Source organism: Hyperolius riggenbachi, chromosome 2, assembly GCF_040937935.1.
Source record: "Hyperolius riggenbachi isolate aHypRig1 chromosome 2, aHypRig1.pri, whole genome shotgun sequence".
Classification (NCBI taxonomy): domain Eukaryota; kingdom Metazoa; phylum Chordata; class Amphibia; order Anura; family Hyperoliidae; genus Hyperolius; species Hyperolius riggenbachi.
Window position 1 is genome coordinate 20,923,782 of NC_090647.1, and position 59,069 is coordinate 20,982,850.

Consider the following 59,069-nt stretch of genomic DNA (forward strand, 5'->3'; position numbering starts at 1 on the left):
GCAAAGATTTTATCTGATGGGCAGTGCAGCTCCATAGAATAGACTGTGTAGGTATGGCTCTCATACTACACGGAAGGGGGTAAAATTGGTCTGTGATCTTGCCTTTTCCAAAGACTTTTATCTCAAGTGTGTATGAAGCATAAGATGCATTGCGTTGAGTTGTGCCGCGTTGCATCCCATTGAAAAAAGCATGCTGCAATGCAACGCAACACATCTAAGTGTGAATCCAGCCTCAAAGTACATTTGCTATGATGGAAACTGGTTCTTCTGTGTCTTCTTCTGAAGGTTGAATAATGGTGTCTCCAGCGATTGCCTTGGCCTTCATCCCATTTATCATCACCTTCATCATCCGTTACCGCCATTATTTCCTGCTCTTCTATCGGGCGGTGATTGTACGGAAGTTCCAGGACTACCTGACCGGCATCCCCCGCGAGGAGAGGGCCTTCCAGTACGTCATCACTCACGCCATCCCTGGAGACCCACAACACGTGCTCAACACCTTTGACCAGTACTGCTATCACTGCGAGCACCTCAGCAACATCGGACCTCACAAAGGTGGGTGGTGAAGGTCTAGTCTGCAGGACCAATTGCTGTCAACGCAAGTAATCCGATTTTATCTTATGCCATAAGATGTAACAAGTAATAAACATCTCCAGTATGCCACACATGCCTCCCAACTTTTGTAGATCAGAAAAACACGCAACCTTTAGTGTGAAGAATTTGGGCAAAAGACTACCAACCCCCCTACATCATCAGTCATGCACCACTGCTATGCATAGTTACATAGTGTTGGGTTGAAAAAAGACATATGTCCATCAAATTCAACCAGAAAGTATGGTACTAGCCTAATGCTGGGTACACACAATACGTTTTTCCGGTCGATAGATGGACCCGATAGATAATTCCCTTCATGGCTGATATTCCTTCCGATCGATTCTGCGCTCGATTTCTCATAGAAGTGAATGGAAAAAGATAAGAGAATTAAGCGCAGAATCAAGTGGAAAAAATGATCGGGTCGAAAATTCGAGCAGAAAAACGTATTGTGTATATTAGGCATAACGCTAACCCTAGCCTACACACCCTTACATATCCCAGTTGATCCAGAGGAAAGTGAAAACCCCCTACAAGGCCTGGACCAATTAGCCCTAAAAGGGGAAAAAAAAGAAAATAATTTACTACTGCAGATATTGATCAGATAAATCCCTGGATCAACACTGCCAGGAACTAAGTAGTAATATAGCCATGGATATCCTTGCTAAAACATGGAGAGCTTATAACTATGATGTTGAAACTAACAATGACAAACTTTCGAAGATCGTTCTTCATGTTACATAGTTATTTTGGTTGAAAAAAGACATTTGTCCATCAAATAAATTAATAAATACAAGTAATAATAATAATAGTTATCACCAATTATGTAAAATATTATAAAATGACCAGAATACAAACACAGGTGGAACTGCACATTTCCTTAGGGCCATAAATATGGTCCCAACTGCCAAAAGAGGTAGGTTACAAATATTATTTACCTGAGGAAAATTTATGCGTGCTCTAACACCAAGTTTTAACCCTAGCAAGTCTGGCTCTGCAAATCTGGCTCAATTGGCTATTCATGAGGCAAATAATATTATGATGGGAACTAGCTAGTTCAAAAGTTTAGGGGATCCCCTGTTGGTAAAAATGTTTATATCGCAGTAATGGCACTTTGTCCACAGTTGAAGAGCCACTTCAGATATGCTGATATCGTTATATTGGAGTTAAATCATTCCAGAGTATGCAAGGTCATCCATCAAACATATTGTTTATGTGGTCTTATTGTGTAGAGACATCAAGTTGTATGGAAGGTCAGGCCATGGACATAGAAAAAGGTTGAGAAGTCCGCCAGGATACAATCCTTATGCAGGTTCTGTCCAGGTGGACTTATATCCAGTAAGGGCTGGGGCACACCGAGCGGGTTTTCAGGCGTTTTTGCGGCTGCAGATACGCTTGGTTAATGTATCTCAATGGGATGGTTCACACCAGAGCGGGAGGCGTTTTGCTGAAACGCATACTCCCGGGGTGAGGCATTTTTTGGGTTGCGGAGGCGTTTCTGCCTCCAATGTAAAGCATAGGAAAAACGCAAACCGCTCTGAAAAACGGCAGTTCAGAGCGGTTTTGCAGGCGTTTTTGTTACAGAAGCTGTTCAGTAACAGCTTTACAGTAACAATATATGAAATCTACTACACCAAAAACGCTTGACAAAACCGCAAAATAAAAAAATAAGAAAAAGCATTTCAAAATCTGCTAGCATTTTGCGGATCTGCTAGCGGTTTTTGGTGTGCACCAGGCCTCAGTTATAAGCTAGCAGAGATCTGTGTTTGTATTCTGTTCATTTTACAATATATTACATAATTAGTGATTAATAAAGTAATTTTGTACTTTTATGATAACTTTTCTCCCCCCATTTTTTGTTTACTAAATTGTTATACTTAGAGTCTCAGATCCAGGGAGGAGCACAGTGTCAGAGATACTGTTGGACCTGGTAATAATAAATAAATAAATAAATAAATTAAATAAATTAGCATTCTATACTTTTCTTTCCTGCACATATCCTAGTTGATCCAGAGGAAGGCAAAAAAGCAAAAACAAACACACAAAAACACCTTACATGGCTTGGGCTTCTTAAAGTGGACCTGAACTCAGAACTTCCTTTCTGCTCTAAAAGATAAGCAGCAGCATAATAACCTTTTAAAGAAAAACATTTCTTTGTTACAGCGGATACAAATCCTGCAATACATCTTCAGTGTCTACTTCCTGCTTTCATGGAAGCAGACATATTGTTACCATCCTGTGTTCATCAATTAGCTTCTCTGCCGTGGCAGTCAGCTGACACAGGTGTGGGATAAAATTACACTTGGGATACAACACAAATGAGGGGAATTAGACAGGCGAAACTCTCTAAATACACACAGGCTGCATTTCTCTGTGTTTTCCTTGAACCCCTTGTGTGTACCGTTTATCCAAGGGAGTTTTGAAGCTTAGATTTGATTGGGGGCCTGAAGTGGAGCCTTGATGCATGCTGATGGCAGTTTATGTGTAACTTGAAGGCATGATATAAATAAGAAGGGTGAGGGAGGTTGGAGAGGATGTTAGCTTCTGTCCTGTATTATAAGGAGTAGCTGAAGAGTCTTGTGCTGACATCAGCAGGTTATATATCTGCGGACTCTGCTGACCTCAGCTCCGTCCACTGACCCTGAACTGGAATCCACTGATCTGCACATACTGTATGCCGTGACCTTTATGAGGGGCTTCCCTCCCCCAGCTGGATTTTCCATGATTAGAAATGCCAGGTAAAAGTTTATAAAACAGGAGGTACTTGCTGGGTCACAGCTTCATGTGAGCAGAAAATTACTGTCACACTTTGTCACACATGGGCCTTGATTCACTAAACCGTGATATGACAAATATCACATCTTATCAAAGATATCACACCTTATCAAAGTTAGCACGCCTTATCAGAGTAGCAGAGCGAGTGCTACGAACCTGCAGGGGCTCAAGGCAGGACGAGTACCAATGCCAATTAGCAGGCATAAGTTTGTAGCGCTCGCTATGCTACTCTGATAAGGTGTACTATATTTGATAAGGTGTGCTATCTTTGATAAGGTGTGCTATCTTATAAGGTGTGCTATCTTTGATAAGGTGTGATATCTTTGATAAGGTGTGATATTTTTGATAAGGTGTGCTATCTTATAAGGTGTGCTATCTTTGATAAGGTGTGATATCTTTGATAAGGTGTGATATTTTTGATAAGGTGTGCTATCTTATAAGGTGTGCTATCTTTGATAAGGTGTACTATCTTTGATAAGGTGTGCTATCTTTGATAAGGTTTACTATCTTTGATAAGGTGTACTATCTTTGATAAGGTGTACTATATTTGATAAGGTGTACTATCTTTGATAAGGTGTGATATTTTTGATAAGGTGCGATATTTTTGATAAGGTGTGCTATCTTTGATAAGGTGTACTATCTTTGATAAGGTGTGATATATTTGATAAGGTGTGATATATTTGATAAGGTGTGATATCTTTGATAAGGTGTGATATTTTTGATAAGGTGTGACATCTTTGATAAGATGTGATATATTTGATAAGGTGTGCTATCTTTGATAAGATGTGATATCTTTGATAAGGTGTGCTATCTTTGATAAGGTGTGATACCTTTGATAAGGTGTGCTATCTTTGATAAGGTGTGATATCTTTGATAAGATGTGATATCTTTGATAAGATGTGCTATCTTTGATAAGGTGTGATATCTTTGATAAGGTGTGCTATCTTTGATAAGGTGTGATATCTTTGATAAGATGTGATATCTTTGATAAGGTGTACTATTTTTGATAAGGTGTGCTATCTTTGATAAGGTGTGATATCTTTGATAAGGTGTGATATTTTTGATAAGGTGCGATATTTTTGATAAGGTGTGCTATCTTTGATAAGATGTGCTATCTTTGATAAGGTGTGCTATCTTTGATAAGGTGTGATATATTTGATAAGGTGTGATATCTTTGATAAGGTATGATATTTTTTGATAAGGTGTGCTATCTTTGATAAGATGTGATATATTTGATAAGGTGTGCTATCTTTGATAAGATGTGATATCTTTGATAAGGTGTGCTATCTTTGATAAGGTGTGCTATCTTTGATAAGGTGTGCTATCTTTGATAAGGTGTGATACCTTTGATAAGGTGTGATACCTTTGATAAGGTGTGCTATCTTTGATAAGGTGTGATATCTTTGATAAGATGTGATATCTTTGATAAGGTGTGATATATTTGATAAGGAGTGATATTTTTGATAAGGTGTGCTATCTTTGATAAGATGTGATCACTTTGATAAGGTGTGCTATCTTTGATAAGGTGTGCTATCTTTGATAAGATGTGATATCTTTGATAAGGAGTGCTATCTTTGATAAGGTGTGATATATTTGATAAGGTGTGCTATTTGTCACGGTTTAGTGAATCAAGCCCACTAGGTGACTATTCATCCCTTTACACCCTTGTAAGCCAGCTGTGGATTCAGAAGAGCTGCTGGTTTACAGCCCACCTAAAGGCTATTTATTTCACAGAGTCATACATTTCAACTCACAAACAGCTGTTTCAGGCTATTTTGACTTCATCGTTGAAATGCATGGATGGATCTATCTCTTCTGGAGGACATGTGATGATGATGATGATGATGAAGAGGTGTTACAGATTACCCAGGTATCTTACAGAGAACTAAATACAGGACTTTTGTGGAGAGCCAAAAGAATCTGAATGCCCTGCAACTGAAAGATGTGCCTTCTTATGCCTAGAATTTTCAGTAAGGGGAGGCCATGAAGGGAGGCAAGGGAAGGGGTGTAAACATTGGGGGGAGGGGAGGGGGGGCTCCATCACCATGTTGCTGGGGGGGGGGCACATGAATTGTAGTTAAAGAGAATCTGTATTGTTAAAATCACACAAAAGTAAACATACCAGTGCGTTAGGGGACATCTCCTATTCCCCTCTGTCACAATTTCGCTGCTCCCCGCCGCATTAAAAGTAGTCAAAAACAGTTTTAAAAAGTTTGTTTATAAACAAACAAAATGGCCACCAAAACAGGAAGTAGATTGATGTACAGTATGTCCACACATAGAAAATACATCCATACACAAGCAGGCTGTATACAGCCTTCCTTTTGAATCTCAAGAGATCATTTGTGTGTTTACCTTCTGTCCCCCTGCAGCTCTCATCCACTGAATAGTGACAGGCTGATCGTTTCTTCCTGCAGACAGCTCTGCCCCTGTCTGTAATTCCTCAGTATGTGTCAGCCCAGCTCATTTCACAGCCTAACAGAGGGGGATTTTTATCCAGCTCTCTTTCACTGATAAGAGAGCAGAGACACTGCTGGCTTATGTAAATAACACACACACTGGAGTGTGCGTAGAGGTGCCTGGAGAGGGGTGTGCATAACAGATCAGCATGGAAGAGTTGGCAGACAGTCTTCCAGACACAAGGTGACAAGTCCGACAGGGGAAAGATGCATTGATTTATTACAGAGACGGTGATAGTAGAAAGTGCTGCAGTAAGCTAGAGCACATTACAATAGGTTTGGGAACTTGTAGGATGGTAGAAAAAAGGATGACATTTTTGTTACAGAGTCTCTTTAAGCCACTGGGACTGGGCACATTATATGGGGGGCGGTGAGCAGTAGTAGTAGTAGTAGTGTGTAAGCAGGCAATAGATCCCTCTCTAATAAGATCGATCTATGTATGATGGTCGAGGTGGTGGCAGATCGAGAGATGTATGGGTGTACCTTAAGAAAGCCTAGATAATAAAACATATGGGGCTTTATTCACTAATGGTAGCACAGTGAAACAGCGCAGGTTAAATGGTGTTACACACTAGTAGTACCAGCGTGACTTACAGAGCATGCACGCTACCTGCCCTACATGCTCTCCTTAGCAACGGCCGCTCCTTTGAAAGTCCTGCTCAATAGTGACAGCCGCTACTCTGTTTATAGTAGCGGCCATCACTTAGCGGCCATTGATAAGATGTGCATGCTGCCTGTAGGGTGCGTAGCATGCACACTCTGTAGTTAAGTCGCGCTGATACTATTAGAGTGCGTAAGATCATTTCACTTGCGCTGTTTTAGGGCGCTACCATTAGTGAATCAACCCCTTGGTGCTCTTCCACCCCTGAATGATCCTCTCGGCCATGTGTTGTGTGCGGCCGGGTGTGGTAACCCCCTTCCCTTCTCCTCACAGGGAAGGTCCTGGACCGGCTGGTGTATGAGAACGCTCCCCTCAATGTGCTGGAGCTGGGCACCTACTGTGGTTACGCCACCATAATCATCGCCCAGGCCCTGCCGCTGGGCGCTCGCCTCTACACTGTGGACTACAACGCCAGGAGGGCTGCCGTGGCTGAAAAAGTCATCCGATTGGCTGGCTTTGATGATGACACGGTGAGTACCATCGCTATTCCTCTATAGGCAAATGACAATAGAAGGAGAGAGCTCCAGATATGAGCTGCGTGGGGGTCTGCACTGCCTGGAGATGACTCGAGTATTAATAGTTTTAAGAGGAGAATATTGGTTGAAATTATAGTAGAAGCATTCCTATTTCCTTTTTCAGGCCCACACACAGGGCAATTTCCTTCAGTCAATCTCAGCCATTTTCCCTAATGCCACGTACCAATCAGACTACCGACCAATAAAACCACAACCTGGTCTGGTAAAGCTACCAAAAGCGTTTGAAAAACTCATCTGATTCTCTTTAAAGAGACACTGAAGCGAAAAAAAAATATGATATAATGAATTGGTTGTGTACTATGAATAATTACTAGAAGATTAGCAGCAAAGAAAATATTCTCATATTTTTATTTTCAGGTATATAGTGTGTTTTCTAACATTGCATCATTCTCTAATATGTGCAGATTACACAACACTCAGCATTCAAAATGATTCTTTCAGAGCAGTCTGTGAACTAATGACCTCTCCTCTGGCAGAGAAAAAGAAAACTGTTCACTTATAGTTGAGATAATAAAAGTCAGAAGACAGCCCTCTCCACGACTTTGAAAGTCGTAGAGATTAATGGCTTTTTTGCATAGAGATAACAACTGTAGTTTCTTAACTCTTCCTGTACTGGAAACAATTAGACTGATGTATCTGATCTTAATGTTTTATTTCTTAGCTGTGCTACACATACAAATCATAATATCATAATTTTTTTTTCGCTTCAGTGTCTCTTTAAAATAAAATATAGGATTACAGGTAAAACTCAAAAAAATAGAATATTGTGCAAAAGTTCCTTAATTTTAGTAATTCAACTTAAAAGGTGAAACTAATACATGAAATAGGAGCCCTCTGCAGGTGTTTTGGATGAATTAGCTGATTAGAGTCTGACACGTTGAGCCGAGAATATTGAACCTTCTCACAATAGTCTAATGGGCTGAGATTTTGATTTTGGGGTTCTCATAAGCTGTAAGCCAAAATCACCAAAACTATAACAAATAAAGGCTTAAAATATCTCGCTTTGCATGTATGAGTCTATTTCATATATTAGTTTTATCTTTTAAGTTCAATTACTGAGATAAATGGGCTTTTGCACAATAGTCTAATTTTGCGAGTTTTGCCTGTAAAGCGGAACTGTAGATATAAAATAAACACAATGTTTCACTTACCTGGGGCTTCCCCCGAGCCCCCAGCAGCTGTCCTGCCCCGCGCCGCTCCTCAACAAGTCTCCGTTCCCCCGCCGCCGCTCGGTCCCGCACCTCGACTTGTAAGTCGATGCCAGTGCGGCTCTGGCCAAGCGTATCCTTTCTTCGCGTTCCCCTCTGCAATAGCGGGGAACGCAAAGAAAGGATACGCGTGGCCAGAGCCGCGCAGGCACAGTGGCCCGGCGGCGAAACCAAAACTAGCTGGCTGCGGGGGAACAGAGACTCATTGAGGAGCGGCGCGGGACAGGACAGCTGCTGGGGGTTTGGGGAAAACCCAGGTAAGTGGAAAGTGTTTATTAGCAATCTACAGTTCCGCCTTAAGTCTCTGATTTGCTGGTTATGATCACGTGCTACAGCAGGATGTTATCCCAGCAAATCAGAGCTTTGCAAATCTATCAGCTGATCAAACATATCACGTTTCTGTCTTCTTTGTCTACCTCCTCCATTTGGGTCCTCCAGCACTACTGCACCACCGCTAGACAAGTGCCGATCTATCTTCCAGGCAGGAAATATCTAGAGTCCCGGCAGAAGACGGCTTCCACTGGACTGCAAAAGACCAATGGGAACCCTCCCTAGCACCAGATAGGGTTTTCATTGGTTCACTGAGTGGTGGACGAATGAGAATCCTCTACATTGCTAGGGAGGACTCCTATTGGTCTTTTGCAAACCAATGGGAGCCTGCTTCTGCTGGAGCTCTGATATACTGGTGCTTGCCTGTCCCTCGAGCCCAGCGGCAGAGGACCCGAATGGGGGCAACGATAGATGAGTAGTGTGAAAATCTCATCGGACAATGTGGTGGGGCTCAGCGTATTCACTCAGAATACGCTGTGAACGCATCACTGAGCATCCGGCGTACTGTGGACCTAGCCTAACTACAGGTGTTCAGTGAGATGCTGGCAATCCCAGCGTACATGCAATCTAGAACGGGACCAATTATGCACACTTCCTCTTGATATTGATTGGCTGAAGTTCAAGCGGCATGGAGCGTGCAATCAATTCACGTGCAAGGCAGAATTATTTGCATCTCATCAATCACTTAGGACTAGTCCTGGCAGCGCTGCCCAAATAGCCAATTGGGAAACTCCAAAACACAAAAATAAAAACTGCTAGTTGCCAAAGTAGGACTGCAGTGATGGCTGGAGACAGAACGGTCAGATTTCTGGAATTGCCACAAAGGCACGGGCCTAGGGCGGCTACAGCCCCAGGGGCCCTGACAATCGCAAAATGCTAGCGCTAGCATTGGCAATCTCAAACCGCTAGGTAAAATCACTGTACACTCTCGTAATTCCCGAGTGATTGCGATTAGCGCTTTTTAAAGCACTATATCGCCATCGCTCCAGAATCGCGGCAAAATGCTGCAAGCAACACATTTAGCGATTGTCGGTAATTGCGAATCACACGCGATCGGCGGCAATCGCGACAGTGAGATCACTGCCATAAGGTTTATATTGCGCTAGCACTTTAAAAAGCACCAGCACTTCAGCGATTAGCAGGAATCACCCGCTAATCGCCGAGTGAGAAGGGGCCCTAAATACGGCCTTGCACACAGAAATTCTTTTCAAAGCTTTTTCCGTTTGTTTTAGAATTATTAGAATTTCTTGCTGAACATCTCTAAGGGCCCGTTCAGACTGCAAAACGCGGACGGCCACGCATGCAGAACGCAACGCGTACGAACGCACGCCATCCGCGTTCGTATGCGTTGCGTGGCTGATCCCATCACTGAAAAGTGAATGGGACAGCCGCGCGTTTTTGTAAAATCTGCGTGCAGCATGCGTTCCCGGACCGCACAGGTCCGGAACGCATGCAGTGTGAACATCAGACAGTGCACTCTATGCACTGTCTGATGTCCTGCGTGTCGGCCCCCCGCACGCGTTTCCAAAACGCGGCTGGAAACGCGTGCAGTCTGAACGGGCCCTAATTATGGCACAGGAAGGAAGCTTCCAGATTCAGGCTACAGGTACTAATTGGCTCATGGTACTGCTCATGTTCTGCCCCTTCCTGCAGGTGGAGCTCTTGGTGGGACCCTCGGATGAGATGATCTCACAGCTGAAGGACAAGCACGGGGTACAGAAGCTGGACTTCATCTTCATGGACCATGGAATGCGCTGCTACCTCCGGGACCTCCAGCTGCTGGAAGAGCTAGGCCTTCTGCAGGAGGGGACCATTATCCTGGCGGACAATGTGCTGTTCCCGGGGGCCCCGCACTTCCTGCAGTATGTGAAGACCTCCGGGAAGTACCAATGTAAGATGCACCGTGGCAGCCTGGAGTATTTCCGCTACATTCGGGACGGCATGGCCGAACTGACCTACACCAAGCTGCAATGACCCCCAGGACTGACCAATAAAGACTACTTCCTGCTGGCTCCATTTCTGCCTGAGGTTTTCTTTTATTCATGCCACCAATAATGTCAGAACACTGATGATCCTGGTGCTGAGACACCCCCCCCCCCTCCCCGCCCAGCACTGTGCTTATTATGTAGCCTACATGCATTGTAAGCATTCCAATATAATCATAATTGTGTCTGGTGTAATGAATCTTATCTCAGTCATCCTGGCTCTATTGGTGTACATTACCAGGGAGAGGGAAGCTTGTTATCTCTCCTCCTTCATTCCTATTCCTCACTGATTGGCTAAGGGCAGTTCAGTGTGACACGAGTCTGAGAAGGGAAATACACCGCTCTGCAGAAGCTGCTGAAATATGATCTATGCTGTATTCGGGCTGGTGCACACCAGAGCGGTTCTGGAGCGGTTTTTTAAACACTTGCAGGGGGAAAACCGCTTGGCTAATGAAAGTGAATGGGATGGTGCACACCAGAGCGGGTCGTTTTTTCCACAAACGCAAACTCGGGGGCTGCAGCATTTTTTTTTATTTCTGAGGCGTTTCTGCTTCAATGTTAAAGTATAGGAAAGTGGAAAGCAGTTCAGAAAAACGCTAGATCAGAGCAGTTTTCCAGGCGTTTTTGTTACAGAAGCTGTTCAGTAACAGCTTTACTGTAACAATATATGTAATCTGATACACAAAAACGCTCCAAAAACACTAGGCATGTTTAGAAAATCTCTCTACATGCCTAGAATCGCTCTGAAATCTGCTTCAAAAACCTCTAGAGTTTTGCGGATCTGCTAGAGGTTTTTGGTGTGCGCTGGGCCTTCATGTTCTTATAAAGCAAGCTAGATATGGCAGTGCAGTTTTTAAGAGAAAATGACATCAGTATTAGCTTCAGTCAGAGGCAGTAAAGATGGAAAATGCCGGGAATAGTTACAATTAAACAAGGCAATTGACCATTTTAGTGAGAATAATAAGTATTATAACTAAACTTTTCAAATACCATATGTAGCTCTTCTTGCTGCAGCTGTGCATGTCTCCATACAGGCTCCGTACCCAGGACCAAAACTTCCATAGTGGCAAGCTGGGCAATTGCCCAGGGCACCAAAGTGAGTAGTGGTCCCCCTACAGAGAACTTGCAGTGGAACGAGCTCACCTGTTGAGGAGCGTGTCTGCTGGACAGATGAGTTCCCATTCTGCTGTGAGTACTCAGGGGCCCCGGTACACACTTTCAATTTTGATTGGCCAAACACTGTCCAATTTGACCACTTCCATGTAATATGAGGGTCAACAGATAGTGGATACTATAGCCAGATTGTGTGGATAAACCCTCATACTACATGAAGGTGGTAAAATTGGTCAGTATTTGGTCAATCAAAATTGAAAGTGTGTACCAGGCTTTAAGTCTACGCGACATTCAGAGTGCATCTGGTGCAACGCACACACACATCCAATTTTGATTAGCTAATTTTACTACCTCCATGTAATATGAGGAGCAGCAAGTTTTTAATATTATTACTAGATTGTACAAGTAAGCTCTTATACTACACTAGCTGATGACCCGGCGCTGCCAGGGTATGTATTTGGCTGGTGTTGGCTCCACCCACTTTTTCTAACCCTTACACACAAACACTCAATGACCAAGACCAAGCTTTGGGGTCCTTAGCATCAATCATTTGCATTGAAATGAAACAAATCTGATTGGTTGTTTGTGGCTCCACCCCCTTTTCTGAACTTGAACCCCAGTCACCCAATGACCAACTGTTCCAGGTTTAAGGCCTGTGCCATTAACAGTGCAAGAATAGCAGCAATTAAATATTCCCCTTGAAAATCAAAAGGTGAATTTTTATTGGCTTTTGTAGGCTCCACCCACTTTTCCAAATATTAATCCCAGTCACCCAGTGACCAATTGTGCAAAGTTTGTGTAAGAATGGCTGCAGTTTACATTTTCCCAGTGAAATTTTTACTTCTCTCCGCCCACATTTTGGTTATGGGGATAAAAAGTATCCTATATGTTATTCCAGGTAATGTACTATGTGTGTGCCAAATTTCATTCAAATCTGTTCAGCCATCGTTGTGTGATTGAGTAACAAACATCCAAACTTTCCCATTTAATATTAGTGAGATGGAACTGCTAAAGTTGCAAATCAAAATTGGATGTGTGTACACGCCTTCACCCACTGGATGGCAGCGATCTCTGCATCTCTTACCGCCCTGTTTCTGTGCATTAATTGTTTTAATGCAAAAAACAAACAAACAAACAACCAAAAACAACAATGGGCTGGATTCACTAAGCATCACTGTATTCACATGCAGAAAACAGGAGATTTTATGGAACAGCTTCTCAGACAAAAATTCACTATAGCTATTAATGCATTGAAAATTAAAGTTACCGACTTGCACCATAAGTACCTCACGCAACACATTTATGATGCCAATTTACAAATATCAGAGCAATAGGTAAAGCAAGTAATATGTTTTGTAGCTGCCATATTTATTTCCTACCAGTTGCCTGGTAGTGCTGCTGATCGTTCTGGTCAGTATAGTGTAAATCACACACCTGAAACAAGCATGCAGCTAATCTTCTCAGATTTCTCATAGAGGCCCGATGCACACCAAAACCCGCTAGCAGATCCGCAAAATGCTAGCAGATTTTGAAACGCTTTTTCTTATTTTTCTGTAGCATTTCACCTAGCATTTTGCGGTTTTGTGAAGCGTTTTTGGTGTAGTAGATTTCATATATTGTTACAGTAAAGCTGTTACTGAACAGCTTCTGTAACAAAAACGCCTGGAAAACCGTTCTGAACTGCCGTTTTTCAGAGCGGTTTGCGGTTTTCCTATACTTTACATTGGAGGCAGAAACGCCTCCGCAATCCAAAATCTGCAGCAGCCCGGGAGTATGCGTTTCAGCAAAACACCTCCCGCTCTGGTGTGCACCAGCCCATTGAAATACATTACCCAAGCGTTTCCACATCCGCAAGCGGATCTGAAAACGTTGCCGAACCGCTCTGGTGTGCACTAGGCCAGACACCTGATCTGCTGCATGCTTGTTCAGGGACTATGGCTTAACGTATTAGAGGCAGAGTGTCAGCAGCAGGGACGTAACTAGACTTAACAGGGCCCCCCTGCAAAATGATAGCATGGGGCCCCCTTGGTCCCCAAACCCCATGCGGGTCACGTGATCGGGAGCTGGCGAATGGCAGCAGAGAGTGTACTGCTGTGAAGCAGCTCCTGGAAGCAGGACAAAATTACACACGCTCCTGCACACGGATTTTGTGAGAGAACTGGAAGGTTTTTTTTGCTAATTGACTGTACTTGAAGTTGTGGAGCCTCTGGACCCCCCTGCAATGGCGTGGGTCGCAGGGGTGATTGCTACACCCATGGTCAGCAGGACAGCCAGGCAATCTGCATTATTTAAAAGGAAATAAACATGTCAGCCTCCAAACCCCTCTCACCTCTGGTTCCCTTATAGGGCTGGTGCACACCAGAGCGGTTCTGGAGCTTTTTTTAAAACGCTTGCAGGGGGGAAACCGCTTGGCTAATGAAAGTGAATGGGATGGTGCACACCAGAGCGGTTCGTTTTTTCCACAAACGCAAACTCGGGGGCTGCAGCATTTTTTAGATTTCTGAGGTGTTTCTGCCTCAATGTTAAAGTATAGGAAAGTGGAAGACCGCTCTGAAAAACACTCGATCAGGGCGGTTTTCTAGGCGTTTTTGTTACAGAAGCTGCTCAGTAACAGCTTTAGGGCCCGTTTCCACTAGCGCGGAAACCGGACCAAATTCAGAGAGTTTCCCCGCAGGCAAACCGCGCAGGGAAACTCTGCCATAGGAAACAATGGCGCCGCCGGCCGAATCGCTTGCCCTAGCGATTCGGCTGACATTGCCCTCAGTTTCCGTGCGGGAGGCTGCTAATCCCATAGCCGTGCATGGCACGTCTTCTGGGATTCGTCAGCGTTCCCGCTGACCAGGAAGTGCCGCCGCGCGTCTCGCAGCTGTGCACGGTGGCTAGTGGAAACAGGCCCTAACTGTAACAATATCAGACATCTGCTACACAAAAACGCTCCAAAAAACGCTAGGCATGTTTAGAAAACATCTCTAAACATGCCTAGAATCGCTCTAAGGGACCATTCACACTTAAGCCTTTTGCCACGATTTCAGCAAAACGCTCAAACGCTAGCGCTTTTCAAAAGCGCTAGTGTAATGAAGCCCTATGGGCCCGTTCTTACGTGGGCGATTTGCGCTAATCGCTGCAAATCACCCAAAAACGCTAAACACAAACGTGTAGCCTGCACCGTTTTCAGGCGATTTTTCAGCCCTGCGTTTCAGTGCTATAGAAGCGGTAAACGCAATCGCGGAAAAATCGCCAAGTGTGAATGGCAATTTTTTTGCATTAATCACACAAAATCACCATAGCAAAACGCTAGCAAAAGTGCTAGCGTTTTGCGATCAGCAAGTGTGAATGGGCCCTCAAATCTGCTTCAAAAACCTCTAGCGTTTTGCAGATCTGCTAGAGGTTTTTGGTGTGCACTGGCTCTAAGGCCTAGTGCACACCAGAGCGGTTCGGCTGCGGTTTGCAATCCACTTGCGGGTGCGGATCCGCTTGGGTAATGTAGTTCAATGGGCTGGTGCACACCAGAGCGGGAGGCGTTTTGCAGAAACGCAAACTCCCGGGCTGCTGCAGATTTTGGATTGCGGAGGCGTTTCTGCCTCAATGTTAAGTATAGGAAAAACGCAAACCGCTCTGAAAAACGGCACTTCAGAGCGGTTTGCCAGGCGTTTTTTGTTACAGTAGCTGTTCAGTAACAGCAACTGTAACAATACATAAAATCTACTACATCAAAACCGCTACACAAAACCGCAAAACGCTAGCTGAAACGCTGCAGAAAAAGATGAAAAAGCGTTTCAAAATCTGCTAGCATTTTGCGGATCTGCTAGCGGTTTTTGGTGTGCACCAGGCCTAAGACCTATCTGGACTTGCCGCTAACCATCACCAAGCAATAACGCTGATAGACAAGGCAGAAAGCCAATAGGAAGAGCCTCCTGGTCTCTGCTTCTCACCCATTTGATCTGATGCAATGGAGGCGGGACATCACAAAAAAAAACTACAGTGCAGAAGAAGGAGACATGGAAAAAGGCTTTTCTGCATCCCTTTAGATGTTAGCTGTGCAGATCTCTATATTGATACACAGAGGTGAGACCTCTAGTGGCTGCATACTCATCAAAAGGAATACAGAAGTCATTTTACTTTCACAAACCAGCACATGCAGAGAGAAGCTGGCTGCCTGACCTACTCTACAGCTGGTGAGACATATCCACCTTAGGCTGGGTTCACATATGATATAGCGTGAAAGGCTGCGTTTTAGGTCAAGTTTTATGTTGTGTGCATTTTTCTTGCGTTTTGCTAATACAAAAAGCATATGTGTTTTTCTATTGCGTCTTATGCAAATCACTAGGAAGACAACAGGAAGCGAAAATGCATCACTAAACACTTGTTTTAAGCAAAAATGACAAGACAAATAACATTTATATTGCGCTTTTCTCCTGGCAGAGCAGCAGCCACTAGGGCGCCCTCTATAGGCAGTAGCAGTGTTAGGGAGACTTGCCCAAGGTCTCCTACTGAATAGGTGCTGGCTTACTGAACAGGCAGAGCCAAGATTCAAACCCTGGTCTCCTGTGTTAGAGGCAGAGCCCTTAACCATTACACCATCCAGCCACCAACAATCCAAATATGCATGGAAAACGCATGAAAAACACATACCATTGCGTTCCCATTGACTTTCATTATATGCGTTTAGGCAGCCATCCTACATAATATGCAACTGAACCAGCGGTTTTTGAAAACGCATACTGTAAAATGCATAGAAACCACATGCGTTTTTAATATGTGTTTTTTCCTGTGGCCAATAGACTTCCATTAGCAGCAAAAATGCAGCAGCTTATGCAACGCTACCATTTCTGCTATGCGTGCGCCCAGCCTTGTATTGAAGCAACACTTTTCTGTAAGTTACTGAAGCTGCTACCACATGTGAGGAAATCTTAGTGAATTTGGAGGTACTTATCCGTTAGCCGGGCGCATCCGGCAGGTGGCGCTAATTACTATTCCCCCTCCAGGCCGACATGGATAGTAGGGAAAGATGTAACTCTGGTGGAGATTTGTCGCCACCTACAGGATGCGCCCGGCTAACGGATAAGTACCAATTTGGAAAAGGATAAAATATCGGATGCGGTACTTTACCGACCTAATTCCCCCCTCCCCAGACAGTCCTTAGTGAAATGTTTGCGGTACTTATTCGTTAGCCGGGCGCATCCTCTAGGTGGCGACAAAACTCCACCAGAGTTACATCTTTCCCTACTATCCATGGCGGCCTGGAGGGGGAATAGTAATTAGCGCCACCTGCCGGATGCGCCCGGCTAACGGATAAGTACCATGTTTGCCATTCATACTTTTGTACTGAAGATGAAAACGAGATGCTTATTTTCTGAGTTTATTGCATTATTTGCAGCTAATTGCCTTCAGGTTGGAAACAAGCCGATTCAATTCATCAGCTCCTGTATTTGTTGAGCTTGTTGCCGGCAGTTTGAGGCAGGCAGGGAACACTAGGCAGAAATGCTAGCGTTGCGGAGAACGCACATAATGCAAGTCAATGGGCCTCAAGAAAAAAATGCATATACTTGCGTTCTGCAATGTGCGTTATTAAAAACGCTGGTTTTGTTGCATATTTTTCAAAAAAAAGCATCAAAAACGCACATCATGAAAGGTAATGGTGACACAGAGGTATTGCGTTTTAGTGCATTGTGTATGCGTTTTTTCATGCTTTTTTATTTTTTTTTAAACAAGTTTGATGTTTTTCCGCTTCTTATTGACTTCCTAGTGATTTCCATAAAACGACACATGGAAAGCGCATATGCGATTTATAAATGCAAAGTGCGGGGAAAAAACACAAAACGAAAACGCACAAATGCATATGCAGCAAAACGCTACGTTTTCCAAAATAGCTAGGGCTTGATTCACTATGTGGTGCTAACCTACTTAGCACGTCTAAAGTCTTTAGGCGTGCTAACCACAGTGCTAAGTAGGTTAGCACCGGTTTTCTCAATCAGATCGCGCGCTAAGTACCGCACGCAAAGTCCCATAGGCTTTAATGGGCACTTCGCGCGGAGCGCTCTGTGCAGTGCGCGCATAACTTTGTGTGCGGTTCGCGCGCGAAAAGCTCTTTTAGGCGTGCTAAGGGGGTTTTCACAGGCATGCTAACAGTTAGCACCACTTTGTGAATCAAGCCCCTAGTGTGTTCTCAGCCTGAAACAAAAATGGCAACATTGGGCTCTATTCTCAAAGACTTCCCGCATGCGGTAAAGCACATGCGGGAAGTTTGCGACCAAAATACCGTCAAGTTGAAATTCTCAAAATGTTCCCCATGTTTTTTCCGCATGCGGAAAAAGAGCGGTAAAAGTGCGGGATTTATGCGGAAAAATTTCCGCAAAAGTCGGTATTTTCCGCAACAAAAATTCAATTCTCAATGTTCAGGCGCATCATTTCGTCGTTATTTACCGAATATTTTTTTTTTTTTTTTTTTTTTATCACCTACAAATAGTAGGTGATATATTCCGCATCCCATTGACTTTAATGAAGTGTGGAGGCTAATGCTTCATACACACTTGAGATAACAGTCTTTGGAAAATGAAAGATCACAGACCAATTTTACCCCATTCCATGTAGTATGAGAGCCATACCTACACAGTCTTCTCTATGGAGCTGAACTCCCCATCAGACAGAAATCTTACCCCCTTCCATGTAGTATGAGAGCCACACCTACACAGTCTATTCTATGGAGCTGCACTCCCCATCAGACAGAAATCTTTGCAGGATGCTGCACACACAGATGCTGTACACACTCAAAAGATCATTATCTGCAAAAGATCTGTTCCTGCCAATGATCCATTCCATGCAAAATGCATTATAGTCTATGAGATCTGCAGATCATCATACACACTTGGTTTAACAGACTTCATCTGCATATCTGGCAATCGTCTGCAGACCTGAAAATCCACCCTGTTGAATCTGATCTGCAGATGATCTGCAGATGATTGTCTGTTAAACCAAGTGTGTATGATGATCTGCAGATCTCATAGACTATAATGCATTTTGCATGGAATGGATATTTTGCAGGAACAGATCTTTTGCAGATAATGATCTTTTGAGTGTGTACGGGCATCTGTGTGTGCAGCATCTTGCAAAGATTTCTGTCTGATGGGGAGTTCAGCTCCATAGAATAGACTGTGTAGGTATGGCTCTCATACTACATGAAGGGTGGTAAGATTGGTCTGTGATCTTGCCTTTTCCAAAGACTTTTATCTGAAGTGTGTATGAAGCATTAGGGGCTGTGCTTGCTGGACTTTATTTTTTTTTTTTTAAACACTTTTTTATGCGACCTTTTTACCGCATGATTCCCGCATGAATAATGCCTGTTTCCGCATCTTTTTTCCCGCATGCGGAAAATATTAGTGAATGTGGAAAAAATGCGGAGTTTACCGCTGGCGGGAATATAGCGGTAATTTTTTGCGGAAAATTTGGCTCTTTGGGAATAGAGCCCATTGTAGAACATTTGTATCTCAATCATCCTCTCTAGGGCTGGTCAATGAAATAACTCCAAGTTGATGCAGGTTTATGAAAATTCTGTATGGACCAATCAAATTCCACCTTGGTGGAATGTGATGTGTCAATCTTCGAGCAGCATAAATTTGCATATACAATTTGCAAAATCTTGCTTCAACTCTGAATGGTCATTATGTACCCCTTGTTTGTTTTCCTACTTTGTACAGCGCCACGGAATATGTTGGCGCTTTATAAATCACCTCCATGTCACTATCCATAATCTTCTCTACAATATATAGAGCAGACATAAAAGCACACAAAAATAGTTTGCCTTTTATTTAAGTGGAATTAAATATACTGTCTGTATTCATATGAATTTTAAGCTGATGCAGATTTTATACAAATGAAAGCCGTTTCAAAATAATGGACCAAGGAATTCCAGCTGTGGCTTGCTTTGTATTGGTCTGTTTTCAGCTGTATACATTTGTGAAAAAAAGAAAAAAAATTTGAATAAAATTTGCATCTACTCTTAGTTATTTGCATCTTATTGACCATCCCTATACATAGGTAGTGGGGATAGTCAATGTAGATGCAAAACGGGCTGGGATCCACTAGGTCGATTTTGGCAGTGTGTTTGGATTGTGATTCCCAAAAAACACTTTGGGCTCTATTCATAAAACATTTGTGGTAAAAAAAAAAAAAAGGTACTTATCCGTTAGCCGGGCGCATCCTCTAGGTGGCGACAAAACTCCACCAGAGTTACATCTTTCCCTACTATCCATGTCGGCCTGGAGGGGGAATAGTAATTAGCGCCACCTGCCGGATGCGCCCGGCTAACGGATAAGTACCAAAAAAAAAAACTTGGAGGAAAAACACTGCATCGGTATTTTAGACTTTTGTGTGCTAATTCATAAAAATGTTTACATTTGCGATAAAAGGTCGGGGAATTCCCGCACTAAACTGGCGGTGCTGCTGAGTTGTTACATTTTCCGTGTGCAGAGACAGCGTTACTATACAAGAGGCAGCCCCAACTTCCCTTTAGATGTGCATTTTATTTTATTTTTAAACTGCCTCTGTTTGCCCTGAATCTGCACTGAATCTGTATATTAGTCTTTCTAAACAATCTATTTAATTGCTGCAGCTTAGAAAAACTTGGAATTGGGCCAATCAAGCAGGAAGGGTATCTGATTGGCTCAGTTGCAGGCTGCATAGACTTTGCATGTTATTGGAATGATTACTGAGTATTGCTGCAGATCGGTCTGGATCTCCTGATGGGTGCAGCTGAGGTAGTTTATGATGCAGAGAAGTCTATCTGGATATTGCGCCGCTCTGTGACCCCCCCCAGCAGCCCAGGTCTGTACTCTGCCAGGGACATGCCATGGGGGCGATACAGATCACCAAATAGGGATGGTGGGAAATGGCAATTCGGTACTTATCCGTTAGCCGGGCGCATCCGGCAGGTGGCGCTGTTGATGTTAATTCCAATTATAAATTACTTCACGTAAAACCTGTGAATGTAAACGCCGGATGCGCCCGGCTTAACAGATCAATTGGAATTAACATCAACAGCGCCACCTGCCGGATGCGCCCGGCTAACGGATAACTACCGGCAATTCGGACAAGTGTCTTTCTGCAAGTGTCTTTTTTTTTTTTTTTTTTTTTTGGTGTGTGTGTGTGTGTGGGGGGGGGGGGGGTTAGTAGTTTCCAATTTTTGCTGCAGAAAAGCCGTTTTCTGTGGAATTCGGAAACACATCCCTACCGCCAAACACCCGTTCCTTCCCTTCATCTCGTCTCTGCCTGAATATCATTGCTTGCCACGGCTTGCTCACACAGGGCTCTATTCCTAAAAAAATTGTGGCGAAAAAACTCCTGGAGGGAAAATACCGCAGCGGTATTTCAGACTTCTGGGTGGTCATTCATAAAAATGTTGGCAGCTGCGATGCAAGTGCGGAGATCTCCCGCTGAAGGCTGGCGGTAAGCTGTCGGAAGGCATGCGGAAACACTTCAGCCGGCAGAGTCCCTCCGTGCGCTGCTCTCTCTGGGAGGTCTGTCCCATTCACTTGTATGTAATCCGCAAAATCAGAGGAAGCGGTATTTCCCGTCCACATACCGCTTCCTCTAACCTTTTATGAATGGACATTTTGTTACTTTTTTCTAGATAAATCTAGAAAAACACTGAAGAAGGCGGAAATTTCTCGCTCTGCTGGGGGATTGTAGATTTTCATGCGGGAACAGCTTTTATGAATGCCCACTTTGCTAAATGGTCGGGAAAGTCCGCTGTTTTGAGCGGAAAACTTGCGGTAAAGTTTTATGAATAGAGCCCACAATGGGGGCTCTATTCATAAAAACTAAACCGTGATAACTCAAATATCACACCTTATGAAAATATATCACACCTCATCAGAGTAGTATAGTGAGCGATAGGAACCGGCAGGAGCTCAGGGCAGGATGAGTGCCATTACCAATTAGCCGGCATATGTTTGTAGCGCTCGCTATGCTACTCTGATAAGGTGTGATATCTTTTCATAAGGTGTGATATTTGAGTTATCACAGTTTAGTGAAGGAAGCCCAATGCACGCTCTGCAACACATAATCCAATCGCACTTGTCATTTTAACCATATAATGTTGTACGCATGTCTTTCAGTACTTTGCCCAGAAATGTACTGTAGACAGGGTGCCGCTAGTCCTACTTTAGGGGACCCAGCAGGAAACCTCATAGGCAAATTCAGCTACTGCCAGGTCTCAGATAGGTTGTAGTAAGCTACGCCCACACTATTTGGCCAATCGCAACGCTTTGTGCTGTAGAGGGTGCTGTGATTGGAGAACTGTTCCCTATGCAGTTTCCTGCTGGGTCCCCAAAACTAGACTAACGCTGACAGGGTTAGGCCTAGTCAGACCCGGGAAAAGGGCCTCCAGCACCCAAGGCTGAGATAGCAAAGTGCGCCCCTCCTACACTGTGCCCTGAGGCTGGAGCCTCTCTCCCCTCTGCCTCGCCCTGCGCCCCCTCCTATACTGTGCCCTGAGGCTGGAGCGCCTCTCCCCTCTGCCTCGCCCTGCGCCCCCTCCTACACTGTGTGCCCTGAGGCTGGAGCCTCTCTACCCTCTGCCTCGCCCTGCGCCCCCTCCTACACTGTGCCCTGAGGCTGGAACCTCTCTCCCCTCTACCTCGCCCTGCGCCCCCTCCTACACTGTGCCCTGAGGCTGGAGCCTCTCTCCCCTCTGCCTCGCCCTGCGCCCCCTCCTATACTGTGCCCTGAAGCTGGAGCCTTTCTCCCCTCTGCCTCGCCCTGCGCCCCCTCCTACACTGTGCCCTGAGGCTGGAGCCTCTCTCCCCTCTGCCTCGCCCTGCGCCCCCTCCTACACTGCGCCCTGAGGCTGGAGCCTCTCTCCCCTCTGCCTCGCCCTGCGCCCCCTCCTACACTGTGCCCTGAGGCTGGAGCGCCTCTCCCCTCTGCCTCGCCCTGCGCCCCCTCCTACACTGTGCCCTGAGGCTGGAGCCTCTCTCCCCTCTGCCTTGCCCTGGGCCCCCTCCTACACTGTGCCCTGAGGCTGGAGCCTCTCTCCCCTCTGCCTCGCCCTGCGCCCCCTCCTATACTGTGCCCTGAGGCTGGAGCGCCTCTCCCCTCTGCCTCGCCCTGCGCCCCCTCCTACACTGTGCCCTGAGGCTAGAGCCTCTCTCCCCTCTGCCTCGCCCTGCGCCCCCTCCTACACTGTGCCCTTAGGCTGGAGCTTCTCTCCCCTCTGCCTCGCCCTGTACCCCCTCCTACACTGTGCCCTGAGGCTGGAGCCTCTCTCGCCTCTGCCTCGCCCTGCGCCCCCTCCTACACTGCGCCCTGAGGCTGGAGCCTCTCTCGCCTCTGCCTTGTGTGTGTCCCTCCTACACTGCGCCCTGAGGCTGGAGCCTCTCTCGCCTCTGCCTTGTGTGTGTCCCTCCTACACTGTGCCCTGAGGCTGGAGCGCCTCTCCCCTCTGCCTCGCCCTGCGCCCCCTCCTACACTGCGCCCTGAGGCTGGAGCCTCTCTCGCCTCTGCCTTGTGTGTGTCCCTCCTACACTGCGCCCTGAGGCTGGAGCCTCTCTCGCCTCTGCCTTGTGTGTGTCCCTCCTACACTGTGCCCTGAGGTTGGAGCCTCTCTTCCCTCTGCCTCGCCCTGCGCCCCCTCCTACACTGCGCCCTGAGGCTGGAGCCTCTCTCGCCTCTGCCTTGTGTGTGTCCCTCCTACACTGCGCCCTGAGGCTGGAGCCTCTCTCGCCTCTGCCTTGTGTGTCCCTCCTACACTGCGCCCTGAGGCTGGAGCCTCTCTCGCCTCTGCCTTGTGTGTGTCCCTCCTACACTGTGCCCTGAGGCTGGAGCGCCTCTCCCCTCTGCCTCGCCCTGCGCCCCCTCCTACACTGCGCCCTGAGGCTGGAGCCTCTCTCGCCTCTGCCTTGTGTGTGTCCCTCCTACACTGCGCCCTGAGGCTGGAGCGTCTCTCCCCTCTGCCTTGTGTGTGTCCCTCCTACACTGTGCCCTGAGGTTGGAGCCTCTCTTCCCTCTGCCTCGCCCTGCGCCCCCTTCTACACTGTGCCCTGAGGCTGGATATTGAATACTATGAGTAAGTAAAACCATTATACTACATGGAGGTAGTATAATTGGTTAGTGATTGGTCAATCATAATTGACTGTGTTTACCAGGCTTACGTCAACTACATGCTCTATCTCAGTGATGGCTAACCTTGGCACTCCAGCTGTGGTGGAACTACAAGTCCCATGAAGCATTGCAGTACTCTGACAACTCTAAGCATAACTCAGGGAGGCAGAGGCATGATGGGATTTGAAGTTTTGTCACAGCTGGATTGCCAAGGTTAGCTATTACTGCTCTATCCTCTCAGTAAAGTACACACTTCCAATTATGATTGGGCCAATCACTGACCAATGTTACCACCTCCATGTAGTATGAGGATTTAACCACCCAATTTGCTCATAGTTTATTTATATTTTATTTATTGTCTTTATAAAGCGCCAACATATTATGCAGCGCTGATAGTATAGTATTCAATATCTGCTGACCCTCTTATTACATGTAGGTGGTAAAATTGGTCAGCGATTGGCCAATCATAATTGGAAGTGTGGCCCAGGCTTAAGATCACCTGTGGGCTGCTGTCTTTCCCCATCTAATAGCAGACCGTGTTTACCGACTGTAGTCCAGGTTTGCTGCACTAATCTCTTGCTGAACTTTAGTTAATCCTCAGTTTTTGATCGCCTGGTTGCTGCTGCTGGCTGCCAGTGACAATAGTGCGCAGCGGATTGCAAGCTCTTGCTCCTGGCAGGGGGAGGGGCTGCTCCCTCATTAGTATTCAGGCTTGCAGCACCCTTTAGCCTGTGCCCAGAGCTGATGATTATTGCACTTGTCACCTTTGGTCTCGGCAGGAGGTGCAAAGCTGGTTAATACCTCTGAGGCCTTTCCACTACTCTGCAGATTCCAGGCCAGATAAACCTTCCTGGCAAGTTCCAGACACTTTCTCCTGCATCTGCCTGCCGTCCAGCCGCTGGCCCCTCTGTGCTGGTGAGTACCCCGAAACCACATACCTGTCCACTGCAACACTCTGCAAACTGTGTGTGTTCTGTGTACACCCTGGCATGGGTAGTGTAATCTCTGGAACCTGAAGTCAGAGGGATATAAAGGTTGATATGTTTCCTTTTTAACAATGCACATTGCCTGGCTGCCTTGCTGATCCTCTGCCTGTAATACTTTTAGCCATAGACCCTGAACAAGCATGCAGATCATATATTTGACTTAAAGGACAACTCAAGTGAGAGGGATTTGGAAGCTGCCATATTTCCTTTTAAAGTAAACCAGAGACAACGAACCCTAAAAGTTTTATACATTCCGGGGGCTTCCTCCAGCCCCATGCGCACAGATCGCTCCTACGCCTCCGTCCTCAGCCTTTTCCCTCTTTGTTACCGGGTCCAGTAACTTCAGCCAGTCTGCGCAAGTGCAGTGCGCTCTCAACGTATCTCTCTGGCGGAAGATAGCACTGCGCTTGCGCAGACTGGCTGCGACTGGCCAAACTTACGGGACCTGGTAATGAAGATGGAGAAGACTGAGGCAGGAGGCGTCGGAGCGATCCGAGAGGCTGGAGGAAGCCCCAGGTATGTTTAAAACTTTTAGGTTTGTCATCTCTGGTACACTTTTTAACAAAGGTAAATGGTAGTGCTTAGATTTGGTGGGGGATAGCATCCACCAGGCCCCTAGACTCTCTTCAGGCCCTAGGTGACTGCCTAGATTTGCCTTATGGATGAACTAGTTCTGCCTCTAGCTGGTGATAAACTACAGCTCCCAGCATGTTTTATGCCGTATGCAGTGCCTGATTTATCAATTGATATGAGTTTGAATCCTGTTAAAATCTCCACTTATGTTTTCATTTTATTGTGAATTGGGCCAATCAGATTCACTTTCTGTTGATTTTGATTCACCGGTTTCCAAGTAGCATACAATTTACATAAAATATGCATGCAAGCCGGAACTGGCATCTCCAGTATTGAACATTTAGGCCTCTTTTCCACAGAGTGTTGATGGGCAGCGAAATACCTCTCAAAGGCCTGGTGCACACCAGAGCGGTTCTGAAGTGTTTTTTAAAACTGTTGCAGTGGGAAAACCGCTTGGCTAATGAAAGTGAATGGATGGTGCACACCAGAGCGGCTCGTTATTTCCACAAACGCAAACTCCCGGGCTGCAGCATTTTTAAGATTTCTGAGGCGTTTCTGCCTCAATGTTAAAGTATAGGAAAGTGGAAAACTGCTCTGAAAAACGCTAGATTAGAGCGGTTTTCCAGACGTTTTTGTTACAGAAGCTGTTCATTGACAGCTTTACTGTAACAGTATTTGTAATCTGCTACACAAAAACACTTCAAAAAACGCTAGGTATGTGTAGAAAATCTCTCTAAACATGCCTAGAATCGCTCTGAAATCTGCTTCAAAAGCCTCTAGCGTTTTGCAGATCTGCTCCGAGGTTTTTGGGTGCACTGGGCCAAACTCTCAGAACTGCTTAGTGCTGCCTGGTAGTAACTGTAACTGCTCATTGTCACTGAGCGCACAGTTCAGCCGCTTGTGGAAAAGGGCCTTTAACTCTGAACTTCCTCACTGTTCTAAAAGATAAGCAACAGCATAATAACTTTTAAAGAAAAACATTTCTTTGTTACAGCTGATACAAATCCTGCAGTGTCTACTTCCTGCTTTCACGAAAGCAGACATATTGTTAACAGCCTGTGCTTTCAAATGAGCTTATCTGCCATCTTTGCCATGGCAGTCATGTGAAACGGGAAAGATCAAATTACAACTTGTGATTGGTCACAGATGAGGGGGATTAGACAGGCTAAACTCTCTAAATACATACAGGGTGCATTTCTCTGTGTTTTCCTTCTGTCCTGTGCAAGAGTTCAGGTCCACTTTAAAGGGGAACTTCAGTCTAAACAAACATAATCATTAAGTTAAATTAGTTATGTTAATTAAAATAGATAGGTAATGTAATCTTTTACCCACCCTGTTTTAAAAGAACAGGCAAATGTTTGTGATTTCATGATGGCAGCCATCTTTTTGGTTGAGAGTAGGTGACAGGGAGCATGAGACACAGTTCCAACTGTCCTGTGTGCTGAGCACCTCTCCCAGCTGCGCGCGCTAGGCTTCAAATCTCAAATGCAAAATAAAAGGGAAGGAAGAAAAAACAAAAACAAAAAAAAAAACAGAAGGAATACAAGACAAGACAAGACAAATAACATTTATATTGTGCTTTTCTCCTTGCAGACTCAAAGCGCCAGAGCAGAGCAGCAGCCACTAGGGCGCGCTCTATTGGCAGTAGCAGTGTAAGGGAGACTTGCCAAAGGTCTCCTACTGAATTAGTGCTGGCTTACTGAACAGGCAGAGCCGAGATTCGAACCCTGGTCTCCTGTGTCAGAGGCAGAGCCCTTAACCATTACACCATCAGCCAACTGCAATAACAATACAATAACATCAGAGATCCCATCATGCTTTGCACAGCATCAGGGGAAAAATGCCCAGGCAGATTTCTTTGATGGGTGGAGCTTAGCTTCTGTGCAACTAAAAATGTGGCTTGGGTAAGAAAACCAAAGTTCGGATGTTGTGAAACTGTTATAGAAACTCCAACCCGTTTCAGTGCTGCTGAGATTTTTAGTCTGGAGGTTCACTTTAACCTCCTGAGCAGTATGGACGAGCTCAGCTCTACCATTACCGCCGCAGGGGATAGCATGGCCCAGGGAGATTTAAAAAAATAAAAAATAAAAAATATTTTTGCACATCATGTAGCTAGCACTTGACTAGCTACATGAGTTGTCCGATTGCTGCCGCATCAACCCCCCTGATCACCGCGACCGGCGGCATTATACGTACCCCTCCCAGAGCCCACGCTGGCACAGTCTCTTCCATCACCACCAGGCGTCGCTATGGCGAGGATCGGGTCTGCAGATCATCGCCATAACGACGACCGAAGCTGAAAGAAGTTACGGCTCTTGCGGGATGCCAGAGCGGTAAATATAGCCACAGGTGATTGGGGGCGGGACACCGCACCGGGGCAATTAGGGAACACATGTAGCTAACCTAAGTAATTTTTTTTTTTTTTTTTTTTTTTTTTATTTAAATGGCCCTCTCGTCCGCAACAATTGAATGCCAGGGAGGTTAATAGGTTCTGGTAGAAGCCGTCTCCTATGTGTCCTTCTTTGCAGAACCATGCTGCGCTGGCTGGCCTTGCTGACCTGCATCTCCCTGCTGTATGCTGCCAACACTAACTACATGGATGTGTGCATAGATGGGAAACACCACAAGACCGAGCCGGGGAAGGAGGACGCCTTGCATGGCCAGGTGAGCTGGATGTGACAACACCTACACCTGATGTACGAAACTAGGGAGATGCAAATATTTCCGAGTCGATGCAAGATTGTGTAAATTTTGTATGCAGCTTGAAAATGGGCCAATCACATCTCACCAAGGTTTAAACTGATTGGTCCACTTCCAAGCTGCACATACAGTATTTGCATACAGAATGGACCTCATCCTGCATCAACTCGGATATATTTTCATCTCATTGATCATCCCTATACAAAACTACCCAGAGCTGCTCCTGCCAAGCTGGCACTGCCCATCACATTTTCCCAAGGCTAACATTCAAGGTCACCTAGCAACAGATGGCGGAATGACATGCTATGGTGGGTGTCCTGCTACCAGCTTAAAGTGACCCTGTAGTGTAAATAAATTGCCCAAGGGGGTACTTGCCTCTATTTTAACCACTTGAGGACCACAGTGTTAAACCTCCCCCTAGTGACCAGGCTATTTTTTTTACCAAATAGGCCACTGCAGCTTTAAGGCCTCGCTGGAGGGCCGCACAATACAGCACACACGTGATTCCCCCCCCCCCCTACCTTTTCTCCGATCCCTGTCAGCTTGTTTGTTTAGTTTGTTTGTTGTATTTTTTATTTTTTTTTGCAATAAATGTCTTCTATGGCTCCATCATTGCTGCGGGGAGGTGCATGATCTCCTGCAATCCCCACCCCTGGCCATTCACGACCAGCGTGGAGTGGTCCTGTGGCTGCCGCCGGGTTCACGCCAGTCGGCATGGAGCGGTCGGCAGGGGGTTAATGCATTGACTTGCATTGAAGTTGTGGTAAAATTTGCCGTTATTGTGATTTAAGAAAACAAAACAAAAAAAAATCAGATCACAGCAATTTTACTGCAATTTCAATGAAAGTCAGTGGGCACATTTAAAAAAAAAAACAACTCTCAGAAAGCTCTGATGGTCAGCACTCAGAAAGTGCTCATAGTGTGTCTACAGCTTAAAGGTGTGTGCACAAACCTTGTCACTGCAGGGTGGGACTCTGCTCCTTGTTATGGGTGGAGGGAGTCATGGTGGCCATGCTAATTAGGGGTGGAGGGAGTCATGGAGGCCACGCTTGTTATGGGTGGAGGGAGTCATGGTGGCCACACTTATGGGTGGAGGGAGTCATGGAGGCCACGCTTGTTATGGGTGGAGGGAGTCATGGTGGCCACGCTTGTTATGGGTGGAGGGAGTCATGGAGGCCACGCTTGTTATGGGTGGAGGGAGTCATGGTGGCCACGCTAGTTATGGGTGGAGGGAGTCATGGAGGCCACGCTTGTTATGGGTGGAGGGAGTCATGGTGGCCACACTTATGGGTGGAGGGAGTCATGGAGGCCACGCTTGTTATGGGTGGAGGGAGTCATGGTGGCCACGCTAGTTATGGGTGGAGGGAGTCATGGTGGCCACGCTAGTTATGGGTGGAGGGAGTCATGGTGGCCACGCTAGTTATGGGTGGAGGGAGTCATGGTGGCCACGCTAGTTATGGGTGGAGGGAGTCATGGTGGCCACGCTAGTTATGGGTGGAGGGAGTCATGGTGGCCACGCTAGTTATGGGTGGAGGGAGTCATGGTGGCCACGCTAGTTATGGGTGGAGGGAGTCATGGTGGCCACGCTAGTTATGGGCGGAGGGAGTCATGGTGGCCACGCTAGTTATGGGCGGAGGGAGTCTTGGTGACCATGCTAGTTATGGGTGGAGGGAGTCGTGGTGGCCACATTAGTTGTGGAGGGAGTCATGGTGGCCATTGTTATGGGCGGAGGGAGTCATGGTGGCCGGGCAGCTGCGCTCTTACAGGGGTCACCACAGGGGAAGGGTATATAGTAGCTGGAGGGGATACCGTTTAACTGATCAAGATGCCTCTCAGCCCTCCATCTCTTATAACGCCCAATATCCTAATCTGACCCTCCACTCTACAGTGCACACCCTGGAAGGAGAAGGCCTGCTGCTCACAGAACACCAGTGAAGCCGCCCACGATGACACCTCCTATCTGTATAACTTTAATTGGGACCACTGTGGCATCATGAGCAAGGAGTGCAAGGAACATTTCATCCAGGACACCTGCTTCTACGAGTGCTCCCCGAACCTGGGCCCCTGGATCCAAGAGGTAAGAGGGTATGCAGGGGGTGCTGGATACAAGAGGTAAGGGGGTACGCAGGGGAGCGCTGGATCCAAGAGGTAAGGGGGTATGCAGGGGGGTGCTGGATACAAGAGGTAAGAGGGTATGCAGGGGGGCGCTAGATACAAGAGGTAAGAGGGTATGCAGGGGGGCGCTGGATACAAGAGGTAAGAGGGTATGCAGGGGGGCGCTGGATACAAGAGGTAAGAGGGTATGCAGGGGGGGTGCTGGATACAAGAGGTAAGAGGGTATGCAGGGGGGGCGCTGGATACAAGAGGTAAGGGGGTATGCAGGGGGGGCGCTGGATACAAGAGGTAAGAGGGTATGCAGGGGGGTGCTGGATACAAGAGGTAAGAAGGTTTGTAGGGGGGCGCTGGATACAAGAGGTAAGGAGGGTATGCAGGGGGGCGCTGGATACAAGAGGTAAGGAGGGTATGCAGGGGGGCGCTGGATACAAGAGGTAAGGAGGGTATGCAGGGGGGGCGCTGGATACAAGAGGTAAGAGGGTATGCAGGGGGGCGCTGGATACAAGAGGTAAGAGGGTATGCAGGGGGGCGCTGGATACAAGAGGTAAGAGGGTATGTAGAGGGGTGCTGGGTACAAGAGCTAAGGGGGTATGCAGGGGGGCGCTGGATACAAGAGGTAAGAGGGTATGCAGGGGGGCGCTGGATACAAGAGGTAAGGAGGGTATGCAGGGGGGGCGCTGGATACAAGAGGTAAGAGGGTATGCAGGGGGGCGCTGGATACAAGAGGTAAGAGGGTATGCAGGGGGGCGCTGTGTACAAGAGGTAAGAAGGTATGTAGGGGGGCGCTGGATACAAGAGGTAAGAGGGTATGCAGGGGGGCGCTGGATACAAGAGGTAAGGAGGGTATGCAGGGGGGCGCTGGGTACAAGAGCTAAGGGGGTATGCAGGGGGGCGCTGGATACAAGAGGTAAGAGGGTATGCAGGGGGGCGCTGGATACAAGCGGTAAGGAGTGTATGCAGGGGGGCGCTGGATACAAGAGGTAAGGAGGGTATGCAGGGGGGTCCTGGATACAAGAGGTAAGAGGGTATGTAGGGGGGCGCTGGATACAAGAGGTAAGGAGGGTATGCAGGGGGGCGCTGGGTACAAGAGGTAAGGAGGGTATGCAGGGGGGTGCTGGGTACAAGAGCTAAGGGGGTATGCAGGGGGGCGCTGGATACAAGAGGTAAGAGGGTATGCAGGGGGTGCTGGATACAAGAGGTAAGAGGGTATGCAGGGGGGCCCCTGGATACAAGCGGTAAGGAGGGTATGCAGGGGGGCGCTGGATACAAGAGGTAAGAGGGTATGCAGGGGGGTCCTGGATACAAGAGGTAAGAGGGTATGCAGGGGGGCGCTGGATACAAGAGGTAAGGAGGGTATGCAGGGGGTGCTGGATACAAGAGGTAAGAGGGTATGTAGGGGGGAGCTGGATACAAGAGGTAAGAGGGTATGCAGGGGGGCGCTGGACAGGCATGAGCTTCTGAATTCCGCGGAAGCTAAAATACCGAAATCCCGCCAGAATTGGGGTCTCCGCATTGTTCCGCGGAATCCGGAAACGTCAAACCGGAATGCGGAATAATGCGGAATTCCGGCAAAATCGGAATGAATTGACCAATCATGAGAACAAGCTCATGGACGCGAAATTCCGCCTGGGCGCCACCCCCCAAACAGTGTGCATATAAAAAAAAAACAGCATTTCGTAAAAAAAAAAGGCTGAAATTTACGAAAGTACACTTTTCAATCACGTTTCCGTAATATACAACAACTTTATTGACTATAGACAACATAGACACAATTATTAGAAAATTACGGAAGTCCGGATAAAAATTACGGAAAATACATGCGGAATACCGCCGGAATGTGCCGGTATGCGGAATTTCGGTATGCGGAATTGTCCCGGAAACAGAAATGGGCTCTTACGACCATGCCTGGCGCTGGATACAAGAGGTAAGAGGGTATGCAGGGGGTCCTAGACACAAGAGGTAAGAGGGTATGTAGGGGGGCGCTGGATACAAGAGGTAAGGAGGGTATGCAGGGGGGCCCCTGGATACAAAAGGTAAGAGGGTATGCAGGGGGGCCCCTGGATACAAGAGGTAAGAGGGTATGCAGGGGGGCGCTGGATACAAGAGGTAAGAGGGTATGCAGGGGGGGCGCTGGATACAAGAGGTAAGGGGGTATGCAGGGGGGGTGCTGGATACAAGAGGTAAGAGGGTATGCAGGGGGGCGCTGGATACAAGAGGTAAGAGGGTATGCAGGGGGGCGCTGTGTACAAGAGGTAAGAAGGTATGTAGGGGGGCGCTGGATACAAGAGGTAAGAGGGTATGCAGGGGGGCGCTGGATACAAGAGGTAAGGAGGGTATGCAGGGGGGCGCTGGGTACAAGAGCTAAGGGGGTATGCAGGGGGGCGCTGGATACAAGAGGTAAGAGGGTATGCAGGGGGGCGCTGGATACAAGCGGTAAGGAGTGTATGCAGGGGGGCGCTGGATACAAGAGGTAAGGAGGGTATGCAGGGGGGTCCTGGATACAAGAGGTAAGAGGGTATGTAGGGGGGCGCTGGATACAAGAGGTAAGGAGGGTATGCAGGGGGGCGCTGGGTACAAGAGGTAAGGAGGGTATGCAGGGGGGTGCTGGGTACAAGAGCTAAGGGGGTATGCAGGGGGGCGCTGGATACAAGAGGTAAGAGGGTATGCAGGGGGTGCTGGATACAAGAGGTAAGAGGGTATGCAGGGGGGCCCCTGGATACAAGCGGTAAGGAGGGTATGCAGGGGGGCGCTGGATACAAGAGGTAAGAGGGTATGCAGGGGGGTCCTGGATACAAGAGGTAAGAGGGTATGCAGGGGGGCGCTGGATACAAGAGGTAAGGAGGGTATGCAGGGGGTGCTGGATACAAGAGGTAAGAGGGTATGTAGGGGGGAGCTGGATACAAGAGGTAAGAGGGTATGCAGGGGGGCGCTGGACAGGCATGAGCTTCTGAATTCCGCGGAAGCTAAAATACCGAAATCCCGCCAGAATTGGGGTCTCCGCATTGTTCCGCGGAATCCGGAAACGTCAAACCGGAATGCGGAATAATGCGGAATTCCGGCAAAATCGGAATGAATTGACCAATCATGAGAACAAGCTCATGGACGCGAAATTCCGCCTGGGCGCCACCCCCCAAACAGTGTGCATATAAAAAAAAAACAGCATTTCGTAAAAAAAAAAGGCTGAAATTTACGAAAGTACACTTTTCAATCACGTTTCCGTAATATACAACAACTTTATTGACTATAGACAACATAGACACAATTATTAGAAAATTACGGAAGTCCGGATAAAAATTACGGAAAATACATGCGGAATACCGCCGGAATGTGCCGGTATGCGGAATTTCGGTATGCGGAATTGTCCCGGAAACAGAAATGGGCTCTTACGACCATGCCTGGCGCTGGATACAAGAGGTAAGAGGGTATGCAGGGGGTCCTAGACACAAGAGGTAAGAGGGTATGTAGGGGGGCGCTGGATACAAGAGGTAAGGAGGGTATGCAGGGGGGCCCCTGGATACAAAAGGTAAGAGGGTATGCAGGGGGGCCCCTGGATACAAGAGGTAAGAGGGTATGCAGGGGGGCGCTGGATACAAGAGGTAAGAGGGTATGCAGGGGGGCCCCTGGATACAAGAGGTAAGAGGGTATGCAGGGAGGCGCTGGATCCAAGAGGTAAGGAGGGTACAAGAGCGTAACAATAGACCCTACCAGGGATGCACCCCTGTGGGGGGAGAAGTTTCTTTTTCTTGTCCTGAGAAACTGACAACTAAGGGCAAGGAGAGAAAAAACTTTTTGCACTCTGCACAATTGTTCTAATGACTGCATCTGTTCAACTTTTAATAACGAATCATACAAAGTTTTGTAGACAAAGATTTGTAGACAGTCCCTATCCAGTGTGCAGCAGGCTCTTCTGTACAGTGCCCAGCCTCCGGCCTCTCTACCCCTTCCCAAGTGCTCTGTATTGTAGTGATGCTGGAGGAGCCTGCAGAGCCAGTTCTGCTCCATCAGAGATGGACAAAATGAGTAATAAGCTGAGGCTGGGAGCGCATTTTTTGCACACCATGTGGGTCTGTATACAGGACCAGTTCTAGACTTTTTGCTGCCTGAGGAAAACTTGTGTATTTATCTACATATATATGTAGATAAATACTTGCTCTACTGACATAACACGTGTATTGCACTGTGCACGTTTTGATTTTAGTGATTTGTCTACAGTAAAAAAATAGAAAACCCTTGGCATTACCCATTTTAACTGTGGCTATTTTGAAGCCAATCCTGTTGTCCTTTCCTCCTTCACTCTCCTCTGCCTGATTGTGTATGCATTGCTCACCATGCACTATAGAAAATGCATTGTCTCAGCATGAGAAATATTGGTCAATCAGAGAGGAACAGAGGTGTGGGAGGGGAAAACAGGAGGGAAAGAGGCTTCAGCCAATCGGGCTGCATTAGTTAAGCGGGAAAGTAGAGGAGCAGAAAAGGACAACCCAGCATGCCCTGCAACTTCCTTTGTGTGGCAGAGTACCAAATAAGTTATGTAAACTGGGGAATGATCATTTATGAACAAGAAAAGTAATAGTGATTTTACCATTTGGATTGCCTGGTTAGCATCCTTATTACTTGTTTACCAGATACTGTAAAAATAAAGATTTGATTTTATGCCTGACAGTTATACCTTAAAGTGAATGTAAAGGCAATATAAATAAAAAAAGTCAGATACTTACCTTTGGAGAGGGAAGGCTCTGGGTCCTGTACAGTCTTCTCTTGCCCACCTCGTTTCACCATTGTCGCCCTCGCTGTGTGCACTCGATCAATTGGTCAAATACACGTCCGTGAGTACTTGGGAGGCTTGATAAGCTCTCCCCGAGTGCTTCGGAAGACAATTGGCTCTGTACTGCGCACGCGGGAGCATGCTTGTGTGCGCATTCATGCATGCGCAGTATGGAGCCGCACATCTTTGGAACCACTCCAGAGGTGGCAAATTAATCTGGGGTGACGGAGCTGGAAGGGGGGGGCTACAAGAGAGGACAGGGAAGGCCGAGGCTCTATAGGATCCAGAGCCGCCCCTCTCCATAGGTAAGGTTTTAATAAATTGCATTTACATTCACTTTAATAAACACTTTGTCCCACAACTAAGACTGTTTCAGATTTTGGCACCTTATGTGACATTCGCTGGCTTCCAATTCTGCATCAGGTGACACTGCTGTCTAACTGGACGGCAGGTTGTCACCTGGGTATGCTTCACTGTCTGGTGCACAAAGACGTTCTCCGGGCGCCGCATGACTGAATGGCTGCTGCTGGGAGTTCTCCCCCAGGCATGATTGGGGTGGGGGCACTCTATACCTAGACTCAATGTAATGTTTTTCAACATTTTATGTATGTTCCGGCCCCCCGGCAGTTTTAAGTATCTTGACTCGACCCCTGCTCTGGAAGAATAGGAAGCTTTTCCATATATCCACAATTTGCCGTAAGGAAGTACATATGGTTGAATGCAGTGTAGTGTTAATCTAATGCGACCACTATTAAACTTCTGGTAACAAACATCTACCGAGTTCTTGGGCAAGACTCTAACACTGCTACTTCCTACTGAGTGCGCTCTAGTGGCTGCCTCGCTAGTGGTTTGAGTCACAGGAGAAAAGCGCTATACAAATATAGGAGTCGTTGTTGTTATTTCACGTCATGGTCACGTCACTCCCATGCTTCCTTCTTCAACTCAGGAGGAGGAAGTGTAGGAGTGACATGGAATCTGAAGTGGGATGCATTGGATCAGGCTGCCACGTGGGTATGTTAACACCCTCTCCCCCCCCCCCCATGTGGTCACAGCTGCCTCTTCTGAATTTTGATTTAAAGTAGCTACGAGTATGTAGCTACTCGGTAATATCAACACTACTGTGACAAGCCACTTCATATTCCATCAGATTACAGACAACCTCTGATGTAATGTCCATCTAACCTCTACCTCCGCCAGCTTTGTGCTGCTTGAGACTGTACAAAGCTATGGAAATGTTGCTGGAGGAAGTCACCAATGTTAAAGGCAATATAGAGCAATGCTTTAGGAATTTATGGTGGTGTCAATGCAGCAGGCGATTGTAGATGACTCAGTAGAACGTCCTTACCTGGTCTACATAGATCCTCCCTTTTTGTGTTGAGCAGGTGAATCAGACCTGGAGAAGGGAGCGGATCCTGGATGTCCCCCTGTGTAAGGAGGACTGTGAGAAGTGGTACAACGACTGCAGCCTGGACTTCACCTGCATGGACAACTGGCATTCTGGATGGAACTGGACTTCCAGTAGGTAGACCAGTAACCTGACCAGTTATGGAGAACCTCAAATACGAGGCTAATATCAAACTGGGCCTTCTGCCTAGTTTAGATGAGGACAATAAAGATGGATTCATAAAATGCTAATAATATTGAGTGTGTAGCAAAATGTATGGTATACATTTCATGAACTTGGAATCATTAGCATCTTTACTGGTTTCGGACCGCGTTGGTTGAAATCTATGTCCTGGTTTGTTCTGTTACTTCTGGCAGAACGTAGATTTCAACATCCCCGTCGCACGTTCTTGCTGCCACTGCCAATTGATCTGCCCTTTCCGCAGCTCACTCACGCTGCAGAGATGTGTGAGCCGGTCAGGAGCCGATTTCATTGGCTCCTGACCCCGTCATCACTGTGAGCCAATCTGATTGGTCAGGAGCCTATTTCACAGAGCTCTGCCACCATAGAGACGGCAGAGCAGGTGGGCTGAGGCGACGGGTGAACGGCGGTAGTGGCAGATCCATGCGGCATGATGTGGGCGAGCCCCGGAATTTAGTACCAGAGGTGTCTGATCCTTAACCACTTCAGCCTACAGGGTTGAGATTTTTTTTTTTTTTATATCTGAGCAACTTTCCCCTCCCATTAATTTGCCAATAACTTTATCACTACTCATCACAATGAATTGATCTATATCTTGTTTTTTCTGCCACCAATTAGGCTTTCTGTGGGTGATACATTTTGCTGAGAATTAATTTATTCTAAATCCATTTTAACAGGAATATTAAGAAAGAAATGGAAAAAAATCAATATTGCTCAGCTTTTGGCCATTATAGTTTGAAATTAATACATGCTACCATAATTAAAACCTATGTACTTAATTTACCAATTTGTCCCGCTTATTACGCCATTTAAATTATGTCCCTATCACAATGTATGGCGCCGATATTTAATTTGAAAATAAAGGTGCATTTTTTCAATTTGCGTCCATCACTATTTAGAAGCCCATAATTTAATAAATCATAATGATATACTCCTTTGACATGAATATTTAAAAAGTTCAGACCCTTAGGTAACTATTTATGTTTGTTTGTTTTATTTTTTATTGTAATTTTTTATTTTATTTTTTTATTAAAACTTGTATGTGGGTATTTTTTGGTGTGGGAGGTAAACAGGGGATTTTAAATGTGTAAAAATGTATTTCTTTAATAAAATGTGGTTTGGGGTGTAGTTTTACTAGATGGCCAGAGTCAAAAAGTCCTGGGAGCGATCGATCTCGCTCCCAGGAAGAAGAAAGAAGACCAGAGCTCAGAAAAGCCGCAGTGTCTGAAGAGACGCTGTCGGTTTTTCTCAGGGGGGGTCCGATCAGTGAAAGGGATCTATAATCCCTTTCATTGATCGCTGGGCTAACGGCCGGTGGCGGGAGCACGCACGGGAGTGCGCGCAGCCTAACTGGACGAAAATTTTCGTCCAGTTAGGGTGAAGTGGTTAAAGGATGCCCGAGGTGACATGAGATAGACATGGGTATGTACAGTGCCAAGCACACTAATAGCTATGCTGAGTTTTTTTTTTTTTTTTTCCTTTCTCTGCCTGAAAGCGTTAAATATCAGGTATGTAAGTGGCTGACTCAGTCCTGACTCAGGCAGGAGGTGACTACTGTGTGACCCTCACTGATAAGAAATTCCAACTATAAAACACTTTCCTAGCTTAAAATGGCTTCTGAGAGCAGAAAAGAGATAAAAAGGGTCAATAGTTCATAGATTTTAGTGGAATATCTTAAAAAGTCATTTTTAGGAGAAGGAAGATCGATACAATCATTTATTTCATTAGTTTATTTTTGCTTCGGGTGTCCTTTAAGGGACCAGAGATGGCTGGTAATGATGATGTGGTCAATGACCACCCTAAGAGTTATTTTTATATTTTGGTTCAAGATACAAGAGCACAAAATATTGTGATATTTTCTAGGCTGTCTCACTCCTAGGAGAGCCGCCTGATGCCCCCCTTCCATCCAAATCGCTCCCGGGGCTCCTGAGCCAGCAACCAGACCCAAACCAATTCCCCCCCCCCATCACACCATATCATTAGGTGTCCATCATATGTCCCCTAAAAAGCATTTTTGGGGTTCCCATTACTCACCTCCTCCTTTTTCCTATACGGAGTAAACGCACAGGATTCCCACTCATGGCTTACCATAGCTGGAGGAGAGGAGGGGCACCTTGGGTGGGCCCCACAGGCTCAGGGACCCCAGTGGAAATTGCCCCTTTTCCTCTGAGGAAGCACCAGCCCTGGTGCAGGCAGCTATAGGGTTGTTCAGTAGGAGATTGTGAAGGAAGTTGGGTTAAAACCTCTCCCAGCATGGTCACAGATAAAAGCTCTTATGGGTTTCTACTGCTCCCTGTGCTGTATTGGGCCTCTGCAACCGCCCCCCCCCCCCCCCCAAATTCCTCCATTGACTTTAAAGGACAACTGAAGTGAGAGGTATATGGAGGCTGCTGTATTTATTTGCTTTGAAGCAATGGCCAGGCTGATCCTCTGCCTCTAATACGTTTAGCCATAGCCCCTGAACAAGCATGCAACAGATCAGATGATTTTTACATTGTCAGATCTGACAAGATTAGCTGCATGCTTGTTTCTTTGGTTACTCAGACACTACTGCAGCCAAATAGACCAGCAGGGTTGCCAGGCAACTGGTATTGTTTAAAGGGAAATAAATATGGCAGCCTCCATGTCACTGTTCCTTCATTTGTCCTTTTAAAGTATACCTGAGACACTAAAGTAATAGGATTTATACTTAGAACTTGCATAGTGAGAAACATGGGAGCGCTTTCACACTAAAACTTATGCCTGAATGGTTTATCTGCATTGATGTGCGGACCCCAACAACTGGACTACATCACACACCTAGCACTCACTACAGGCAAAAAGGTAAGTGAACTTGTGCATCTTTGAGCGCTGTCACTTATCTGTCTGTTTTAGGATTTCTACTTACCTGGGGCTTCCTGCAGCCTCTGTAGTCCTTCTTGTGTGCCCTCTATTGCGACCCTGTTAGCGCAGTAAAGTCCCCAACTGAGCCAGTCACAACGGACTACACAGTGGCACAACGGAGAGGACAGAGCAACATGGAGGGTGCTAACAGACTACAAGGGGCTGGAGAAAACCCCAGGTAAGTATAACTCCTTCCCCTTTCAATGTCTCTACGGTTTACTTACAGGAATAAAGAGGTGACCTGAGATAGACACGTGTATGTAGAGCTACAAGCACACAAATAACTGCCCTGTGTTTCCCTTTCTCTACGTGAAAGAATTCTACTTCAGCTATGCAACTGACAGTTAAAGAGACTCTGAAGTCTCCTAAAAATTAGGTTTTTACTTTAAAAACCTCTTTAAAAGACACTGAAGCGAAAAAAAAAATATATGATGAATTGGTTGTGTACTATGAATAATTACTAGAAGATTAGCAGCAAAGAAAATATTCTCATATTTTTATTTTCAGGTATATAGTGTTTTTTTCTAACATTGCATCATTATCTAATATGTGCAGATTACACAACACTCAGCATTCAAAATGATTCTTTCAGAGCAGTCTGTGAAGTAATGACCTCTCCTCTGGCAGAGGAAAAGTAAAAAGTCCAGGAACAGTTGAGATAATGTCAGATAACAGCCCTCTCCACGACTTTGAAAGTCGTAGAGCTTAATGGCTTTTTTGTATAGAGATAACAACTGGAGTTTCTTAACTCTTCCTGCACTGGAAACAATTAGACTGATATATCTGATCTTAATGTTTTATTTCTTAGCTGTGCTACACATACAAATCATAATATCATCATTTTTTTTTCACTTCAGTGTCTCTTTAACATAATTGCCCCTCCTAAAACGCCGCATCCCAGCGGCTGACAACGCCATAAATCACCTCTAATTACTCCCGGCAAAATCCACAACTTTCTTGGTGGTGGATTTTGCTGCCCAGGGAGGCAGAGCTTTGGGCTGTAGCTCCGCCTCCTGGCGCGTTAATCAGCGCTGATCGCCGCCTCTCCCAGTGAAGGAAGACTGAGAGGGGCGGGCAGAGGCTGCGATCCGCGCTGATGGATGCGTGTAGAGGATGAGCTGAAGCCCAAAGCTCTACCTCTATGTGGAAGGAGCCCCACAATGTGCCCCAGAGAGTTTTGGGTGATTTATGGAGTTTTCAGCCGCGGGGATGCGGCGGTTTAGGAGGGGCAATTATGTTAAAGAGGTTTTTAAAGTAAACGCCTCATTTTTTGGAGACTTCAGAGTTTCTTTAAAAGGTCAATAGTTCATGGATTTTAGCTCTAGCATACTTCAAAAAGGCATTGAGGAGAGGCAATAAAACATTAAAAACTTAAAGTAGATCTAAAATAAAACTGTAATATATCTATTGGTATACCTCGGTATTCCTTTAATTGGAACGCTAATGGTGTGGGGACAAGAATTGAGGAACGGCTATAAGAACTTATTTCCAGCCACTTACCACACTAACCACAGCTAAAATAAGCCTCGCCCCCACTCACTGACTCTCCACATCAATCCGGTATGTTTAGCTGAACTATTGTTAATCATCTTGTACACAGATCTTTGGCAACCTATACTTTATACCTAAAACACTACCCATCATTGATCTCCCTATCCAAATCAGGATCAGTTTCAAGATTCTGTGCTGGGCCTATAAATCTGTGCATAAAACCTGCCCTACCTACATCTCGGAGCTTGTTTACCGGTATACACCAGGCCGCCCCCTCCAAATTGCCCACTCCCATGCACACCTGCAGGATTTCTCAAGAGCTGCCCCCACCCTCTGGAACTTCCTTCCACCGCCCATCAGACTTGCTCTTGTGACTTCAACACATTCAAGCAAACCTTAAAAACCCACCTCTTCAAGATGGCCTGCCCACCACATACGAGAGGAATCGGTGCCGGGAGACTTGGGCGCAGGATACAGCCGGTATATGGCTGATCCTGCTGCTGCACAAGTTCCCGGCCGTATTCATTTCTATTCCCCCCTCCAGGTCGCTATGGATGCTGGGAAATTAAGTAATTAGGCTTCCAGCGATTGCTGGAAGCCAAATTACTGTGTTTTAAAAGTAACTTCAGCTCCGTTTTCTGACGGCGTCAAAAGTTACTCCCTGTGCGCTGCTATAGCCATAATTCCTATTACAGCCTATGGTGGCGCCAGCTGCGCCCAAGTCTCCTGCGCTGGAATAACAGTGTTCGCTGCCCACCCCCTACCACACAGTAACTCTCTACTGAATAATCATTCCCCAGCCCTACCTAGTATGTCCCCCTCCCAGGGCCGGCGCTACCATAGAGGCAAAGGAGGCAGTTGCCCCAGAGCCTGTAGGGGACCCCAGTAGCTACAAGAGGAAAAAAAAATTCAAATCGACCTTATAGTTTTTGAGAAAACTGATTTTAAAGTTTCAAAGGAAAAAAAATACACATTTAAAAACCCGCCGACTAAATTTGCAAGATATGTTAAGGAGATCATTGGGAATAAGAGGGAAAAACAATTTTTCAAAAAGACCTTATAGTTTTTGAGAAAATCGATTTTAAAGTTTCAAAGGAAAAAAATATACTTTTTAAATGCGGTAAATGTCACTTAGTAGCAAACCTAACGGTAGTGTCATTTTACATGCATCAAAAGAATGAGCAATACATTTCCTGATGGGGTTTCCAGGGGGTCTATACGCAGCCGCAGCGCTTTGGCCAGGGATCGCTATACAGCCTCAATATGGCTGTATGAAGATCCCTGATATATTTTTTTTCTATTTTCCCAATTTTTTTTTATGAGTAGATTGCGGGAATTTTTTTTAAAAAAAATTATGTGGGGTCCCCCCTCCTGAAACTTTTTAACCCCTTGTCCCCCATGCAGGTTGGGGTAGCCAGAATGTGGAGCTCCGACCGATTGGGGCTTCACACCCTGACTATACCAGCTGCAAAAAAGGTCCCTTAATGCTCATTTTTGTTCCGGGGTATCTGTTGGGGGGGGGGGGGGGGGGGCAGGTTTATTTTGCTCTGGGGCCCCATTGTTGCTTAAACCGGCCCTGCCCCCTCCCCTTAGATTATAAGCCTAGGGCAGGGTCCTCCCTTCCCTAGTGTATTCTACATGATCATGTGCTTCTTTCCTATGACAGCCTCGTACTTGTATTACTGGGCCTACCTAACCAGCTCAAATCACATGATCATGTATCTTGTACCATCTCCCTTCCCTAGTGTATTCTACATGATCATGTGCTCCTTTCCTATGACAGCCTCGTACTTGTATTACTGGTCCTACCTAACCAGCCCAAATCACATGATCATGTATCTTGTACCCTCTTCCTTCCCTAGTGTATTCTACATGATTGTGTGCTCCTTTCCTATGACAGCCTGTACTTGTATTACTGGGCCTATCTAACCAGCCTAAATCCCATGATCTTGTACCCTCTCCCTTCCCTAGTGTATTCTACATGATCATATGCTCCTTTCCTATGACAGCCTCGTACTTGTATTACTGGACCTACCTAACCAGCCCAAATCACATGATCATGTATCTTGTACCATCTCCCTTCCCTAGTGTATTCTACATGATTGTGTGCTCCTTTCCTATGACAGCCTCGTACTTGTATTACTGGGCCTACCTACCTAACCAGCCCAAATCACATGATCATGTATCTTGTACCCTCTCCCTTTCCTAGTGTATTCTACATGATCATATGCTCCTTTCCTATGACAGCCTCGTACTTGTATTACTGGACCTACCTAACCATCCCAAATCACATGATCATGTATCTTGTACCATCTCCCTTCCCTAGTGTATTCTACATGATTGTGTGCTCCTTTCCTATGACAGCCTCGTACTTGTATTACTGGACCTACCCAACCAGCCCAAATCACATGATCATGTATCTTGTACCATCTCCCTTCCCTAGTGTTTTCTACATGATTGTGTGCTCCTTTCCTATGGCCGCCTCGTACTTGTATTACTGGGCCTACCTAACCAGCCCAAATCACATGATCATGTATCTTGTACTCTCTCCCTTCCCTGGTGTATTCTACATAATTGTGTGCTCCTTTCCTATGGCCGCCTCGTACTTGTATTACTGGGCCTACCTAACCAGCCCAAATCACATGATCATGTATCTTGTACCCTCTCCCTTCCCTAGTGTATTCTACATAATTGTGTGCTCCTTTCCTATGGCCGCCTCGTACTTGTATTACTGGGCCTACCTAACCAGCCCAAATCACATGATCATGTATCTTGTACTCTCTCCCTTCCCTGGTGTATTCTACATGATAGTGTGCTCCTTTCCTATGACAGCCTGTACTTGTATTACTGAGCCTACCTAACCAGCCCAAATCACATGATCATGTATCTTGTACCCTCTCCCTTACCTAGTGTATTCTACATGATCGTATGCTCCTTTCCTATGACAGCCTCGTACTTGTATTACTGGGCCTACCTACCTAACTAGCCCAAATCACATGATCATGTATCTTGTACCCCCCCCCCCCCTTCCCTAGTGTATTCTACATGATCATGTGCTCCTTTCCTATGACAGCCTGTACTTGTATTACTGGACCTACCCAACCAGCCCAAATCACATGATCATGTATCTTCTACCCTTTCCCTTCCTTAATGTATTCTACATGATCGTGTGCTCCTTTACTATGACAGCCTGGTACTTGTATTACTGGGCCCACCTAACCAGCCCAAATCACATGATCATGTATCTTGTACCCCCTCCCTTCCCTAGTGTATTCTACATAATTGTGTGCTCCTTTCCTATGCCCGCCTCGTACTTGTATTACTGGGCCTACCTAACCAGCCCAAATCACATGATCATGTATCTTGTACCCTCTCCCTTACCTAGATCAATCAATGTACAGAGGCGCCAGTAGGATAAAAGATACTAAAAGGCTTAAAAATATCTAGGTGGTGGTGGTGGACCGACCAACCCAAAACAGACACGATGCTGTCAGTTCAAGTCAATGAAAATTTATTCAAATACTCCAAAAAAAACACTGCGACGCGTTTCACGGGCATAAAGACCCGCTTCCTCAGGCAACTTTCAGATCTAGATGAACCACAAAACCAAACCTTAACATCCTCTTTTTTAGAATTACCAGCCTCCCTAACACAGAATGTCCTCTCGACACAATTACCCAGCCCCATCTCCACACGGTCCCACCTACAACCCCTGAAAAAGAACAAACGCCCCCTATCAGACTCAGAAAACGAGGAAGGAGAGGCAAAAGAAAAAAGAAACAAACGATAACTGCCCCTTACCCAACAATAACCTCCCCGCCTATCACGGAAACCAAGAGAAGCATCTTCAACCTCTCCCATCATAATCTCACTAAACAAGAATCCGGTTTATTACAAAAAGGCCTGTCTTTCTGCCCCACGAATCAATCTGACCTATTTGAACTGTTTAATGATCTCAACACTTACATACGTAAACTCACCCTCAAGAGACATTTCGCCATGAAAAAACTTAACACCCCGCTTCCCACAGATTCCACTAGTCTTATTCTCACCTGTAATGACTCGATCCCCATTGTATCCATTCCTGCAGCCGACATAGAAATGGAGAAATTTATCAACACGAAACTCAAAGGCCGCTCACGGTTCTATCCTACTGCCTCCAAGGGCAACTACATAGACACCTTTTATTCTCTAGTTTTAAAAGATCTACAAGAACTCACCATCCCAGACACCCTCCCCACCTCCAATTTAACACCATCAGAGAGATTGGCCCTCAAAACCCTGCGGAACAACACTAATATTGTCATCAAACCAGCAGACAAGGGGGGAGGGATAGTTATCCTAGACAGAGCAGACTATCTAGAAGAAGCTTTGCGACTATTAAATAACCCCAAACGTTATAAACCACTGAGCACAGATCCCACACCCGAAATCAATAAAACCTTAAAAAATTTTATCAATGAAGCACTTATTAACAACATTATTACCAAAAATGAAAGGAACTTCATCATCAACCATCATCCAAAAACTCCATTTTTTTATTATTTACCCAAAATTCATAAAGACATTCTTAAACCACCAGGCAGACCTATCATTTCAGGCATTGATTCCGCAATAAGCAACCTTTCCCGATTTATTGATACACACCTTCAACCCCATGTCCAGGCCTTACCATCCTTCCTGAAAGATTCACAACATCTAATTCAATTTTTACACTCCACACCATGGCAGGATGACTATATCTGGCTCACCTGCGATGTCACTTCACTGTATACAAATATACCACACCACTTTGGTCTCACAGCCCTACAACATTACCTCAAATCCAATACAGCCATGCCACCTATGCAACAATCATTCCTGGTACAGTGCACTGAATTCATCCTCAATAACAACATCTTTACATTTCAAGATTCCACCTACCACCAGGTCAGCGGAGTTTCTATGGGAAGTTCGTTCTCCCCTTCTTATGCAAACCTGACCATGGGGCTCCTAGAACAAATCAAACTATATTCGGATAACCCCTTCTCTAACAATATTATATTTTATAAACGATACATAGATGACCTGATTTTTATTTGGAAAGGCACCCCCAATATCATTCCCTCCTTTTTAGATTACCTCAACAATAACCCAGCAGGCCTACAATTCACATCTCATCATGACCCCACCTCTATTGAATTTCTGGACCTGGTCCTATATACTGACAAACAGCACATCAAAACGAAAACCTTTTTTAAACCCGTAGACGCCAATAACTATATCCATTACCAAAGTTTCCATCACCGTCCCTGGACCAAGAACATCCCTTATAGTCAATACAGGAGAATATACCGCAACTGTACAGATATCCAACAATATAATACACAATCCAAAGTTCTGACAACCAAATTCACAGACCGAAAATACCCCAAAAAACTCTTACAGGATGCGCACCACAAAGCTAAAATCCCGAAACCACCCACACGACCCCCCGATACTGTAACCAATAACGCACCCCGATTCATTACTAAATATAGTCATCAACATCAGTCCATCCGTAAAATCCTCAACAACAGATGGGAGATCCTCCTTCAGGACCCGCATCTACGACCCACCTTACCCACAAAACCAGCCATAACATATAAACGCGCCCCAAACCTTCGCAGCCTCTTGGCCCCGAGTAGGCTGCGACAGCCACCGATTGACAATACTAATCCCCAGGTAATCCCAGGAAGTGCCCCATGCCATCAGCAGAGGTGTTTAGCATGTCAATTTGTCCTCGACACATCTACCATCTCCTCCTCAGCCACCAATACAACATTCAACATCAGAAGTGCAATAAACTGTGGATCCAAATACGTCATTTATGTCATTTCGTGTCCATGTCAACTACAGTATGTGGGCAGAACCACCCAATTAGCTAGAAGCAGAATAGGACAACATAAAAGAAACATAAAGAATAAATATCCCCTACACAGTGTTTCACGTCACTTCTCCACACACCACAACAGCGACCCTGCACTTCTCCGTATCACCTTTATTGAATCAATTCCACTTCACCACTCCGATTCTTTTGACTCCCTCAAAAAAAGAGAAATGTACTGGATACAAATTTTGAAAACACTAACTCCAGATGGCCTCAATGAGGTACTGGAGAAAATCTACTAAGCACATCTCTCCAGTATTACTGATGTCTCTTTTTAATTTTGCGCTCTCCTTTTATCCCTTCATTACTTTTTATACGGTTTTTATATGTCTTGTATCATTTTTATGTATTTTTTATATATGTCCCTCTTATTCTTATTTTCATAATGTCTGTGAAGTGAAAAGTATTGGCATGACAAAAGACTCTAGCTTGGGTATCAAACTTTATGTAACAATGTTGGTACATACAGGCCCGACTAGCATGAACCCCCCCCCCCCCCCCCCTCCCCTCCCTTATACACATGGGATCACACTCACTCTTGAATACGTAATCAACTGTTTTCCCAGGTTCAAGATACTATTTAGAGTTCACCCTCATTACCCTCTTTTTTCCTATAACCTTATAACCAAATTATGATCAGGAGTTGGAAGATGATTTATATTATATTTTATCATTTTTATGTATTTAGTAATATTTATTTATTTATATAAAATGAAGCTCCGGGAGATATTGAAATATCACTGTTAACAATGAGCATATAAAGAATCCTTTGTAGGATGTTCATTCTTGTGAATTCATCTCTGTAAATTCACTTTGAATATGAAAAATACTAAAAATGGCCACTAGATGGCAGCATCTCCTCATTACTAATGCTCTCCTGAACAAAGTCTACGTTTATTGTGAAATGAGTGAAAAATGTATCCCTTACTGCATCTTTTTCATATTTTTATTGTTTATTTGTTGTTCTAACTGTTATTTATATATTGCTTTGAATATTCATCCTCTTTCCCCACGTGAACCTCCGTTCTGTCCCTGCCCTACTTTCCCCTAATTAACATGGCGCTTCCTGCCTCTCGCGCAGGCGCCCTCTGGATACAACAGCCCCCATAGCCATGGTGTACACGTGGCAGTACTGGCCACTCACACATGCGCACTAGAGGCGGGCGGCGTGACGTAGTCGTCACACCGCCCGACCGACACGCAGATACGCCCCCCTTCCCCAGCATGATCACGTGACCTGCCCCTTGTCCACACCCCTTCGCTCACCCCATTGGCTCCCATCCTGGCCACAGTCCAGGTCCACGCCCCCCAGCCACGCTCTCCCTCTCGTATCCCACACAAACACTTTCCTATTTAATGGTCATGAGCGGGCTTATGAGCACAGAGGTGCCGAGCCCGCTCAGGACCTAGAGCTGGTAAGTGAGCTATTCTTCCTAATTTTCTGAATAATGTACTATTTATATTACACCTAATCAATGCATGCCTAACTATTCTTATAATCCTATACTTCCCTCCTTCCCCACAGCCACACATTTTAAAACGCTACAATGTTCATTGCCTCCTCCTTGTATACTCCACATACCCTCATTCTAGCAATAGCCCCCCACCACATCCCAGTAATTACTCCAACCTCCGTGATGTCTCTTCCCCTCCCCTCCACTTCCCATACACAGCACAACTTATTATGCATTTGGGAAATTCCCCCTCTCATTACCGTTCACCTTTCTTTCCCCCCCCCCCCCCCTAATACATATATAGATCTGCGTTTATGAATGTATTAATATACATGTTCACAGTTTCCTGATATGGCTTATGTCTCTGTCATTTTTTAGTGTGATACTCCTATCGTTTAATGCCTGAGGAAGCGGGTCTTTATGCCCGTGAAACGCGTCGCAGTGTTTTTTTTGGAGTATTTGAATAAATTTTCATTGACTTGAACTGACAGCATCGTGTCTGTTTTGGGTTGGTCGGTCCACCACCACCACCTAGATATTTTTAAGCCTTTTAGTATCTTTTATCCTACTGGCGCCTCTGTACATTGATTGATCCAGTGAACCACCCTGGGTGGAAGGGTGTTATACCCTCTTTTCCTTCTATCACAGAGAGCGACATTTTATTCCTGAGTGGGGACAGGTTTATACTCCCCACCTGCCTATACAGTGGTTGCCTCAGTGGTAACCCACGTTTGTAAGTATAATACTTACCTTTCATTTCTATTCATCTGGGCTAATACCTACTACACTATATTGGGCTCTCGGTTTGTCTGTTTTTACCTCTCCCTTACCTAGTGTATTCTACATGATCGTGTGCTCCTTTCCTATGACAGCCTCGTACTTGTATTACTGGGTCTACCTAACCAGCCAAATCACATGATCATGTATCTTGTACCCCCTCCCTTCCCTAGTGTATTCTACATAATTGTGTGCTCCTTTCCTATGACAGCCTCGTACTTGTATTACTGGCCCTACCTAACCAGCCCAAATCACATGATCATGTATCTTGTACCCTCTTCCTTCCCTAGTGTATTCTACATGATCGTGTGCTCCTTTCCTATGACAGCCTCGTACTTGTATTACTGGGTCTACCTAACCAGCCAAATCACATGATCATGTATCTTGTACCCTCTCCCTTCCCTAGTGTATTCTACATGATGGTGTGCTCCTTTCCAATGACCGCCTCGTACTTGTATTACTGGCCCTACCTAACCAGCCCCAAATCACATGATCATGTATCTTGTCTCCCTTCCTTAGTGTATTCTACATGATTGAGTGCTCCTTTCCTATGACAGCCTCGTACGTGTATTAGTGGGCCTACCCAATTGGCCCAAATCGCACAATCCTGTATTTTGCACCCTGTTGCCTTGTATAACTTTGTCCTATGTTGTATAAACTTGTTAAGTCTGTCATCCTTTGTATAATTTGTCAGGAACCGGCCCCACGGCAAGCCTGCAGAGATGGTTCCTGACATTGGCTTTGACCAGAACGAGAGTGGAAGCAGCCTGATTCAAGCTAGCACAAGGCTGTCACCCCTCAACAACACTTCACTCTGCCACCACTAGCTGCTGCTAGACACTTCAACTCCCACTCTGCTGTCGAGTGGCCTGCACTCAGTCCAGCGTTTTTGTATTTGGGTCAGCTTTGCGCTTAGGCCCAAATACGGGAACGCCCCACACACACACGAACTCTCACATGGTAGCGGTGTACAAACTGAGCTCCCTATCAGACACTGAACTTGTAACACAAATTACACTGCAGTCTCTCTCTAGGAAGGCGAGCTCTGCTAGTACATAAGTCAGGCTTATTAAATAACAATTTAATATTCCAAAAATTGAACAGTGCAGAAAGAAATATATACAAAAGATTTACAAAAACAAAGTAAAAATACAAAGACCCACAACAAGACTGTTTGCTCATAAACCAAATAAAAACGGGAATCCAATGTTACCAGCATACAGATCAGAGCGTTGTTTGCAGGAGCGCACAGTTCCAACCAGTAGCCGGGGCACCTCTAGTGTGTTGCTAGCTCCTGAGAAGTACAACTCTGAATCTTCCAAGCTGATTTTTTTTTTTTTTTTTTTTTTTTTTTTTTTTTAATAGGAAGATGGCTAGCCTGGGGCTACTCAATGTTCACATCCAGAAATCATCTAATTTCCTTAGATGATGACACCATGGTTTTCAAAGACCTCTGTAATCCTCGCTTGCTGTGATATACAAAATCCAAAGGGTTCCTGTTCTGCCAGACTCTAGACCAATTTGTGTATACAGAGTTAAAAGCAACACAGACACCTTCCAGCACATCAGGACAAATGGTTGGGTCATTATTTGACTGCTTCCTTGCTGGAGGCTAGCACAATGTCCAGGTGTCCGTGGCCTATTCAACTTAGCTGGTCTATTCAAATCAGATTTACAGTCCTTTTCTGAGAGATGTAAATTGACCATTTCCAGGTGACCATTCTTTCACAGTCAGCAGCCAGGCTGTCTCTGACAGACCTACACATATGGCATATTACACAGCAGACAGAAAATTAAAAAAATATAGCTTCCATGAGATACAAGTTCAAAAATGGCTGCTATATTGTATACAACCTCACATCATTGTATGTATTAATTGTCCACCAGCACTGCGTAATATGTTAGAGCTTTATAAATAATAATAATTACCGGCAGTGCCAGGTTGTTTCTCTTCATTAATGACTAAATAAGCCTTTTCCTGAGATGTGAGCTTACCCTTGTCATTCTCTCTTTCTCTATAAACAGAGGTAAACCAGTGTCCACGTGGGAAGAGCTGTCAGAAGTTTACGGAGGTTTTCCCCACCGCTAAGGACCTCTGTGAGAAGTTGTGGAGCAACTCCTACAAGTACACGGAGGACAAGCGAGGCAGCGGCCTCTGCATGCAGATGTGGTTTGAGGGAGACAATCCCAATGTCAAGGTGGCCAAATATTACGCCGACCTCCTGAACTCTGCCGAGTCTCTCTGCCTCCATCTCCTGGTGCTGCTGCTGCCCCTCGGCATCTTTTGGACCTTGTAGAACTTTCCCTGTGTTGTCCTAAATGTTGGTTTTGTAAAGACTGGAACTTGAGACAGAAGCAGATTAAAACAAGATTTGTAAATTTTGAAAATTATTTGTCTAGTCTGTGTCTTGCAGAGAGGCAGATGGTTCTAAAGTACTAGCGGTTTCCAGATTCCTTCAAACATAACCAGTAAACTCGGTCTGTGTAGGTGGAAGGGGGGGGATTGCTGATGGCAGAGGAAGGCTGCTGTCTATGCGGGAGGGTAGAGTAATCCTTGCCTATATCAGCTGGTTAGCATACTGGTGAGGCTGTGGCCTTTGATGCAGGATGTGAGCCTTTGACCAGTGTTCCCAGCTCAGCCCAGTACATAAAACGGAGTCTTTGGGCAAGGCTACCTTATGATCCTGGGCACCAGTGGAGCGCGCTGTAGGGGGTCAGACACACTATAAGTGCTTTTCTGAGCATTTTCGATTGATCAACGCTTTCTGAGCGCTTTTTAAAAATTGCTCCCATTCACTTGCATTAAGATCGTGGTAAAATTGCTGCAATTATGTTCAACATTTTTATGTGTGCGCGATTGCGGTGATTCTTTTTTTACGCTATTTTAATACAAGTGAATGGGGGGATTTTTTTTTTTTTTTTGCGCTCAGAAAGCACCAATCAATCGAAAATGCTCAGAAAAGCGCTTACAGTGTACTAAGTGGCTGCAGCCCTGAAGCGCTTTCAGCCTGTTGGGAAATGAGCCCAATAAAAATTATAAATGTTCTGCAGCTGTATCCGCGCACTGACCTGTGACGTTTTATCTGTATAATTTTTATGGCAGATTTAATAGAGGGTGCTGGAATGTTCTTCTGGTGGTGGGAGCCAGGGGCAGGGTGGGGGGGTTTGGAGTATAGTGTTAAGAAGCAGTAGAGAAAGGCAAGTTAACTGGACAGTGGTGATAAAGGGGTGGAAATATTTCAATCTTGATTTCTCTTCTCCAAGATTCGAGAGATTGATGGGATATAAAGAAACCCTGCAGTGAGGCGAATATGCAGACCGCCATCTGTATTGGATTTTTAGAAAAAGCTGCTGACAGGCTGACCCTTTTTATAAGACCACCATGGCAGCCGACATTTATTTAAAATAAGCTGAAGAAGGTCTCTTCCTTGTTACTCAAACAGATTTCCTTCAAGGCCAACACCACCTGTTATTTGGGTACTGGAATAAGCCTTTCCCCATACCCCGTCTCACTACTGCCGCCCTGCTGGATGATGTGGACTTAAAGGGATACTGTAGGGGGTTGGGGGAAAATGAGTTGAAGTTACCCGGTCCCCCGCAGACATCCTGCGACTGCGCAGCCACTCACCGATGCTCCGGCCCCGCCTCCAGTTCACTTCTGGAATTTCTGACTTTAAAGTGAACCAGAGACAAAGCTCCCTCATGTATTTTACCATAGAAATCAGTGGGAACATTAGAGAAAACATTTACCATGCTCTCTGTTCCATCCTCACTGCTAAAAGTGTCTGTTATCTAGCTGAGATAAGAATCCCGGACTGAGCATTGAGTCTGGCTTTGCTATAATGACTCAGCTATAATGATTCCTGAGCAGAGCCAGCAGGGGGCAGGCTTGGACTTGAAGACAGCAAAGAACACAGTCTCAGCTATAATTATTCTGTAGCAAAGCCAGACCGACTGCTTAGTCGGGATTCTTATCTTAGAGGTGATAACAGGCAAATTAAACAGAGAACAATGTAACAAAGAGCAGATTAGGTGTTTACTGTCATGTTCCCACTGATTAATAAGGTAAAATACATGAGGGTGCTTCATCTCTGGTTCTCTTTAAAGTCAGAAAACCACTGCGCCTGCATTGCCGTGTCCTCGCTCCCGCTGATGTCACCAGGAGTGTATTGCACAAGCCCAGTATGGTCTGTGTCTGCGCAGTACACTCCTGGTGACATCAGCGGGAACGAGGACCCGGCAACGCAGGCGCAGTGGTTTTCTGACTTTAAAGTCAGAAATTCCAGAAGTGAACCAGAGGCGGGGCCGGAGCATCAGTGAGTGGCTGCGCCAACACAGGATGTCTGTGGGGGACCATTAGAAGCCCCGGGTAACTTCAACTCATTTTCCCCCGACCCCCCCCCCCCCCCCTACAGTATTCCTTTTAAGGACTAGCTTTCCTAAGACTAATTGAACTGAGGTGTGTTGTTTTTGGTTGTCGTTTTGGAAAGGTAGTCTTCATATATAGCTGTCTGTCCCAACATCTTGTAAGCAAACTAGATTGAAGCCTGACGAAGGCCGCACAGCCGAAAACTTGCTTACTCTTATTCTTTTACGTTAGCCCATGAATGGTATCATCCTGACTCAAAACTTCTTGCTTTCATCAGAATCTGAATCACCTTTATTCACCCAAAATACCCAGAATTATTTGTGGTTCACGTTGCTATGGCAATGGAAAAAAATATGACAAACAGCATTGACCTACAAAAAGGAGTAACATTGATACCCACATGAGGATATGCATTAGACCGTAGGGGACAACTATAGGGAACTCAACAGCACCCAGAGTAGGGACAGGGCTGCACAGGAGGTGCTTTTGAAGATCAGGGTGTGCAGCTGAGTGTAAACCAGGGGGCTGAAGTGTCCAAGGAAGGGCCTGTCTGGTGGTGCAGGCTTGAGGTCAGCAGGTGGAGCAGGCTTGAAATAGCAGCTGCCTGGGTGAGAGGGAACATGCGAGATCCTGGAGGCCCTTGTCCTCATCATTCTGGTGATGTGAAGGAGATCTAGCAGTGCTAGGGGAGCACCAGTGATCTTTTCAGCTGCATTAATCACCCTTTGGAGTTCAGCTCCTGCCTTACCAGACTATGATGGAGGAGCAGAGAATATGACCACAGAATTTCATCCCAAGAAACAAAGTGCTTTAGCAGGGGCATAGCAATAGGGGTTGCAGAGGTAGTGACCGCATCGGGGCCCTTGGGCCAGAGGGGCCCTCCCTTAACCACAGTATTAGCTCTCTATTGGTCCTGTACTCATAATAATCACTTCTATAGATACTTTGAATAGTAGTGATCAGTAACAAACTGCTCCCCATCCCCTTCTTGCACCTCTGACACTGTAGTTGCCATTGGCAGGTTTTGGTGTACTGTATCAATTATGTATAGAGTGCTTGGGGGCCCCCATTGTAAAACTTGCATCGGGGCCCCCAGCTCCTTGGCTATGCCACTGTGCTTTAGTGTAACTTCAGACAGTTACTACGGGACATTAACAGGCTTGCCTTTTCGCTAATCTTCTGCGGGATGCGCTCAGCAACACATCTCTCCCAACATTCTGAGATAACAGAGAGGGATGCTTTTAAGTCACGCCCCTGACACACCCTGTCACACACCTAGTTAGGTATACCATAAAGAATTCATAACCAAATATTATCTTTATAAATTTTAAAGATTTTTATAATTCAAACCACATTAGCATTTGGAAATAAGAAAGTTTTACATTTAAAAGATGAGAATAAAAAGTCAATAAAATACATTACATTATTAAGTGGAAGCATGCATATAATTATAATGTAGATCTTTACATCAGTCCTGAAAGAGGGACAAATGAGGAGAAAAGTGGGACTGGGTTCCAAAAGAGGGACGGTTGGGGAGCTCTTGCAACAGGGGCCTTCAGCCCTGATCCTCCATATTCACAGATAAGCTTTTGTGCAGCTTTCCCTGCAGGGTACATATATACCTGTAAATCCGGGAGCAGTGAAAAATGGCGCCAGGTGCGGGCGCTATAAAAATGGCGCCTCACTGAAAATCATTATTAAACGATATTTATCATTTTATAAAGTTAAAAAATGGTGCCGACCGGCAAAACGTTATTTATAGTTTTAAAATCTGCTTTTTTTTGGTCCTGCCTGAACGATATTTATCTTTTTAAGCCCTGCTTTGGTGCCGTTTGGAAAATGTCTGCCCGCCGACTTTAACGTTTAATAGCACAGCCCCCTTAAAAGCTAGAAACGCCAAATTTGCAGGTTATGTTAAGAAGAAAATTGGGAACGAGAGGAAATCATTTTTCAAGAAGACCTTATAGTTTTTGAGAAAATTGATTTTACAGTTCTCCTTCGGACCGTGGGAAAATTAAACGCCCGCCGACTTTAGCGGTTAACAGCAAAGCTACTTTAAATGCCAGAAACGCCAAATGTGTAGGGAATGTTAAGAAGAACAGTGGGAACAAGAAGAAAAACATTTTTTCAAAAAGACCTTATAGTTTTTGAGAAAATCGATTTTAAAAGTTCAAACAAAGAAACGATACATTTAAATGCCAGTCAATGACAGATCATGGAAATGTACCCATGGGTGCACCAGGTGCCAGCCTAGGTGAGGGTTACAGGTGAGGACAGCGGGACGCTTCAGCTATGCGTCCCACAGGATGCATTCTCTGCTATGTGGGGGGCGGCGGAGATCTTCAATCAACTTAATTGAAGATTGCAAGATTAGAGGATTGTATTCGTTGGATCGTGTAACGAGGATAATGGTGTGGGAACATTTTTTTTTTTAAGGTACAGCCCCAAAAGGGAAAAAAATAAGTGTCCGGCAATCCTCCCTCGACAAGCCTGATGAGAGCTTATTTACCTTCCCTGGGTCTGTCAGGTCCGCTTTACTGCGCAGGCACAGGAGACTTGCGCCTGCACAGTAGAGTGGGCCGACAGAGATCACCTATTTCCGCCTATCTCCGAGCGGAGAGCCGATACTGCGCCTGCGCTGGAGCTGGGAAGGTAAATATTTACATCACCGCCGCTGTGGGACCGAGGAGGACAGGGGAAGCCTCAATAGGACCCTGAGGCCTCCCCCACCCGAGGTGAGTACCCCCCAGGGGAGGTTTTTTTTGTGACAGGTATTCTTTAAAATCTAAACTTTACTGCCACGTCCAGTTTTCAACCTCTTCACACTGCATTTTATTCTTCTGTTCATTTTGTTACTCATAACAGGGTTGTCGCAATAGCCATAGCAACTGCTATGTGGCCCTGGAGTAGAGGTGGCCCAGGTTGTACTATTAACTTTCCTTTGTTTCTCCACCCTCTGACTTTGGCCTCAATTCACTAAGCTTAACTCCTGTCTTTAATAACTCTTCTGAGCTGTTTTACAGTAATCACCATGGTGATATAATTGTGATAACTGTAAAACAGCTCAGAAGAGTTATTAAAGACAGGAGGTAAGCTTAGTGAATTGAGGCCTTTTTGTCTCTTAGCCCAATGACTATAAACAGTGAACATTGCACGGAAAAGTGAATTGCCCAGTCACCGCATATCCACAGGGTAAGGGCAGTTGGCATTGTTTAAGAGTTTATCAAGAATGGATAAAAATGTACAATCAGTTCCGCCCCACTTTTCACTAAATATATACAAAACAATCCACAAGGGTTTTTTTTAATGAACAGCAACAGTCTTTAATTCTTCATAAATGTCATATCATTTGATTGCAGTCGTATGAATAGAATTATTACATTATAGCTTTAAAATAATACATGGTATCATAATTAAAATCTATGTATTTTATTTGCCCATTTGTTCCGGTTATTACACCATTTAAATTATGTCCCTAACACAATGTATGGAGCCAGGGGCGCCTAAAGCCACTGGCACTAAAGGCAGCTGCTTGGAGCGGCATGAAGCTGCTTGGAGCGGCATGAAGGAAGGGGGGCGCGCTGCTGCGGGGGGAGACTGAGGCTGATCGGCGCTATTACAATCAGCTGCGGCTGCTCTGATCGTGGTTTATTTACACCACGTGCTCTGCCGCTTGTATCCACGCCCCCCCGCCCAGGCCCAGCCAATAGACTTGCAGCCAGGAAATCCCTAGAGTCCCACCCACTCAACCTCCTCCTAATCCCCTGTCCCGCCCCTCTCCTAGCAGCAGCCGCACGATTTGTTTACTGCGTGCGTGCGGTGCCGCCTCTAACTCCGCCCACCCACCAGCCAGAAGTTCGGGTCCCTGGGCAGGCTGGGCTTCCCGCTGTCTGACCCATCCACCATGCTTCCTCTGTGTCCCCCTGAGTGTGTGACCAGCTGGCAGAGGTGAGCTGTAGGGGGGAGAATGGGATCAGCACAGCAATGCTGATCCCTGCAGAGGAGAGAGGAGGAGGAGGCAGCTGTGCACCCAGAGCTGTGTATATCGGCATTGTAACGTGAGCAGCAGAACGATGCTGGTATACACAGCTCTGAGCAGCTCACAGTGCAAAGCTGCCTGTCTGGAGACTGACACACATCCCCTGACCCCTGCTCTTATCAGCTCTGCTGCTGCCAGGAGATCCTTACTCCTAATAAAAACCCTCGCTGACCGTCATGTGCTGGGGGGAGGGGAAGCAATAAATAGCTGCATACATGCTAACAGTGGGGGGGAAGGGTGGAGGAGATGAAAAAGGGCACACAAGTTAGAGCAGTTATCTAGGACTTTGCTCTGGGTGCCCATGATACATCTAGCCATGATAGGCAGATCAAACAAGAGACAGATTTCTCTCTGAACGAATCTGATCAGAGAGAGATCTGTCAGCTGCCCATACACCACAGTCTGATTCCCGATCAATTTCATGCTGAAAATGATCAGGAATTGGTCTTGTGACGCCGCATTTGACCGCCCGACGCTGTCCCCTAATGTAAATTGTGTCCCCAGGTGCCCTTTTCAGTATAGGTTACCTGGCAGTGTCCATCTCTGCTCTGCCTCACATACATGTGCCCTACGTGGTTGCCGGCGTATACGTGGGTGTGTATGTGACATCACACAGGCACCCACATATACGCTGGTAACCACGCGGGGCGTGTGTATGTGAGGCAGTGCGGAGATGGAGCCATTGGTGGACACAGACAGGTAACGTATACTGCACGTTACCATTATTTTTTGGTGAAAGATTGCTGCATTAAGATTTAACATTGCAGCATTATGATTTATGGTGAAACATTGCAGCATTAATGTACCCCTGACGCCAGTATTTTTAATATGTTTTCCTCCCTGGTGCTGTGTGACTAGCAAACAGCGTCTTCCTCCCACCTCCAGCACTCCCTGCGGCCCCCGTTCTGACATCACATATGGGCAGGGAGGAAGTGGCAGTTCTTCCTCCCTGTGCCCGTGCTCAACTCAGCCCCTTCCACCTGCCGCTTCAGTTCCCGTTATGATCTGCTGCAGACAGCGCGCAGGGGAGCTGTGCTGTGTGCGGCCTTGTGGTGATAGAGGTTGAAAGGATATCCGACCTCAATAATCACAAGTCCGCACACAGTCCAGCTCCGCAGCCCGCTGTGTGCAGTGGTTCATAAGTGGAACCAGAGCGGCAGGTGGAGGGGGCTGCATTATGGATGGGCAGAGGGGACGAGGAACTGCCAATTTCTCCCCGTCCATATTTGAAGTTCTGCTCAGTCGAAGATTACGACTGAGCAGAATGGGGTCTACAGGGGGCACAGGAGGGCGAGGATGGTGCTGTGTGCTAGTCATACAGCACCAATAACGTTAACGATATTACTTTAAGATTATTTTCATGGGGGAGGGGGGGGGGCGCCACAGGTTTTCTTGCCTGGAGTGACAAAATGGCTAGAGGCGCCCCTGTATGGAGCCAATGTTTTATTTGGAAATAAAGGTGCATTTTTTCAGTTTTGCGTCCTTCAATATTTACAAGCTTATAATTTAAAAACTATGTTCCCATTCATTGATCTCCGGGCTAACAGGGGCAACACGGGAGCACGCAACAGCAGCCATGTCCAGGTGGCTAAAATGGTTAAAGGATACCGGAGCCGAATAAACCTAGAGAAAAGGGGGCAGCAGGAATACATTGTCACCTGTCCTGATGC

At 45.9% G+C, this 59,069-nt stretch overlaps 2 protein-coding genes across 2 annotated transcripts; both read left to right on the plus strand.

Annotated features, from left to right (window-relative positions):
• The first annotated feature begins 293 nt into the window (after window positions 1-293).
• LOC137542582 (transmembrane O-methyltransferase homolog) lies at window positions 294-10,534 on the plus strand. The gene is made up of 3 exons (XM_068264614.1): window positions 294-555; window positions 6,760-6,956; window positions 10,214-10,534. Exons 1-3 carry the CDS (start codon window positions 294-296, stop codon window positions 10,532-10,534), a joined length of 780 nt encoding a protein of 259 aa, XP_068120715.1.
• A 13,857-nt stretch (window positions 10,535-24,391) lies between these two features.
• FOLR3 (folate receptor gamma) lies at window positions 24,392-51,379 on the plus strand. The gene is made up of 5 exons (XM_068264622.1): window positions 24,392-24,669; window positions 27,842-27,977; window positions 29,902-30,090; window positions 36,276-36,411; window positions 51,017-51,379. The coding sequence occupies exons 2-5, from the start codon at window positions 27,846-27,848 to the stop codon at window positions 51,286-51,288; spliced, it is 729 nt and encodes a 242-aa protein (XP_068120723.1). The 5' UTR covers window positions 24,392-24,669; window positions 27,842-27,845; the 3' UTR covers window positions 51,289-51,379.
• Window positions 51,380-59,069: the final 7,690 nt, after the last annotated feature.

What these genes read in the sequence shown, in the direction of transcription:
- FOLR3 (XM_068264622.1), top strand. Translation starts at nt 27,846, where the DNA reads ATGCTGCGCTGGCTGGCCTTGCTGACCTGCATCTCCCTGCTGTATGCT. An exon ending in TGGGCCCCTGGATCCAAGAG is followed by an intron (nt 30,091 to 36,275) that starts GTAAGAGGGTAT and finishes TGTGTTGAGCAG; the next exon opens with GTGAATCAGACCTGGAGAAG. An exon ending in TGGATGGAACTGGACTTCCA is followed by an intron (nt 36,412 to 51,016) that starts GTAGGTAGACCA and finishes CTCTATAAACAG; the next exon opens with AGGTAAACCAGTGTCCACGT.
- LOC137542582 (XM_068264614.1), top strand. Translation starts at nt 294, where the DNA reads ATGGTGTCTCCAGCGATTGCCTTGGCCTTCATCCCATTTATCATCACC. An exon ending in CAACATCGGACCTCACAAAG is followed by an intron (nt 556 to 6,759) that starts GTGGGTGGTGAA and finishes TTCTCCTCACAG; the next exon opens with GGAAGGTCCTGGACCGGCTG. An exon ending in CTGGCTTTGATGATGACACG is followed by an intron (nt 6,957 to 10,213) that starts GTGAGTACCATC and finishes CCCTTCCTGCAG; the next exon opens with GTGGAGCTCTTGGTGGGACC.